At 36.0% G+C, this 72,089-nt stretch overlaps 4 protein-coding genes across 4 annotated transcripts; 2 read left to right on the forward strand and 2 right to left on the reverse strand.

Moving 5' to 3' along the window:
• Nucleotides 1-20,567: 20,567 nt before the first annotated feature.
• LOC127081441 (probable LRR receptor-like serine/threonine-protein kinase At3g47570) lies at nt 20,568-23,940 on the forward strand. The gene is made up of 2 exons (XM_051021689.1): nt 20,568-23,297; nt 23,391-23,940. The coding sequence occupies exons 1-2, from the start codon at nt 20,705-20,707 to the stop codon at nt 23,810-23,812; spliced, it is 3,015 nt and encodes a 1,004-aa protein (XP_050877646.1). The 5' UTR covers nt 20,568-20,704; the 3' UTR covers nt 23,813-23,940.
• Nucleotides 23,692-24,934, reverse strand: LOC127081442 (uncharacterized). The gene is made up of 4 exons (XM_051021690.1): nt 24,793-24,934; nt 24,266-24,458; nt 24,033-24,158; nt 23,692-23,837 (listed from the first exon to the last, which is right to left on the reverse strand). Exons 2-4 carry the CDS (start codon nt 24,443-24,445, stop codon nt 23,796-23,798), a joined length of 348 nt encoding a protein of 115 aa, XP_050877647.1. The 5' UTR covers nt 24,446-24,458; nt 24,793-24,934; the 3' UTR covers nt 23,692-23,795.
• A 14,242-nt stretch (nt 24,935-39,176) lies between these two features.
• Nucleotides 39,177-40,845, forward strand: LOC127079542 (uncharacterized). The gene is made up of 4 exons (XM_051019929.1): nt 39,177-39,422; nt 39,814-39,872; nt 40,201-40,365; nt 40,536-40,845. Exons 1-4 carry the CDS (start codon nt 39,177-39,179, stop codon nt 40,843-40,845), a joined length of 780 nt encoding a protein of 259 aa, XP_050875886.1.
• A 2,789-nt stretch (nt 40,846-43,634) lies between these two features.
• LOC127081443 (growth-regulating factor 2) lies at nt 43,635-45,899 on the reverse strand. The gene is given in 5 exon segments (XM_051021691.1): nt 43,635-44,008; nt 44,010-44,576; nt 44,697-45,075; nt 45,272-45,403; nt 45,481-45,899. Coding segments are annotated over 5 exon segments (1,314 nt in total). The 5' UTR covers nt 45,638-45,899; the 3' UTR covers nt 43,635-43,929.
• Between the last annotated feature and the right edge of the window lie 26,190 nt (nt 45,900-72,089).

Genomic DNA, 72,089 nt, shown 5'->3' on the forward strand with positions numbered 1-72,089 from the left:
CTGGAGATATAGGTGACAAAATGGATGGATACATAACCAATCGGGAAAGTGCGACCATCACATGACCAATCGGGAAAGGAGAAGAAAATTACTTCTGCCCCAATCTTTTTCAATCGAATTATTCATTACCAAAAAGAGTTTGAAAATGGACAACCTGACGATGGATCAAGCGTTTCGAGTTGATTCACAAAAGAATTTGAATCACGCTAAAGAGGTACTCGACGTTGGATCGAGTGTTTGAGACACATTGAAAATGGGTTATTTTACGTTTATCTTGAATTGACAAATACATAAGGCAACAAAATAAGCGAATATGATAAAATCTTTACATGTTATTGGGACGGTGTTAGATACCCAAAAGTGCTAATTTGAGCTATCAAATATGGGTATCTTTCACTCAATTTCCTTGCTAAAGTGTTCGAAACCACCTTTGTTTTGGATGAAATGCAATTCAATGATAAACGATCTTGGTACCTTTGATTTGTGTGTTATTGTGCAGGAAGTAGGCATGAAATAATAGAAAGTGAAGACACAAGAAATTTGACAAAGGGATCAAATAAAACAAGCATTCATCAGCTTGCTCGCTAGGTGAGGGCTGTGGCGAAGGACTCGCTAGGCGAGCGTCCAGCGAGAGCCCAGCGAAAAGCTCCAGTATTTTACAGTGGCAAACATGACCACACTCGCTAGGCGAGCTTCCAGCGAGGTGTGTGGCGAACACGTCCAGACTTGGTGAAAAGCGCAGTCAGCATTCACTCGCTAGGCGAGCCTTTAGCGAGCTCCCAGCGAGCATTCCAGTAGCAAAACCTCTCAACCTCGCTGGAGCGAAGGTTGAAGCGTGGCCTTCGCTAGGCGAAGGTTTTGTTCGCTCAGCGAACATGACAGTCTGGCAATGGTTGTTTCTCTGGGCGCAGGTGCCTCAGGTGCCTCATTTAGGGGCTCGCTAGGCGAGCCATTCTGCTCGCCTAGCGAGCATGACAACCCAGTAGCAGCTCTATAAGTAGCAAGGGCTACTTTTTGGAACCATACCTTAATTTTCCATACTTTTGTACTTTTTCTAGATATTTTTACAGCATTGTTCTAAGGATCTTTTGTGACCTAGAAACCATTTTTCTTCATCTCTTAACCATCTTTCACAAAAAGAAGGTGGATTCCCATCCAATCTCGATTATTCGACTCGGATGTTGGTCAACCTTCTTCCGAAACTTGTTGACCAAGCTACCATGAAAATGAGTAGCTAAGTCCTTCATTTTGTCAAGGTTAGATGTAGATGATCATTAGCTTTGTGTGTAAATGTAAGGATCTTCATTTGTAAACTCTTTAATGGTGAATATATGGTGAAAACTTTGTTCTTATTGAAAACTCTTTGTGTTGGTTTATGATCGAGAGATGTTTACCAACTCTTAACCTAGGTTTTCATCCAATCTTGCTTGTTAGCTAGAGATAGTAATGAATGATTTTGTTCACCATAAGGTTGAACCAAAAAGTTGTCATTTTGATAGATTGTGTTAGAGATAAACAATGGATCAAAATGGGAAAACTCACAATGTGTGTTAGAGATAAACACATTGGGAGGACTTTGTGAAATAGTTTATCATCTAAAGGAGTTTATAAGTTTGTTGATCGAACATATACATGCAAAGTGATCGTCGAACCCTAACTTTGGCAATATTTCTCAAATATTCAAACCAAAACTTTTACCGCATTTTATTACACTTTTATGCAAGATACCGTGACAAATACCAAAACCCCATTGTTACCTTAAGCTAAGAATTAATACAACTGTCGAAAGACGGTGATATCTCACAATCCCTGTGGATACGATAACAAAAACCCGACACTTAAAATTACATTCAACAGACGGGGATACACTTTTATCGAATGGGGACAACATGATAAAAAAAGTGAAGAAATAGAAACAATAACAAAAATCAATCAAGCTACAACAATCTAAAACTAAGCAAAAGGGTATATGACCTCATTCTAACAAATTAAATCATGGTTTTGTTTAAATTAATTAAAACTAAATAATGAAATTGCTTAAGTAACATAAACTAATTAAATTAATTAATTTTGATTAAAGAAAACCCAAATATCTCAAGCTAAAACTAGTCAAACAAAGAAATAAACAAAAAACTAATTGTGCCATAAAAAAACTTAAAAGAAAAGGCCCAAAGGAAGCCCTAGTTTTAGCATGCCGGGGGGTGAGAAAAACAAAGTGGATGCTGACCCAACTGCGCAGAGGTCCAAAGATGAGAGTCAAACGTTGACTCATTCCTATCTACGGATCACACATTAGAGGGAATTGGGGCAGAGGAACACGATAGGACAATGGACAGGCAGGCATGTAATACCTAGCAAATGGCAGCTTGTAATGGAGACAAGTGGCAAAGGGAATTGACATTTGTCACGCGCCGCCCACTAAATTACATTAAAACAATGAGGCTTCCACAATACCTCTCTCTCTCCTCCTCTCTTCTCTCTCCTCTCTCTCTCTCTCTCTCTCTCTCTCTCTCTCTTCTCTCTCGCTTCTCTCTCTCTCTCTCTTCTCTCTCTCTTCTCTCTCGCTCTCTCTCTCTATTATATATCTATATATATATATTATAATATATAATCTAATATATAGATATATATATATATATATATATTATATATATATATATTATATATATATATATATAATATATATATATATATATATATATATATATATATTAGTTTTAACTTTCCCACTCTTCATTTTATTCTCTTAACTTAAATTTCAAATTTTCCCCACATTATTTTTTCACATACTTTCATTTTAATTTTTTTCTCTCTCCATTTTCTTTTTCAAAATATAAGTAATATAATTTGAATCTCTTTTTAATTTAATGAAGAAGAACACAGAAAAATATTAAATTTTTAAAACACAAAATTTATCTAAAATAAAAATATAATTATTATAAATAAAAAATATTCATAACTTATATGATTATTGTTCGTTTTATAATTAAATAACTCATTTAAAATTGACATATGTATCTAAATATATTTTATATTGTATCAAATTGGATAACACTCATTAACAATACACATAACTAACTTTCAATTTCACGGATCACTATCAAGACAATATCTAACTTTATTTAAAATACACATTTTTTATTTTTAAATGTGATTTTTTTTTCTTTCTCCATCTCACGAGTCTCTTTTTTTTATATGATTCTTTAACACAATTGAGTTTACATGATCATTGTTCATTTTACAATAAGTAACACATTATAAATTGACATGTGTATCTAAAAATATTTTATATTGTATCAAATTGAATATCACTCAACAACGGTGCACACCACTAACTTTTCATTTCACGGGTCACTATTCGGACAACATCTATTTTATTTTAACCAACAGTTACCTTTAATTGAGAGATGAATTCTTTATTTTCAAATGTGAAAAAAAAATCTCCAAATCCACCACCATTCATACCTAACATGGAGCCACCACCACCGCCTATTTCTACTTCATGCATAAACAGTCCAAGAAACACTGCTCAGTTTGCCAACCACACGGGAAAGCAAGCTGAGATGAAAACGGGAACTCTCAATTTATTATATGGAAGTCCATTCACCGGAATGGACCATGAAGATCCCTTTGCTTTCCTCACAAAATTTTATGAGATATCATTGGCGGCCGGAGTGGATCAGGCTCAGGAGCTACCGTTATTCAGAAGATTATTTCCCCACGCTTTGCTCGGCAAAGCAAAAGATTGGTACTTAGATCAAACACCAGCCGTCATGACAGACTGGAACGTGTTAGAAGAGAAGTTCATCGAAAGATTCTTCTCCCATAACCGGTTCATGGAATCCAAGACGGCCATCTCAGTGTTTGCACAAGGAATCAATGAATCCTTAAATGAAGTGTGGGAAAGATTCAAATCCATGCTTCGGAAGTGTAAAGGGCATGGATTTGATGAGATGACTCAAATCCATATTTTCAAAAATGGACTTCAACCAAATTGCAAGACGTTGTTGGATGCTACCTCGGGTGGCTCTTTATTGTCTAAAAGTGTCGAAGAAGCTACAAATATCATAAATCGAATGGCTCTAAATGATCTTCAGAGTCAAAGTCGAGGCAACTCTTTGAAAAAGCCAGGAGTGCTTGAACTAGGGACGAACGATGCCATCCTTGCCCAAAACAAGCTCATCTCACAACAAGTGGAACTCTTAACGCAACAAATAAAAGAGTTAAGGGAACCTTCTAAAGCTAAACAAATAGCTTGTTGTGAGCTTTGCAAAGGTGAGCATGACACCGGATTCTGTCCACCTCCGGGGTTCGAAGATGTAAACTACATGGTAAACCAAAGGGACTACCAACCGAGACAACAACAACAACAACCTTATCAACCAAACCCTCAAAATCAACAACAACATTTCCAAGGGAACCAAGGGTTCCAACCTAGGAGTAACTATTACCATAACCAAGGTTATGGAGGTGGTTCTTCTAGCCGTCAAAACCCTCCCCAAAATCCTTATCAATCTCAACAACCGCCGGTCGTAACTTCTAAGTTGGAAGAGACATTGACGCAATTCATGCAAATGTCAATGGCAAATCAAAAAAGCAACAACGCGGCTATAAAAAATCTCGAGACTAATGTTGGGCAACTTGCTAAGCAACTCGCAGAACAACAAATCGGTCCTTCCTTTTCGGCAAACACACAAACAAATCCTAAGGAGCATTGTAAGGCGATCACAACGAGAAGTGGGAAGGAGTTGATGAGTGAGAATAACAAAAGAGTTGAGAGCGAACAAAGAGAGAAAAAGAAAGAAAATGAGGAGGAAATAGTGGAGGAAAATATTGATGGTGAAGTGGGGGAGTGGAGTGAGGAGGAAGAAGTTGAAAAGAACGAAAAGAATGGTGAAGTTGAAAAGAAAAAAAGTGTGGAGATTGAGAAAAATACGAGTGATGAAGTAATGGGGGAGGAAGTGAAAAAGCCTAGATGGAGGAGTTCTAGAGTTGCAAAGGGAAAGGAGGTAGTGAGCACTACTCCAATCCAAAACCTCCCTTATCCTCATGCCCCGTCCAAAAGGGAGAATGAACGGCATTACGCCCGGTTCATGGATATTTTTAAACAACTACAAATAAACATTCCGTTTGCCGAAGCCTTGGAGCAAATGCCCAAGTATGCCAAATTCATGAAGGACATACTTACAAAAAAACGGAGGTATACGGAACCGGAGACCATCGTCCTAGATGCGAGCTGTAGTGCCATTATTCAAAGGACACTTCCGAAAAAAGAGGTTGATCCGGGAAGAGTTACTTTGCCAGTTAAAATTGGAGATGTCTATGTCGGGAAAGGACTAATTGACTTGGGGTCAAGCATTAATCTTATACCTTTGTCAATTATAAAGAGGCTTGGCAACATTGAAATTAAGTCCATCCGAATGACGTTGCAATTGGCGGATAAGTCGACAACCCATCCTCATGGCGTAGCCCAAGATGTTTTGGTTAAAGTCGACAAATTCTTTTCCCGGTCGATTTTATTGTTATTGATATGGAAGAAGATGATGATGCTCCGCTCATCTTGGGCCGACCGTTCATGAAAACCGCGCGAATGATGATAGACGTTGATGACGGTTTAATGAAGGTGAGAGTCCAAAATGAGGAAGTAACATTCGATCTATTCGAAGCAATGAAGCATTCAAAAGATAGAAATGATAGCTTTCGCATCGATGTGATCGAAGAAGCAGTTTTGGAGGTTTCTAAGCATATTCATGAGATATCTCCTATGGAGTTAGCTCTTGACGACTCATGGGAGGTTTTCACCGTTGAAGAAGAGCAAGCTCTTGAGGAATGCTTAAAGGAACTTGATAGTTTAGACGAACTACAACCGTGGGAAGTTGAGGAAGAAGACTTGAAGAAGGAGGTTACTGACGAAAAAGCGCCTATTGAATTGAAAATACTACCTTCTACTTTGAAGTATGTAATCCTAGATGAGACCGAAGCAAAGTCGGTCATCATAAGCAACCTTTTTACAAATGATGAAGAAGCCCGCTTGATCCATGTGCTAAAAAAAAATCAAGAAGCCATGGGTTGGACTCTTTCCGATCTAAAAGGAATTAGCCCTTCCTATTGCATGCACAAGATCTTGATGGAAGAGGATTTTAAGTCGGTAGCTCAACCACAACGCCGCTTAAATCCTACCATGAAGGAGGTTGTAAGAAAAGAAGTTGTAAAGTTGTTGGATGCGAGAATGATTTACCCGATCTCGGATAGTCCATGGGTTAGTCCCGTGCATGTGGTTCCGAAGAAAGGTGGAATTACCGTGATCCGGAATGACAAGGATGAATTGATCCCTACCAAAGTTGCAACGGGGTGGCGAATGTGTATTGATTATAGGCGGTTGAATACCGCAACTCGAAAGGACCATTTTCCACTCCCGTTCATGGATCAAATGCTCGAAAGACTCTCGGGGCAACAATACTATTGTTTCTTGGATGGCTATTCCGGGTATAACCAAATTGCGGTTGACCCGGCCGATCATGAAAAGATGGCTTTCACATGTCCGTTTGGAGTGTTCGCATACCGAAAAATGCCCTTTGGGTTGTGCAATGCACCGGCGACTTTCCAACGATGTGTGCAAGCCATTTTTGCCGACCTTATTGAGAAAACAATGGAAGTCTTCATGGATGACTTCTCGGTATTTGGTGGATCCTTTAGTCTATGCTTGGCAAACTTGAAAACAGTGCTTGAACGATGTGTAAAGACCAATCTTGTGCTTAATTGGGAAAAGTGTCACTTCATGGTGACCGAGGGGATCGTGCTTGGCCATAAAGTCTCTTCAAGGGGCTTGAAGTTGATCGAGCTAAGGTTGAAGTGATTGAAAAGTTACCTCCTCCGGTGAATGTGAAGGGAATCTGAAGCTTTTTGGGGCACGCCGGGTTCTATCGGCGCTTTATCAAGGACTTCTCAAAGGTGGCTAAGCCTTTGAGCAATTTGCTAGCTAAGGACCAGGTATTTCTCTTAACCGATGAATGTTTGCAAGCTTTTGAAACTTTGAAAGAAAATTTGGTTACCGCTCCAATTATAGTCGCTCCAAATTGGAATTTAAATTTTGAACTAATGTGTGACGCAAGCGACTATGCAATTGGAGCGGTACTTGGCCAAAGAAAAGAGAAAAATTTGCATGCGATACATTACGCAAGTAAAGTTCTTAATGAGGCTCAAATTAACTATGCCACAACTGAAAAAGAATTACTTGCGATAGTGTATGCGCTTGAAAAGTTTAGATCTTATCTTATAGGGTCTAAAGTCGTAGTGTATACCGACCACGCGGCGATTAAATATTTGCTCACCAAACCGGATTCGAAGCAAAGGCTCATCCGTTGGATCCTCTTGTTGCAAGAATTTGATGTTGAAATCAAAGACAAGAAAGGATCGGAAAATTTGGTGGCGGATCATTTATCCCGCTTGGTGAATGTGGAGGTTACCGCGTCGGAGAAGGAAATCCGGGAAGAATTTCCTGATGAAAAATTGTTCAAAGTTCAGGTTAGGCCTTGGTTTGCAGACTTTGCGAACCACAAGGCTAGTGGTTTTGTGCCTCCCGACCTAACTTCGAACCAAAAAAGGAAGTTTCTTTCGGATGCCAAGTATTACGTATGGGATGACCCGTACTTGTTTAAGTTGGGTAGTGATAACCTTTTAAGGAGATGCGTTACTGGCGATGAAGCGCAGAGCATCCTTTGGCATTGTCACAACTCGCCTTACGGCGGACACTATAATGGGGTGAGAACGGCCACTAAAATCCTTCAGTCGGTATTTTATTGGCCCACTATTTTCAAAGACGCACATACCCATGCGCAAAGTTGTGATAGTTGCCAGAGAAGCGGTGGGATTGGTAAGAGAGACGAGATGCCTCTCCAAAACATCCAAGAGGTCGAAGTATTTGATTGTTGGGGCATTGATTTTGTAGGACCATTCCCACCCTCTTATGGTAACGAGTATATGCTTGTCGCAGTTGATTACGTTTCTAAGTGGGTTGAGGCGATTGCCTCACCTCGGGCGGATGCGAAAATGGTGATAAATTTTTTGAAGAAAACAATATTTTCCCGTTTCGGAACCCCCGAGTGTTGATAAGTGACGGAGGGTCACACTTTTGTAATGCACCGTTGGAAAGCATTTTAAAACATTACGGTGTATCACACAGAGTGGCAACTCCGTATCACCCACAGGCTAATGGGCAAGCCGAGGTCTCTAATCGTGAGATTAAGAGAATTCTCGAAAAAACTGTGTCAAATTCGAAAAAAGAGTGGTCACAAAAATTGGATGAAGCGTTATGGGCATACCGTACCGCCTTTAAAGCTCCAATTGGCCTAACTTCTTTTCAATTGGTGTTTGGTAAAACTTGCCATTTTCCGGTTGAATTGGAGCACAAAGTCTTGTGGGCTCTGAAATTTTTAAATTTTGAAAATGATTTGGCCGGTGAGAAAAGGAAGGTGCAACTGCTTGAGTTGGAGGAGATGCGCAATGCCGCATACCACTCAAGCTGGTTGTACAAAGAGAAGGTAAAAAAATACCATGACAAAAAGCTCCGAAAGAAAGAATTTGTGCCCGGACAATTGGTCCTCTTGTTCAATTCCAGGTTGAAGTTATTCCCCGGAAAGTTGAAATCAAAATGGTCCGGGCCATTTCGGGTCAAAGAAGTTAAGGAGTACGGAGCTATTGTGATTGAGGACCTGGAAAAGAAGGACAGTTGGACCGTTAATGGCCAACGTTTGAAGGTTTATCTTGGCGGTCATGTGGATCGCGAGAGCTGTGCTATTCCGCTGGATGCTCCTCTGTGAGCATCACACCGTCGAGCTTAGCCGACGTTAAACAAGCGCTTGTTGGGAGGCACCCCAACATTGTAAGTATTTACAGTTTTTTCTGTTTTGTTGTAGTGGGATTCCAATTGGTAAAACCTTGTTGAAATGTACCTGGAATGTTGTCTTTGAAAAGGCAAATGTTGTCATGCTCGCTTGATTCTCGCTAGGCGAAGCAGTAGCGGGCAGATTCGCTAGCTGCTCGCTAGGCGAAGCAGCAGCGAGCGCTGCGTGACAGCACTAATTAAATCTCAGCAGGCCATGCATTTTGGGCCCAAACAAAATTTCTTTTTAGCAGCTCTGCTCTCACGAACACTCAATCACTCTATCACTTTTTCATCTCACTCAAACTGTAAACCCTAGCATTGCATCCCTAACCCCCTGTGCATTTCAAATTCTACAGATTTCAAATCAGGTTTGCCTCTTCTTCATTACTTTCTGTTTCTTTCTGTTTCCAAAATTGCTTGAAATTTCATTTACATGAGACATTTAGGATGAAGTTGTGGTGTGGGAAACTTTAGGTTTTGCATGTGGGAAACTTTAGGTTTTGAATGTGGGAATTTTAGGTTTTGCATGTGGATTTGTAATTACATATAGCATAGAACGATTCTTTTCCTATTAGACCATTTTGTTCTGAAATTGACACCATGAGAGACTTGGGTTTTTGGAAAATTTCACTGAAAATACTGCAGAACCCAAAAACCCGTAAGGTTCGCTAGCAACTCGCTAGGCGAACCAGAAGCGAGATTTCGCTGCCACTTCGCTAGGCGAAGCAGCAGCGAGCATGGCAGTAGTTTGAATTATGTGTTGCTTTCTAATCTGTTTGTGTGTTGTGTTGCTTCCTCTTTATGTTTTGCAGATGGAATCAAGATCCGGAGCTTCGAAGAAGAGAAAGGATGGGAGCACTTCCCGTCCTGTACCAATCCAATTTGACACCGACAAATTTGTCGGGCCGAAGCAAGCGGCAAGATACGTTGCTTTGGAGAAGCGGAAAATTCTACCGGAGAAGAGATTCATCATCAACCCTGAAGGCACGAACCGAACATTCGCCGGGTTGATTGACACGAAAAAGTGGGATCGGTTAATTAACCCCCTGGAGCATTATGATATTGCAACGGTGCGTGAGTTCTATGCGAACGCACTTCCAGATGATGACGAGCCATTTACATGGACATCTAGAGTGGCCGGTTGTCCTGTTGCTTTTGATCGGGATGCTATTAACCGCGTCCTTGGTGAACCGCTCCAACTGGGAGCCGAGGAGAGAGACACCTACCACACGGAATTAAGGCTTCACCGGGATATGGATGCCATTTCTGCTGCCCTGCTTTTAAGAGGGAAATCAATTGAGCTGAACCCATCTGGGGTTCCCATGAGATACCACAGGGAGGACATGACTCCCTTGGCTCAACTGATCCTGCTGTTGGTGCTTACAAACATCAAACCTAAGTCCCACACTTCTACCGTGCCGATCCCAGTGGCACACTTGGTACACTGTATCCTCACTAACGTCCAGATCGATGTGGCGAGGATTATTGCTTTGGAATTAAAGTCCGTGATTGAAAGCGGGCTGAAGGCGGGGGCACGAGTGAATTGTCCCCTTGCTTTCCCTTGCCTAATCATGAGTTTGTGCATTCAAGCGAGGGTGAGACTACCTTCTAGGGGTCAAGTAAGGATCCCGCCACCCATCGATGAGCGTTACATGGCCAAGTATTGCAGGGCGAAGAATGTTAGAGGTAGTGCAGCTGCTGAGGGTACCCGGGCTTCTGATGGTCCTGGTACTTCTACTCTCGGACCCGATCCTTACCAGCAAGCTGTCTGCAATTACAACTGGGACTGGATGGCGGCAACTCAGCGTGCCATGCTCGATATGCACGATTCTATGCAGCGGTTACAGCTGCAGGGAAGTGACCCCACCGGTAATCACTCATTGATAACGCGTGAGCAGTTTCTGCTTAACGCTAACTGGCCTGTGGACAGGCCTGTGTTTGGTGAGGGGGCGGGTGCTGGTGCGTCTTCTGGTGCTGCTGATGCTGATGGTGATGATGATGATGAGGCTACCGGTTCTGAAGCCGGTAGTGAGGAGGGTTATGAGTCCGTGGAGGGCTAAGTTATTTTATTTTTTATTTTATGTTTTATTTCTACTGTATTTCCAGAATTCTGTATTTTGATTTTGGCTTTGTACTTTTGGGGTGTTTCGTCCCCCATGAACAAATTTAAATTTTGAAGTTAATATTATTATTTATGTTTTAAATTTTGTGTGTTTTAATAAATTTTTGGTTGGTTGAGTGGCAAACCTTCTAGATTGGTTGCTCCTCAAAGAAGTATCCAATGAAGGTGCATCCGAGCTTGGATGGCAATGATAAGAATAAACAAGTGAATGAGGCTAAGGTACATGGTTACCTCCGGCTAGAATTTTAGAATGCACTAAGAACTTTACTCTTTTTTGTAATTGAGTATTGTCTTTTTGCAACATAATTGAATGAATGTTTCATCTAGGACTTAAAACCACAAATTGTGAGGAAACCTCCATTGTACACTTAAATGCTGGATTCTAATAACTTTTGTTGATTCATTTGATTCATGCTTTGTCTTTTATTATTGTGAATATGTGGAAGCAATTAGAAATGATCAAGGCACTTGTTTTCTATCGAGCACAACCAGTTCCAAATACAACTTACCTGTGAGCAAAGAGAGTATTCATTAACCCCTTTGAGCTTAAACAGTTGAATCTCAGCTTGAAATAAAGCGAGATTTCAAAAATCTTTTTTTACAACCTGGAAAATCTTGATTATTGTTCTTTTGCCGTAAAAAGTTAAGAGCATTCACTTAGGATGAGTAAGAAATAAGTTGGGGAGAACGAAAATGAGAATCAGTAAGTGCCACAACTCTTGAAAAACCGAGCAAGCATTGAAAATAAAAATTAGAAAAGAAAAACATCTGTTTTGTAAATATGATGTGAAAGAAAAGAAAAAAAAATAGAATATAGAGAAAATAAAAATAAATGCTTGCTTGGAAGAAAAATAGTGAAAAACAAAAATTGAGTTGTGAAATAAGAGTTGTGAAGGTTTCAAATGAGAAACAAATGGAACGAAGTTGAGATGCGTGAATAATGTACAGTGAATGTCTCTTTTGCATCGGCAATTTCGTTTTCAATGGCCTTAGAAATGACCCTTGTTTGTTAACCTAACCAAGCTTCAACCGAAAAGTCCTTAGTGATCTTCGTGCTTCCATATTACCATTTATAATTGTTAGACATTGTATGAATCGAATTGATTTCTTCATTATTTGTTAGAGAGTGAGATTATTCCCGCGGTTGCAAACGCGTAAATTCTTCAATCCTTATTCGAAGAGGAGAGATAGGGTGATTCATTCAAGATAATATTGTTGTAGATAGATACATATTTCGCATTACTACTAAGTCTTAGCTCTTGGGTATTATTTTATTCGAACCGTTGGAAATTTGTATCTGCTGATTCGCTTGTGTTTGAGCCGTTTTATCCAACTTCGGAGAAACCTTTTTCTTAAAGCAAATCCTCTTGTCCTTCAAGGGGCATACTTTACTTGAGGACAAGCAAGAATCTAGTTGGGGAGAGTTGTTAGATACCCAAAAGTGCTAATTTGAGCTATCAAATATGGGTATCTTTCACTCCATTTCCTTGCTAAAGTGTTCGAAACCACCTTTGTTTTGGATGAAATGCAATTCAATGATAAACGATCTTGGTACCTTTGATTTGTGTGTTATTGTGCAGGAAGTAGGCATGAAATAATAGAAAGTGAAGACACAAGAAATTTGACAAAGGGATCAAATAAAACAAGCATTCATCAGCTTGCTCGCTAGGCGAGGGTTGTGGCGAAGGACTCGCTAGGCGAGCGTCCAGCGAGAGCCCAGCGAAAAGCTCCAGTATTTTACAGTGGCAAACATGACCACACTCGCTAGGCGAGCTTCCAGCGAGGTGTGTGGCGAACACGTCCAGACTTGGTGAAAAGCGCAGCCAGCACTCACTCGCTAGGCGAGCCTTTAGCGAGCTCCCAGCGAGCATTCCAGTAGCAAAACCTCTCAACCTCGCTGGAGCGAAGGTTGAAGCGTGGCCTTCGCTAGGCGAAGGTTTTGTTCGCTCAGCGAACATGACAGTCTGGCAATGGTTGTTTCTCTGGGCGCAGGTGCCTCAGGTGCCTCATTTAGGGGCTCGCTAGGCGAGCCATTCTGCTCGCCTAGCGAGCATGACAGCCCAGTAGCAGCTCTATAAGTAGCAAGGGCTACTTTTTGGAACCATACCTTAATTTTCCATACTTTTGTACTTTTTCTAGATATTTTTACAGCATTGTTCTAAGGATCTTTTGTGACCTAGAAACCATTTTTCTTCATCTCTTAACCATCTTTCACAAAAAGAAGGTGGATTCCCATCAAATCTCGATTATTCGACTCGGATGTTGATCAACCTTCTTCCGAAACTTGTTGACCAAGCTACCATGAAAATGAGTAGCTAAGTCCTTCATTTTGTCAAGGTTAGATGTAGATGATCATTAGCTTTGTGTGTAAATGTAAGGATCTTCATTTGTAAACTCTTTAATGGTGAATATATGGTGAAAACTTTGTTCTTATTGAAAACTCTTTGTGTTGGTTTATGATCGAGAGATGTTTACCAACTCTTAACCTAGGTTTTCATCCAATCTTGCTTGTTAGCTAGAGATAGTAATGAATGATTTTGTTCACCATAAGGTTGAACCAAAAAGTTGTCATTTTGATAGATTGTGTTAGAGATAAACAATGGATCAAAATGGGAAAACTCACAATGTGTGTTAGAGATAAACACATTGGGAGGACTTTGTGAAATAGTTTATCATCTAAAGGAGTTTATAAGTTTGTTGATCGAACATATACATGCAAAGTGATCGTCGAACCCTAACTTTGGCAATATTTCTCAAATATTCAAACCAAAACTTTTACCGCATTTTATTACACTTTTATGCAAGATACCGTGACAAATACCAAAACCCCATTGTTACCTTAAGCTAAGAATTAATACAACTGTCGAAAGACGGTGATATCTCACAATCCCTGTGGATACGATAACAAAAACCCGACACTTAAAATTACATTCAACAGACGGGGATACACTTTATCGAATGGGGACAACATGATAAAAAAAGTGAAGAAATAGAAACAATAACAAAAATCAATCAAGCTACAACAATCTAAAACTAAGCAAAAGGGTATATGACCTCATTCTAACAAATTAAATCATGGTTTTGTTTAAATTAATTAAAACTAAATAATGAAATTGCTTAAGTAACATAAACTAATTAAATTAATTAATTTTGATTAAAGAAAACCCAAATATCTCAAGCTAAAACTAGTCAAACAAAGAAATAAAAAAAAAACTAATTGTGCCATAAAAAAACTTAAAAGAAAAGGCCAAAGGAAGCCCTAGTTTTAGCATGCCGGGGGGTGAGAAAAAACAAAGTGGATGCTGACCCAACTGCGCAGAGGTCCAAAGATGAGAGTCAAACGTTGACTCATTCCTATCTACGGATCACACATTAGAGGGAATTGGGGCAGAGGAACACGATAGGACAATGGACAGGCAGGCATGTAATACCTAGCAAATGGCAGCTTGTAATGGAGACAAGTGGCAAAGGGAATTGACACTTGTCACGCGCCGCCCACTAAATTACATTAAAACAATGAGGCTTCCACAATACCTCTCTCTCTCTCTCTCCTCCTCTCTCTCTCTCTCTCTCTCTCTCTCTCTCTCTCTCTCTCTCTCTCTCTCTCTCGCTCTCTCTCTCTCTCTCTCTCTCTCTCTCTTCTCTCTCTCTCCTCTCTCTCTCTCTCTCTCTCTCTCGCTCCTCTCTCTCTCTCTCTCCTCTCTCTCTCTCTTCTCTCTCTCTCTCTCTCTCTCTCTCGCTCTCTCTCTCTCTCTCTCTCTTCTCTCTCTCTCTCTCTCTCTATATATATATATATCTATATATATATATATATATAATATATATATAGATATTTATATATATATATATATTAGTTTAACTTTCCCACTCTTCATTTTATTCTCTTAACTTAAATTTCAATTTTCCCCACCTATTTTTTCACATACTTTCATTTTAATTTTTTCTCTCTCCATTTTCTTTTTCAAAATATAAGTAATATAATTTGAATCTCTTTTTAATTTAATGAAGAAGAACACAGAAAAAATATTAAATTTTTAAAACACAAAATTTATCTAAAATAAAAATATAATTATTATAATAAAAAAATATCATAACTTATATGATTATTGTTCGTTTTATAATTAAATAACTCATTTAAAATTGACATATGTATCTAAATATATTTTATATGTATCAAATTGGATAACACTCATTAACAATACACATAACTAACTTTCAATTTCACGGATCACTATCAAGACAATATCTAACTTTATTTAAATACACATTTTTATTTTTAAATGTGATTTTTTTTCTTTCTCCATCTCACGAGTCTCTTTTTTTTATATGATTCTTTAACACAATTGAGTTTACATGATCATTGTTCATTTTACAATAAGTAACACATTATAAATTGACATGTGTATCTAAAAATATTTTATATTGTATCAAATTGAATATCACTCAACAACGGTGCACACCACTAACTTTTCATTTCACGGGTCACTATTCGGACAACATCTATTTTATTTTAACCAACAGTTACCTTTAATTGAGAGATGAATTCTTTATTTTCAAATGTGAAAAAAAAATCTCCAAATTCTTTTTTTCATTTTAAATTTACACGTGTATCTAAATATATTGTATACCGTATTAAATAAATGAATTTATGCGTCCGCACGGGTATCTTGCTAGTTTTTGTATAGAAAAAAATATTATTTTCATTATCTATAAAAAAAGAAAATTAAATGTGGTGGAAAACTCATTTTTCCTTTTCTCTAATTTTGCCACCTTATCAAAATGAGGGTTGTTCAAAATTTATTTTTTGCAATCGAACAAGTTAATCAATTTGGTTAGAATGTTTATACTTTATCTCACTTTATACACCGTGTTAACTGATTTTTCCTCTAATTGGTTAAAATCTAACTATTTTATTCCAACTTTTTTTCTTTTTTTTTTCCTTTTTCAATGTCTTTTCACATCATATCTTTACAACAAATTCCCCAAAAAAACCAATTTAACTTTTGTGCTAAATAACTTTTTCTCATTTCTCTTTTTTTTGTATCTTCCTTCTTTTATGCTTGATGTTTTCTAGTTTTGAAACACTTAAAGTGATGAATCTTTCTCCCACTTTTTCTTCCTGCTTTAACTCAATCATTTTCATCATCCTCTGATTCATCTTTTCCATGTTTTCTGACTGTGTGTTCTGAGTTTGTTGTTATGGTTTGATTTAAAATTTATATTTTTTTTATGCTTTGATATGTCTTAATGTATTATTGTTTGCGTTTGCATACATTTTTCTCTTCATCATCTTTTTGTTCATTATTTATTAAGTTTTTTATTTTGATATTAAGAATGTGAACTTAGTGGTACAACATATAAAGTTTTGTATGTTTTCAAGGTTATAGATTTAGAGTTGCTTTATATGTTTTTGGTTTTGTTATATTTGTTTTGATGTTTTTAACCATATTTGTGTTATTTTGAAGGTATGAATGAAATTGTTTTCAAAACATTCGATGATAAAAGTTGAAATATTGCTCAATGTGTTGCAGATTTGATATTTGAATATATTTTGCTATTTCGTTTTTAACGTTTTGTTTGCGTCCATATTTGTGTATGTATTTATCGAGTATTGATATTGTTTGACTCACTTTCGCAGGAATTATAAAATGACAATGTCGTTTGAGAAGATCGCCGATATTTGTGACCGAAAAGAGTTCTAGAAAGTCATCACTAAAGTTCATCACAAATGGATCGTTATAACAAACAACAAGGAGCACTTGGAACTCATATTTGTTGATACAGATGTAAGTCTTGGTTTTTATTTTGATATTTGCTTTGTAATAGTTGTAATTTTTTTTGAATCGGGTTAGGCTGAACTTATTTATGTAATGCATTTGTAGGGGACTGATATTCATGTTGTAATACCTGAGTCCGGCGTTGAAGTCAAGTTTTGATTCAGTTTTAGACAAAACATATAATGTTACAAACTTTCTCCCTCAATCAAATTATCTGATGTTCAAACTTTCAAACATAAGTTTAAAATCAAATTTACTGGTGGAACGTGTGTGTGTGTATGTGTGAGTGTGTGTGTGTGCGTGTGTGTGCGTGTGTGTGTATATATATATATATATATATATATATATATACACACACACACACACACACATATTAAGGGAAATATCCCTTATATGTGTCGAATACATACAATATCACAAATTTGCACATCAACAAAGACCTCAATGACATTGTTGAATTTTGAAAAAGGTACTCTTTGATAAAATTAAATGTTTTACGGTACATATTTTAAATTTTTATGATTTGCATAACTAACCATGTAAAACCTTCATTTTTTTAATATAGGCTACCAAAGGACTCTCATGTTGGAACTTCAAGTTAATTTATGAGTACACATTCTAATATGTGGTTACAAAACTCTTATGGCTCTCAACTTACTATTTATGATAAGTTCATTTCACAAGCTACACCTCTTTGTCTGAGTGATATTATAAAGCTTTTGGATGTAAGTATCTTTATGGTTCTTTTTAATGATTCATATATCATTCCGCCTTAAAATATCAATATCATTTTAACCTGCTACGTTTTACCATTGACTTAGTGTGACATCGTTGCTACTATTGATAAACTTAAAGCATCTGGAAACGGTTGGTATTACCAGGCATGCTACATGTTGTTGGGTTTGGGCTCCTTTTCTAAGTGGAGAAAGATACAAATATGATTAGCCCATTTGTCTCACTTATTCAAGTGAAAATGATCAATTTAGGATTGAGAGAGATAAAGAGAAAATAAGGATTCAAAAGAGAGAAAAGATGAGAGAAACTTATTCCCATTTTTCTGAAACAAGTCTCACTAAATCGACGATCCTCAATTTTTTAACCGTCGGATCAAGCTCAATTTTGGAAGGAAGTTTTGTAACACATGTATCTAACTTTTGACCATTCAGAATTTCAAAATAAGGTCTGAGGTGAGAGATATATACTTCGCACTGAAGCTGTAGATTTGGGAACGTTTTCAGCATTTTGATTCTTATTTGTAAGCTAGTTGCTTTGTGATTTGCGGTTGTTAGAACTAGTTTATGAATCACTTTAAGACTCTCTTGTACCATTAATTTATTACATTTGAACTTTTTTTTTTGTCTGGACGACTCATGATTTTTACTCTCATATTGAGGGGGTTTTCACATCAAAATATTGGTGTTCTTTTGTTCCTTTATTTGTTCGATTTGTCATCTTATATTTGTTGTTGATCCTCAAGGACTTTTGAGACTATTTTCTAATGCTATCTTTACCAGGGTCTTGGGAGACGTTTCGAGTTTCTATCACAAGTTTTACTTCTAGAGACGTTGTTTCTTTGAAAACGACTAAGGATGGTATTCTTAATGAGGTGATGAGAAGGAAAGTGTGTGGTTCTTCATCTCAACCCAAGGTACTTGTCACTGAAAATAGGGGTAGAAGTCATAAAAAGGAACCAAAGGATGGTAGAGAGAATATCATAAGCAAGTCCAAGTTGTGATATAAGAAATTGAAGTGTCATTGTTGTCACAAAACAGGACATGTACAGAGGTATTGCTATTAGTGAAAAAGAGATGACAAAAGAAAGAAGGGTAAGTCTAAACAAAGAGACCATGAATATCATGATGATTATCAGTGTTACTACTGCTATTATGGATGATCTTGTTATTTTCCGTTATCATCGGCCTGTTAGTCTTGTATCAGACGAGAGCATCACAAGTCTAATGTTTGGCTAAACTTTGAATTTGGAATTGCTCTGAATCATGTTTGGACTGTATTGACTTGTTTATTCTCTTAGATATTTCTTGGTTTACATTTGCTTGATTTTCATTTGTTTGGAAAGAGAATTGATCTCATGGTAGTTATCTTGGTTGATTTTATTTCAAGTAACTTTGAGAATTGCTTGCTCAAAAATTTCTTTGACTTGATGCTTTAATGGTTTTGGGTTGTTCTTAAATAGGTGACACATGTGGTAAATGCAACAAGAACAACCCATTAGGGGCTGCCAAGAGTGGACAATCAATGGTAGCAAAGTGGAGCAAACAAACTCGAAGATCAAATGGTTTGTTAAATATGTTTTTTTTATTATGTTTGGCATGTTTAGTTTTGCTCCAAAGTGAATGATGAATGGTGAAGAATGGAGGGAGACTTGGCGCAAGGGAGGGTCCCTTGGTTTGTAATCCAAATAGGCTTAGAAATCAAACAATTTGCAACATTCTTGAATAATTTGTAGCATATTTTGTAATGCTTCAAAGTTCCACTTGAGATGCGGAAAGAATTTGCAAAGACGTTTGTAACTTTCAAGCCAAACTTAAATTGAATAGAGACTTGTAGTTTTTTAAATCCACTTGCATCCATTTGGATCTTTTGTAAACTAAGAATTCTGTATCATTTTGAATCTAATGGTTGAAGTTTGTATCAATGTTTTTCTTTTGTAGTCTTAAAACTTGATGCAATACCATAACTTTGTAAATTCAAATGTTCCTTCAATTTGGTGTTCACTTTCAAGTAATTTTATTGTAGAATTCATGTGAACAACTTGACTTGTGGGCAATTTGCATGTGTGCTTCACTTAAAAGTCAATCCTACTTTGCATTCGCTTTGAATTTTGGAGGCATGTTGTCTTTCAAGTTTGTTATATGAGCTTAATGAAAGTAAAATGACAACTTGAACTAGAGTGACATATTGGTTTTGATCAACTAATGGGCTAAAGTACTAAGTGTTATGAAGTTATAGTTCAAAAGTTCTCAATGGCCCTATAATTCAAACCACTTTAAAAAGCCCTAAAAAACACCTCATGATCTTTTATCAAAGAAAAACCTCCATCTTTTAACTTATGTAAATTGGATGAAATAGTCACATGGACCAAATGGAACTCAAGACCTATTAAAACATTGCAACAAAAATAGTGGAGGACCAACGAGTGAAACTCACATCAAAGGAACTTGCATTATGCTAAACCTTAATTGGAACATGCACAAGTCAATCTCAAGTGAACCCTTGTCCTCCAAAAGCAACAAGATATTAGGTCAAATAAATGAAATGAGAGCCATAATGTGATGATGATGTAGCAAAAACCTCTACAATAGGATAAAAGTCTGGATAAATTTTAGGGTGTGACATATTCCATTCAGGAATCAGACATGAGTCGAGAAATGATGGTAATGGTGGATCAAGGCTTCTGATGTGGTAGAGTGAGAAACCTGCAAGATTAACACTCCAACGACCAAGTCAATATGTGAGGAAGAATATTGAAGTAAAATTAAATTGGAAACTTAATCTCGCTATTTTTTAGAAATGAATTGTGGGGAGCTATTTTGGACCAAATAATCAATCCGAAAAAACATTGTATCTCAAACCATACACTTGTTGTAAACTTCATGTTCTAGGCAAATGAACTAACATGTGTACTATTGTGATTTGTGTTTTTTGTCTAAGGTTAGAGATGTCACATCTTAGTCTAAAAAATATACAAGTAAACGACTATGAGTTGTGTGTTATCTATATCATCACACTTTCTAGTTGAAACGGTCAAAAACCAAAAAGCCTCATCTTGTGAATGATTTGCCGGGTCCAAATTATGACCCGTTCTTTTCCAAGTACTACAAAAACTAAAGTCAGCATTAATCATAATGCACGAAAGATTAAAGTGTGAAGCTGCATTATTACTTTACCTCCACAGTCAGAATGATCCATATACAACATATTTTGTTTCTATGTTTCCTGCTTCATAATTTTCATGTCATCATTTGCAACAACAAAAACACAGACAGAGATATCCTTCTATCTTTCAAATTTCAATTAACTGACCCAAACAATGTTCTGTCAAATTGGACAGCAGATTCAAATCATTGTAACTGGTATGGTGTCAACTGTTCTAAAGTTGGTGAAAGAGTTCAATCTCTCACCTTATCAGGACTTGGTCTCTCTGGTAAACTACCTTCTAATCTCTCCAACCTCACTTACCTTCATTCACTTGACCTGTCTAAGAACAATTTTCATGGCCAAATTCCTACCCAATTTGGTCAGTTCACACTCCTCAATGTCATTCAATTAGCTTTCAACAATCTCTCAGGTTCACTTCCACCACAATTGGGTCGACTGCATAATCTAGTAAGTTTAGACTTTTCTGTCAACAATCTCACAGGTGAAATCCCTTCAACTTTTGGCAATCTCTTTTCTCTTAAGAATCTTTCTCTGGCAAGGAACAAGCTTGTTGGTGAGATTCCAATTGAATTGGGCAATCTCCATAATCTTTCAAGACTTCAACTTTCAGAAAATAATATCACTGGCAGGTTTCCTACTTCGATTTTCTTCAACCTCTCTTCCTTAGTTTTCTTATCCCTCACAAAGAACAATCTATCAGGCGAGTTGCCACAAAATTTTGGCCACGCCTTTCCAAATTTAACCACACTTGCTCTCGCAACCAATAGGTTTGAAGGGGTGATTCCAAATTCTATATCCAATTCATCCAATCTTCAAATTATTGATCTTGCTAACAATAGATTTCATGGGCCAATACCTCTTTTCAACAACCTAAAGAACCTCACTCATTTGACACTTGGTAATAACTATCTCACTTCCACAACATCATTGAATTTAAAGTTCTTTGATTCACTTAGAAACTCCTCTCAGTTGCAAATTCTTATGGTCAACGATAACAACTTGACCGGTGAACTTCCAAATTCTGTTGCCTATCTCTCAGGCAATCTACAACAGTTCTGTGTTTCTAATAATCAGCTAAATGGAAGCATTCCTAAAGGAATGAACAAGTTTCAAAATCTCATATCCTTCTCTTTTGAACAGAATTATTTCACCGGCGAGTTACCAATAGAATTAGGATCACTCAAGAAATTGGAGCAGCTATTGATATACCAAAACAGATTGTCAGGTGAAATTCCAGATATATTTGGCAATTTTACAAATCTGTATATTCTTGCATTAGGAAACAACCAATTCTCAGGTAGAATTCACGCAAGCATTGGACAATGCAAAAGATTGAGTCTTCTTGACTTGGAAATGAATAAGCTTGTTGGTGTCATACCAGTGGAGATTTTTCAACTCTCTGGATTGACAACTTTGTACTTACACGGAAACTCTTTGAATGGTTCGCTTCCTCTTGAATTCAAGATGGAGCAGCTAGAGACCATGATTGTTTCAGACAACAAGCTGTCGGGGAACATTCCTAAAATCGAAGTAAACGGCTTGAAGAAACTTAAGATGGCAAGAAATAAATTTAGTGGCTCAATTCCAAATAGTCTAGGAGATTTAGCATCCCTTGTGGTCTTGGATTTATCATCAAACAATCTCACTGGTCCAATTCCTGAGAGTTTAGAAAAGCTTGAGTATATGGTTAGGTTAAATTTGTCTTTCAACAAATTGGAAGGAGAGGTTCCTATGAAAGGTATTTTTATGAACCTAAGCCAGGTTGATCTCCAAGGTAACAACAGATTATGTGGCGTTAACAATCAAGTTATGCACAAGTTGGGAGTCACTTTGTGTGTTGCAGGTAAAAAAAACAAGAAAAACATTTTACTCCCTATCATACTAGGGATTATAGGTGCGATTGTTTTGTTCGCTTCAATGCTCTATCTGTTGTGGCTGCTAATTTCCTTAAAGAAGAAACATGAGGAGGAGAAAAGAAGTTTGTCACCAACTCCTCTGAAGGGTTTGCCTCAAAATATATCCTATGGTGATATTAGGCTTGCTACAAACAATTTTTCTTCTACAAACTTGGTTGGAAAAGGAGGCTTTGGTTCTGTTTACAAGGGTGTGTTCAACAGTAGCACTTACGAAAGTCAAACCACCATACTTGCTGTTAAAGTTCTTGACCTGCAACAAAGAAAAGCCTCTCAGAGTTTTAGTGCAGAATGCGAAGCTTTGAAAAACATTAGGCATCGGAATCTTGTCAAGGTGATCACTTCTTGCTCTAGCACTGACTACAAGGGGGGTGATTTTAAGGCACTGGTTATGCAATTCATGCCTAATGGTAATTTAGAGACGAATTTATACCCAGAAGATCTCGAGTCAGGATCTTTACTAACCTTGTTGCAAAGGTTGAATATTGCTATTCATGTGGCATCTGCCATGGACTACTTGCACCATGATTGTGATCCACCAATAGTCCACTGTGATCTTAAACCTGCCAATGTCCTGCTAGATGAAGATATGGTTGCACATGTAGCAGATTTTGGATTGGCAAGGTTTCTCTCTCAAAATCCATCAGAGAAACATAGCACCACGCTGGAATTGAAGGGGTCAATTGGCTATATCGCCCCAGGTACTTAATAATGAATTTTCCCCCTTTGATTTGTACTTTCTTTTACCTTCTGTTTTTGCATAACTTATCTAATATTGGGATGACATGTTTCAGAATATGGTCTAGGAGGCAAGGCTTCAACTAGTGGTGATGTGTACAGTTTTGGGATCCTACTGCTAGAGATGTTCATAGCGAAAAAACCAACAGATGAAATGTTCAAAGAAGGATTAAACATGAACAATTTTGTATCAGAGATGGGTGAGAAGCAATTACTGAATATTGTTGATCAAAGGCTTATTAACCATTATGAATATTCAACACAAAATTTCAGCAGTGATAGTCATAGTGGTGGATCAGGCGACATCAGCTATAGTGATGGTAGTAACACATACTGGACTCACAAAGCTGAGGAGTGCATAGCTTCTGCAATGAAAATCGGCTTGTCATGTGTAGCACATCATCCCAAAGATAGGTGGACCATGAGAGAAGCCTTATCAAAATTACAAGGAATTAAGCAGTTTATACTAGGCTTGTAATGTTGGTGTCATGCTTGTGGATAATCTGTAAATATCTGTCATAAGTCTCATGTTCTTCCATAAAAGTACTTTATATATGAATAGGAATCTAAAAATAGTTATGAATTGTGAGTTCTAAATTTCTAATGCATATTTTGGTTCATCCAGATGCATCCGTTTTTTATATTTAACCATCTAAGCCACAATCATTCAGATTTAGACCTTTAATCTATGTATGTACCTGGCGCAGGAAAGGAACATTTGGAGTACGAAGGACAAGCTTTGATACAGAACTGTTCGCAGAAATTATGCAAACAGACCGACGATGAGGTGCATTAGATAGTCGGTATATAGAGTTCACCACATCCTACAAAATAATTAAATCCAAAACCATATATGTAACTAATTCCTCGTTCTATAGTAACACACAATCAAATATATCTGAAATCAATCTGAATTGCTTATTTCATGCACCTGGCTAGCATTCAATTTTATTTTCTTGGAAGGAGTTTCGAAAATGGTTTCAGGTCCCTCTAATTTTCTCTTTATTAGTTTTGAGAAAGAAGAATCACTACTAGTACCACCCTCACTCATTGCTACATCATCACCACCACCGCCACCCTTGTTTGGAGGATGAGTAGTGGAACTGATCATCTTTGCTGATAATCTGTAATATTTAAGGTAGTTAATAAACAATACAGCTCGACCAAGTATCAGTGTTCTTGACCTGTCTATAACTTTACAACTACTTAAAAATACTTAGTTAATCAATGTAGGTCCTCCAATACCCTCCAAAATCCTCCTTCAATACAAATTTTGAGTTTCCCAAATTAAGGGGATATTGTGTTATGAATAAAAACAAACCCTCCCCACCTAAATCCCTCTATTTTTTTTACTCAATATTTTTTTTCCAAAATCTTCCTCTCGAAACTCTTTTACAAAACCTTGGAGAATGTTCTCCATAGGACTGCAGTTTTTAATAAGTATAATTATTAGCATACCAGAACCATAGGTGAGAGTGAAAGAGAAACCATTAGGAGAATGCTTTCTAGCTTCGTCATCTTATTGCTCCCAACTGCACAATATTAACAAGTACTATAAAATATCGGGACGGTTTGGCTGCAGAAAGTAAAAGAGAGATTATCTTATAATTTGTTCTCTGTTCCAACATGTGGGAGTGAGTCTGTTAATTCTCTGCAGTATTCTGTTGGTCTTGCAAGTTCAAATTTTGATCTGAAGTCAATATCTATAATAAGCCTCATAGGATCATCAATGTTGTTCTCATCTTCAATCATAACTTCAATATACTCGTATTCACCAGCAGGACATCCTAAAGAGGTGGACCAAGAAGTTTGATAGAGAGAAGCATTAAAACCATCTTTCACGTTCTTTTAACAAACCATCTACTAAGAATTGTTGTTTTCTCAGAACCGTGTCTTCCTCTCATATGCTTCAACACAAACTTCATAACCTTAGCTTCTTATAAAGCTGTATCACTCCTTAAAATGTCCTGCAAAATAAAAACAAAAATAAAGCCCAACTTAGCCCTATCAAGCTGGATTTAGATTTGCAGGCATTCCTTGCTCGAGAACCGTATCAATAGTTGGTACTGCATATGCTGTTTCCTCAACAGAAATAGTTGGTAAAACTCTTTTTTCTAATCTAATATCGTAGAAAACATCAAACTGTTTGACTTTGCGTAAAAGTATGTCTAAAGTTCGATGCACACTACACACATATAAAGCGCAATGGATTGTAAGCTTGTGATTCATTTCCGAATTCTTAACAAATGTGTATCTCATAGATTAGATTATACATTAGCCAGTTCTGAAATAGAATAGAGTTGTGATTAACTGAGGAGTGTGAGAGAATCACTTATCTTTCATTGGTGGCGTCGGCGCAGTGGTTCAACTCTTGTTTTGATTTGGATGAAAATTAAACCTTCTTCACGATCAAAACCGTTCGGCAAAGTGTAACATCAATGTATATCCCAGTACTTTAACTCTAGAAGCATCATAACACTTTTTCACAATGCAAAACATTACTGGGGCTAGTGAACAATGCGACGACCGTAGCCAACAGCTCCCCAGTGTCCCATATTTCCACGAAAGCAGCATTCTTCCACTTAGCAATATTATCAAACAGTTGGCAGTTGCAAATATATAACTTACAGATATGTCTTAATTATCGAAGAGAATATGAAGCTACCGATAATGAAGCAAAACGCACCAAACTCTTTAATATGTTTTTTTTTTCAATTAATAAATACTAAAAAAAAATTAAAACTACCTTCTTCTTTGGTCACCTCTTTCGTTATCTATTTTTTACTTTTAACTTTTTCACTTTTTTTTTCTCTTAATTTAAATTTTAAATTTCTTTTAACATTATTTTTTTATTACTTTCTCACTTTTATTTTAATAATTTCTTTTTCCATTTTCTTTTTTTCTATTTTAATTTTTAAAATATAAATAATAGAATTTAAATCTCTTTTTAATTTAATAAAGAATAGAAAAATATTGAATTTTTAAAATATAAAATTTATCAAAAATAAATATATAATTATTATAAATAAAAAAATATTAATAACTTATATAATTATCGTTTGTTTTATAATTAAGTAATTTATTTGAAATTTATATATATATATATTATATATATATATATATATATATATATATATATATATATATATATATATATATATATATATTATATATATATCTATATATATATATATATATATATATATATATATATATTCTATATATATATTATATATTCGTATTAAATTAGATAACACTCAATCACAATTCACATAACTAATTTTCAATTTCAAGAATCACTATCAAGACAATATCTAACCTTATTTTAAATATAAATTTTTTATTTTTAAATATTAATTGTTTCTCTTTCTCCATCTCACGAGTCTGTTTTTGATATGATACTTTAATACAATTAAGTTTACATCATGAATATTCATTTTACAATAAGTAACACATTATAGATTAACAAGTGTATCTAAAAATATTTTTATTGTATCAAATTGAATATCACTCAATAAAGATGCACACCATTAATTTTTTATTTCACGGATCACTATCAAGACAATATCCATTTTATTTTAATCAACAATTACATTTAATTAAGAGATGAATTCTTTATTTTCAAATGTGAACTTTTTTTTTCAAATTCTTTTTTCATTTTAAATTTACACATGTATCTAAATATATTGTATATCGTATTAAACAATTTTATCTGTGCGTCTCCACGTGTATCTTGCTAGTTTTCATATAAAAGAAAATGAAATGTGGTGGAAAACTCATTTTTCCTTTTTTTTCTAATTTTGTCACCTTATCAAAATGAGGGTTGTTCAAAATTTATTTTTTGCAATCGAACAAGTTAATCAATTTCCTTGGAAATGTTTATACTTTATCTCATTTTATACACTCTTTTAACTGATTTTTCCTCTAATTGATTAAAATCTAACTATTTCATTTCAAATTTTTCTTCTTTTTTCTTTTTCCAATGTCTTTTCACATCATATATTTACAACAAATTCCCCAAAAGAACTAATTTGTCTTTTGTGCTAAATAAGTTTTTCTCCTTTCTCTCTTTTCTTTGTATTTTCCTTCTTCCATGCTTGTTATTTTTTAGTTTTGAAACACTTAAGGTGATGAATCTCTCTCCCGCTTCTTGTTCCTGCTTCGACTTAATCATTTCATCATCGTCTGATTCATCTTCCGCATGTTTTCTGACTGTGTGTTCTGAGTTTGTTGTTATAGTTTGATCTAAAGTTTATATTTTTTTTATGTTTTGATATGTCTTAATGTATTACTATTTATGTTTACATACATCCTTCTCTTCATCGTCTTTTTGTTCATGATTCATTATACTTTTTATCTTGATATTAAGAAGGTGAACTTAGTGGTACAACATATAGAGTTTTGTTTGTTTTTGAGGTTATAGATTTAGAGTTGTTTTATATGCTTTTGTTATTGTTGTATTTGTTTTGATGTTTCTGACCATATTTGTGTTATTTTGAAGGTATGAATGAATTTGTTTTCAAAACGTTTGGTGATAAAAGTTGTAATATTGCTCAATATGTTGCAGATTTGATATTTGAATATATTTTATTGTTTCGTTCTTAATGTTTTGTTTGCGTCCATATTTGTGTATGTATTTATCGAGTACTGATATTGTTTGACTCACTTTCACATGAATTGTAAAACAGAAATTCTGTTTGAGAAGATCGCCGACATTTGTGACTGGAAAGAGCCCTGGAAAGTCACCGTTAAAGTTCATCACAAATGGACTGTTATAACAAACAACAAGGAGAACTTGGAACTCATATTTGTTGATGCAGATGTAAGTCTTGGTTATCATTTTGCAATTGGCTTGTAATAGTTGCAATCTTTTTTGAATTGGGTCATATTAAACTGGTTTATGTTATGTATTTGTAGGGGACTAATACTCATGTTGTAATACCCCTAACGTTGAAGTCAAGTTTTGATTCAGTTTTAGCCATAAACAAAACTATAATGTTATAAACTTTCTCTCTCAACCAAATGGTTTGATGTTCAAAACTTTTGAACATAGGTTTCTCATCAAACTTATTGGTGGAACGTATGTGTCTGATATTAACAAACATGAAATTCTTGGGGAAAAAAATCAAATTTCAAGCTTTTTGCTGACATTATCTTTGGAAAATGGAAGAAAGACTTACTAATATGTTATGTTATACGATAGACCTAGATCTAGAGGGTGAATTGATCACAAGTTTAAAACTTGAACCAAAATTGGTTTTAAAAAAGTTTATAGCGCGGAAGCAAGTTTCAAATATTTCTCGGATCAAAAATCGTTTAACCGAACCTACTATCAAAAATCCCAATATGCGTAGAGGTGTCAATGCAATGATAATAATTCACAAGTCAATCAACAACAACTAATCACAACTAGTTGAATACAATATAATAGAAAAAGTCTATCTCCAATGAACAAAACACACAAAAAATTAAGTCAAGCAATTTGTCAAACACTTAGTGTGCGATCAACTATGTTTGAAGCTTTATGTAGTGTTTGTTGTTCTTAGAAATACATTCACAACCAAACGGTTTGTGATCTATACACTAACACAAATTTCAAAATGCATTCAAAATTATTATCCAAACAATGTTGACCAAATGATCAATGTAATCGATAATTTACAAACCACAAAGAGAGAGAGAGAGAGCATAATGATTAGTTTAGGCAGTTCCCTGATTGACCTTGTTATGGGTACGTCTGCCCTCAATTTGAATTTGAATTGAGATATTATATTATATCTTACTTTGAAAAATATGTATATACAAGACACACAATCACAATAACACACAAAGATGAGAAGATAAACCACAAATAGGTGAAAAATTCGGATATTTAGTGAGATTTTGTGAAATGGGGTTTTTGAAGGAGAATGAAGGAAATTGATGACAATAGAAAATGTTTTAATGGAACTAAGGATGATAATGATATGGGATGAGTGGAAAAAAACATGATTCAATGTGATTGAATAAGTTTCAAAAATTTAGATGAAGTTTGGGAACTTGAGAGTTTAGGTGCATGTATGAGAGATGAAAAGTATTTGACCAAAGAGAAAATAAATTACTCAATCTACACTTATGAGTCGACCTCAACACGAATGCGTCAACCTATTAAGGTTACATGTCGACACATACTGAAGCGAATACCCAAGAAATCAAAAAATAGTTTTATGTGTCGACCTATCCATTGAATGTGTCGACACATATTGAACGAACTTTGACAAATTCAAAAACTTAATATTATGTGTCGACCTATACGAATTTCGTGCTGACACATGATGTACAAAACTTTGAAAATTGACACTTGTGAACTTTGAATGACTTTTAGATGACTCAATTTGATTCATGCATAAATGATCGAATGAAAGACACATGCATATGATAATTTTTCATTGTTTGATAGCTAAAATCATGCAAATGTAAGCATGAATTGGTAAAGGATATAGATCAAATGTGAAGACAATAGAATAAGATCACTATAAACATGTAAAGTGAAAACACACAATGGTTGCACATGAAATTTTTGGAAGTGAACACTTATCACATATATCATACACATAACACATCATATACCTTTAAGAAATAAACAGGTAAAAGAAATACTTACTAACAAAATAAGAAAAGGATTGAAACGATATTACCTCACCGTACGAATGATGGAGGATGCACTTGCATTCCACAAGGAACTCTCGAACGAAAGTTGGAATGAATGTAAAACATGCCATAGAAACAATCGAAATAAAAACGTTCTTACCACTTTTATCTTTATACAAGTACTTGAAGGTGCGATTGATAGTATATCCAAGAGTCTTATTGAGTTGATGATCATCCTAACAATTGGACTTTCAATATTGTTCAATTATGACAATCATCTTGCTCCTCCTCGTGTTTTCTCATCTTAGGTTGATCAATCCCCAATTTTATGAACTTGAGTATGTCTTGTCAAAGATAACTTACATCATTAAGAATAATACATTTTCCGACACTTCTAGGATAGAAAACATTATTAATAATCAACACACTTTTACCACTTAAAAGAACACTAAAAGTTAACCTTCTTGGTAACACAACTCATCTTACTTGCGACATAGTCAAAGCAATAAGGAGATGTCACCCATGTTATGCCTTGATCTTCCATAATAGAGATCGCATACTCTTTTCAATAAGTCAAGATATTTATCCTGCAAGATCAACGAATAGTGCTAGGTACCCAATTTTCATTGGGTCTTTGACGATTAGTGAGACTTTGGTTGCATCTATGCAACTATTGATGAGTTCCTTTAGGGACAAATAGTCTCCTAAAGTTGCATTTTGCAATAGTATGACCCTTCATGCAACAATAATGACAATAAACATTATGAGAAGATGTTATTTTGCTATTTGAACTCTTTTAAACATAACTATACCTTCTATAAGTATTATGAGAAGGCATATCATATTTTTAAATGTCAATAGCAAAAGTGACTTTGGGTTGCAAAGCCTTGCCCAACTTTGCTTTAAGAGTTCTTGCCTTTTTTTTCCAAATATGGCGAGTCTCACAACCAAACTACGAAGGTTATTTATCCTTATTCTTATCCTTTAAAATATCTACCATAGATTACCTTAGTACTTCCATATTCTTTTCGTTTTCTAAAATTTTAGCTTCCACATGAGAAAAAATTATTTTGTTTGAAGCTAGATTTTTGAAAGCAAAATGGCTTGTCTTTGTAGATTCTCAAAAGATTCTTGTAATTGAGAGTAAGATAAGTCATTAGTAGATTTAGGCTTAGAGTGACTTACAATCTTTTTCTTTCCTTTGTTGGCCATATAACACATCTTTGCCGATTCGACGCTTGAGTTTAAGCTTTCATCACTTGACGAATCACTTTCGTTTTCCCAAGTAACATATGCTCTTATAGACTTGATAAATCCCTTGTGATGACCTTTCTCCTTTTATTTATTAATTTTAGGACACTCCGGCCTATAATGACTTGTTTGCCCACAATTGTAGCATGAACTTCTAATCCTACCTTTCTTATTCTCATCTTCTTTTGAGGAGTATGAAAACCTTCTATATTTTCCATGGTTCTTTTCGGAGTACTTATTTCCTTGTTCCCGCACATATCTATTGTACTTCTTTATGAACAACCCTATATCTTCTTCTTCGGAGTCCTTGTCATATCTAGTTTCACAATCAATATGCTCATTGTTCGAGGAATTTGATCTTGAACTCTTTAGCGTAATAGACTTCTTCTTCTCTTCCACCTTGTCTTTACCTTTCTCCTTTTTCATCTTCTTTTCATAATCTTTTTCATGTTTTTCCAATCAAGTGATTTCTTGCTCATGTTCTTCCAATTTTCCAAACAAAGTAGTGAGATTAAGTCAGTTAAGATCATTTGCCTCTTTAATAGTGGTGACCTTGGGTTGTCATTCCCGGTTAAGACATCTCAAAACCTTATTAGTAGTAATGTCATTGGGAATAGGCTTACCTAGAGCATTCAACCGGTTAATAAGATGTGTGAATCTCTTTTGCATGTCGGCAATGGTTTCACCATGCTTCATATGAAATAGTTCAAACTCTTGATTTAATGTGTTGATTCTAGCTTGTTTGACCTCATTAGTTCCCTCATGGGAAACTTCTAATGCGTCCCACATAGCTTTCGCGGTTTCACAATGGGAAACACGATAATGCTCATCAACACCTAAAGCGGATATGAGAATATTTTATGCTTTCCAATCATGTGACCACAACTTTCTATCATTATCATTCCGTTGAACTTCCAGTTTTGGTATGGTAACGCCTTCACCATTGGTCAATGTAATTTCGTTAGGACCATTGATGATGGCGTCCCATATACCCTTATCAACGGAGTTGATATGGATATGCATACAAGCTTTATAATAGACATAATTCTCACCGGTAAAAATAGGTGCTCTATTATACGCCCCTTTAGGTTCGATAGCCATTATCTAATAAGCAAATCTTAAGCACAGAATAAACCAGAGCTCGTGATACCACTTGTTAGAAGATAGGCCTAGATCTATAGGGGGTGAATAGATCACAAGTTTAAAACTTGAACCAAAATTGGTTTTGAACAATTTTATAGTGCGGAAGCAAGTTTCAAAGATTTCTTGGATCAAAAATCCTCTAACAGAACCTACTATCAAAAAGCTCGTATATGCACAGAGGTGTCAAAGCAATGATAATAATCTATAATTCAATCAATAACAACTAATCACATTTAGTTGAATACAATACAATAGGAAAAGTCTATCTCCAATGAACAAAACAAACAAAAAATTAAGTCAAGCAATTTGTCGAATACTTAGTGTGCGATCAACTATGTTTGGAGCTTTATGTAGTGTTTGGTGTTCTTAGAAATCCAATCACAACCAAATGGTTTCTGATCTACACAATAACAAAAATTTCAAAACGCATTCAAAATTATGATCCAAACAATGTTGATCAAATGATCAATGTAATCGGAAATTTGCAAACCACAAAATAAAAGAGATAGAGAGAGAGTGTGTGTGCATAATGATTTGTTTAGGCAGTTCCCCAATCGACCTTGATATGGGTATGTTTGCCCTCAATTCGAATTTTAATTGAGATATTATAGTATATCTTACTTTTGTAAAATATGTGTATACAAGAGATGAAGAAATTGAACTCTACAAACCCTAAGTTTGATGTTTACTCTACCACCTCTACAACCCTTGCAAGGCACTCCTTGTCACAAGGCTTTCACCCGGTTGAATTAATCCCAAGCGCACATTTGTTGAAACCCAAGATTTGCCAACACGATTCACCGTCTCACGCTACTCCTTTGTAAGGCACTCCCTTGTCCCAAGGCTTTCACTCGATCGTATCCGAATTGCACAATCTTGTCCAAAACCTTCAAAGCCTAAAAGATATTGAAGGAAAACCCCAACTCAGTTTTCTTATTTGAATCCATCAAAGTTCTCAACCCAATATTTTCGGTACAACAAACCTAATTGGACGTTATCAACCCTAATCTAGATGGCACCCAATCAAAAAATGATTATGTGTAGTTTGATTGTATGTATGCATAAATGGAGTTGAAGATGATGAAAATGCTTTGAAATTCTGGATTCATGTAGATTTTACTCACTCTAGAAATCTTACTAGAGAATGATGCATGTATGTAGTATTTATATGCATGAGTGAATGAAGGCAAAAAGGAATGCAAAAGGAATTGAAAAAATAAAAAAAAAATCAAGACTTAAGGTCTATAGGTCGACCTATCTGAGCCATGTGTTGACCTATACAGGTCATGTGTCGACCTGTTTAAAGCATGGGTCGACCTATAAAGGTCATGTGCTCCCTATAGGTCGACTTGACAAGGCAACACATGAGACAAAGCTTACAGGCTTTAATAATGCAGAGCTGGTGTCAACCTATCCACTCTATATGTTGACCTATATTGAAGAAATTTTTCTACAGGTCGACCTAAAGTCGTATATGTCGGCCTATGCAGTGTTTTTCACACAAAAACTCAATTTTTGATGCATAAAAATCTCTTCTTGATGCATGAATCCTTTCTAAATCATTTACAATCATGTTGACATGCTTCTTAATGCTAAAATTCATGATACTTCAAGTTAACTTATGAGTACACATTCTAATATGTGGTCACAAAACTCTCCTGACTCTCAACTTACTATTTATGATAAGTTCATTTCATAAGCTACACCTCTTTGTCGGAGTGATATTATAAAGCTTTTGGATGTAAGTATCTTTATATTTTTTTTAATTATTCATATATAATTCCTCCTTAAAATATAAATATTATTTTAACCTACTACATTTTACAGTTGACTTGGTGTGTCATTGTTGCTACTACTGATAAACTAAGAGCATCTAGAAACGGTTGGTATTACCAGGCATGCTACATGTTGTTGGGTTTGGGATCCCTTTCTATGTTGAAAAATACCCAAATATGATTAGCCCATTTATCTCACTTATTTAAGTGGAGAGATCAATTTAGGGTTGAGAGAGATAGAGAAAAAGTAAGGATTCAAAAGAGAGAAAAAAGGAGAGAAACCTATTCTCGTTTTTCTGAAATCAGTCTCACTAAATCGATGATCCCCGATTTGTTAACCGTTTGATCAAGCTTAAATTTGGAGGGAAGTTTTGTAACACATGTATCTAACGTTTTTCCATTCATAATTTAAAAATAAGGTATGAGGTGAGAGATATATGCCTCTCACTGAAGCTGTAGATTTGGGAAAGTTCTCATCTTTTTTATTCTTATTTGTAAGCTAGTTTAATTTGTGATTTGCAGTTGTTAGCCCTAGTTTGTGAATCACTTTAAGACTCTCTTGTACCCTTAATTGATTACAGTGGAACTATTTCTTTAGTCTGGATGACTCGTGATTTTTACTCTCATATTGAGGGGTTTTCCACGTTAAAATATTGGTGTTCTTTTGTGTCTTTATTTCTTCGGTTTGTTGTCCTATATTTATTGTTGACCCTTAAGGACTTTTGGGACTATTTTCTAATGATATATTTACTAGAGTCTTGGGAGACGTTTCAGGTTTCTATCATAAGTTCTACTTCTAGAGATGTTGTTTCTTTAGAAATGGATAAGGGTGGTATTCTTAATGAGGTGATGAGAAGGAAGACATATGGTTCTTCATCTCAATTTGAGGTACTTGTCACTGAAAATAGGGGGAAAAGTCATAAAAAGGAACCAAAGGGTGGTACGAAGAATAGAAGAAGCAAGTCCAAGCTGCAATACAAGAATCTGGAGTGTCATTGTTGTCACAAAATAGGACACATACAGAGGTATTACTATCAGTGAAAAAGAGATAACAAAAGAAAGAAGGGTAAGTCTAAACGAAGAGACCATGAAGATCATGATGATGATCATGTTACTACTGATACTAGTGATGATCTTGTTATTTTCCATGATCATAAGTTTGTTAATCTTGTATCAGACGAGAGCATCTGGATAGTTGACAGTGGTGTTACATTGCATGTTACACCAAGGAAGGATTTATTCACATCTTATACTTCTGGTGATTTTGGAGTGTTGAAGATGGGTAATTATGGTGTATCTAAGGTAATTGGTGTTGGTTATGTTTTCTTGCAAATAAACATAGGAGTTCAATTGTTGCTTAGAGGTGTCAAACATGCTCCAGATGTCCGCTTTAATTTGATCTTTGTGTATATGCTTAATGATTGTGGTTATGACAGTCACTTTGGTTCTGGAAAGTGGAAACTAGACAAAAGTAACTTGGTTGTGGCTAGAGGCGAAAATATTTCTAAATTATATTGGACAAAAGCTTTGGTTTCTAGGGACAGTGTGAATGCTATCAACATAGAAGCATCTTTGTGGCACCGAAGACTTAGTCATATTAGTGAAAAAGGGTTGAATGTTTTGGTCAAAAAAGATGTGCTTCATGGATTAAAGAATGGGGATTTAGAGAAGTATTCTCATTGCATGGCTGGTAAACAGACTAAAGTATCTTTCAAGAGACATCCTCCCTCAAGGAAGTCAAAGTTTATTCAATTGGTACATTCTGATGTTTGTGGTCCATTAAAGGTAAAATCCTTTAGTGGTGCACTTTATTTTATTACCTTCATTGATTAGTGCTCCAGAAAACTCTGGGTTTATGCCTTAAAGACAAAATACCAAATGTTGGAAAATTTCAAAGAATTCCATGATTTGGTTGAGAGGCAGACAGGCGAGAAGCTAAAATATGTTCGTTCAGACACTGGTAGAGAGTGACCATTTGATTCCTACTGTAAGGAGCATGGAATTCCACATGAAAAGACTCCTCCTAAAACTCCTCAATTAAATTGTTTAGCTAAGAGTATGAATCAAACACTAATTGAGAGAGTAAGGTGTATGCTCTCTGAAGTTAAGTTGCCTAATCATTATTAAGGCGAGGCACTTTACATGGCAGTGTATGTTCTTAATAACACTCTTAATGTTGCTTTGAACAGTGAAGTTCTAGACAAAATTTGGTTTGGAAAGAATTTCAAGTATGATCATTTGAGAGTCTTTGGTTGTAAGTCTTTTGTGAATATTCCAAAGGATGAAAAATCCAAGTTGGATGCAAAGTCAAAACAATGTATCTTCATCGGCTATGGGCAAGATGAGTTTGGTTACAGGTTGTATGATCTTGTAGGGAATAAGCTTATTCGAATTCGTGATGAGGTGTTTATGGAATACCATACTATTGAAGACATTGATAAGGTAGAGAAGGATACACCCAAGAGAGATATCAGTTTGTCTAATGTTGATCCAGTTCAGTTACCTAGTCATAATCTAGATGTTATTGGTGGTGACGACCATAATGGTGATCCAAATGATTGTGTTGATGATCAAAAACTCAGAGATGAGGTAATATTTCAACTAATTATGGTGAAGGGGAGAGTTATATGTCACTGGATGAGAATCTTGGCGATGCTCCAGAATAATCTCAAGTTCAACTTAGGAGGTCTAACAGGAAGAGACAACCTTCTACAAGATATAATTCAGATGAGTATGTGACCTTGACTGATGAGGGTGAACCCGAGTGTTTCCAATAGGCCATGGAAAGTGATGAAAATTAAAAGTGGTTGGATGCAACGCATCATGTGATGAAATCATTGCATGATAATCACACTTATGATTTAGTGAAGTTGCTTAAAGGCAAAAGGGTTTTCGGAAAGCATATGGATTTATAGAGTTAAACATGAGATAAAATATAAGTCTCCAAGATATAAAGCCATATCAGTGGTGAAAGGTTTCCGTCAAAGAAATGGTGTTGATTTTAATGATATTTTCTCACCTGTTGTAAATATGTCATCAATTAGAACGTATTGAGTTTGGTTGCTACTCTTGATTCAGAGGTTGGGAAAATGGATATGAAAATGGCTTTCCTTCATGATGATTTGGAGGAAGAGATCTACATGAAATAACCCTATGGTTTTCAAGTTAAAGGTAAAGAAGATCATGTGTGTATATTGAGAAAGAGTTTATATGGGTCGAAGCAAGCTCTAAGGTAGTGGTACAAGAAGTTTGAGTCTGTTATGTGTGATCAAGGATACCAGAAAACTATTTCAGATCATTGCGTCTTTGTTAGAGAATTTTTTGACGATGACTTCATTATCCTGTTGTTATATGTTGGTGATATGCTTATTGTAGGGAAAATTATTTCTAACATTAACAGGTTAAAGAAGAAATTTGGAGAGTCATTTGCCATGAAAGATATGGGAGCAGCTAAACAGATTCTTGGCATTAGAATCATTTGTGACAGAAAAGAGAAGAAACTTTAGATGTCACAAGAACATTATATTGAAAGAGTGATGCAAATATTCAAAATGGAAAGTTCTAAGGTGGTAAGCTCTCCTCTTGCTACTCATTTCAAGTTGAGTTCTAATCAAAGTCCTTCAAGTGAAAATGAAGCGTTTTATATGAAATGAGTTCCTTATGCGTCTATTATGGGTAGTTTGATGTATGCAATGGTGTGTACAAGACCAGATATAGCACATGATGTTGGTATATTCAGTAGGTTTTTGTCAAATCCAATTAGAGAGCATTAGAACGTTATAAAATGGATTTAAGGTATCTTCACGGTACTACTTCTGCGAGGCTTTGTTTTTGAGGACATAAGCCTACTTTAGTGGGGTACTCTGACTATGATATGGTTGGAGATATTGATTCTAGAAAGTTCACTTCGAGCTACATGATTAAATTTTCATGGGGGATGTGGCTTAGTAGTCTATATTGGAAAAGTGTGTAGCATTGTCTACTACAGAGGCTGAATTCATTGCAATTACTAAAGCATGTAAAGAGTTACTATGGTTGAAGAAATTTTTACATTAGCCTGGTTTTGTTCAAGACAAATATGTGTTATTTATTGATAGTCAAAGCGCTATTCATCTTAGTAAGAATCTGAATTTTCATAATAGGTCCAAACACATGGATGTGAGATATCATTGGATACATGATGTTTTGGATGCTAAGTTATTGGAATTAGCTAAAGTTCATACATATGATAATGGTTCTGATATGATGACTAAAACATTACTAAGAGGGAACTTTGAATCTTGTTGTGATATCATCAGTTTGGAGATTTCCTCCACATTGTTTTAAGGGGGGATTTGTTGGGTTTGGGCTCTCTTCCTATGTGGAGAAGGACCCAAATATGATTAGCCCATTTGTATCACTTATTTAAGTGGAGAGGACCAATGTTGAAGTGGAACCAAACAATGTTGGAGTGAAGGATGCCAATGTTGGAATGGGATCAAACAATGTTGGTGAGGTGCATAACGAGTACAGTTCTGGTGACAGTGAGGATGACATCTACCAGTATGATAGTGATATTGAAGTAGCTTTTGAGGATGACTCTGATGGGTATGATGAGATGGAGGAAGATAAACTTGCTAATCTGATTGGATATGAAAGTGATGGAAAGGGAAAAGGGGAAGACAAGTAGAAAGAAGACAAAGAAGAACTTAAAGGGAGTGATAATGACAGGAATATTTGCAAAGTGGTTGTGAGAGTGATGATAGTAGTGGAGCTAAAAAGAAGAAGTACCCAATTTTCAAGTTACATAAGGATAATGTCCGATTACAAATGGGAGGTAAAAATGTATTTTACTTCAGAAAGTGATATGAAGGAAACAATAACCTCATATGTTGTTCAAAATGGTAGAGATCTGAAGTTTAAAAAATGACAAAAAATGGTGAGGGTGAGATGTAAAGATGGTTGTGAGTGGGAGGTCTATTGTGCCAAGTTGCCAAATGAGGAACTTGGCAAGTAAGGAAGGTAAATGACAAACATAATTGTAGTAGAGAGTATAATGTGAAGATGATGAGTACACAATGGTTGAGCAAGAGGAGGATGAAGGTAAAAGATATCAAGGACAAGGCATTGAGGAAGTGGAATGTAGGGGTAAACAAGACTAAAGCAATCAGAGCAAGACTTGCTACTAGGGACAAGGTTGATGGTTCTTTCTTAGGGGATTACATTAGAATCTATGACTATTGTCATGAACTGTTAAGAGCTAATCCAGGGTCAGTAGTTAAGCTAAATGTTGAACCTGTTCAAGAATGTGTTAAGGATCAAAGACCATTTTTTATACGGTTGTACATATGCTATGTAGCATGTAAGGAGAGCTTCAAATTATGTAGACATGTCATAGGTCTGGATGGATACTTTTTGAAAGGGATTTGTGGAGGACAAATTCTGGCATCCGTAGGCAGGGATTCTAATGATTAGATGCTTCCTATATCATTTGCAATTGCGCAGAGTGAAAATAGGGATAACTGGATATGGTTTTTGAAGCTCATGATTAATGACCTAGGAGATATAAATGAGTGCCTCACATACACATTCATTTAAGACAAAAAAAAAAGGTATATAAACTTGATTATTTCCTCTTATTATTACTTTTTTTCCTGTTATGTAAACTTGATAATTTTCTGTTATGTATGATGTTTTGCAGGGTCTCTTACCTGCAATGGATGATCTTTTGCCTAATGCTGAACAAAGATTTTGTGTGAGGTATTTGTATAACAATTTCAGGAAGAGGTATCCTAGAAATATGTTGAAGGAAATTATATGGAAAGTTGTAAAATCAACATACTTACAAGCTTGGGAAAGAGAGATGGGAGGAATGAGATTGATCAGTGAAGATGCATATCTCCATATGATGAAGACCCCGCCAAGATAGTGGAGTAAATAACTTTTCTTGCTAAAAAACACTAAAAGGTTAACTTCCCCGTTATCCGTCAGGGAGAATCCTAAATGATTGGTTTATGACAACTAACAAGTGTGATTATGTTCTCAACTACATGTCAGGGTCTTTTAATAGTGTTATCATTGACTGAAGGGCTAAACCATTAATCACTATGCTGGAAGAGATCAAAATCTTTATTGTAGAGAGACTCACAAACAATAGAATAAGGTTTCAAAATGTCTCTGATAATGAGATTTTTCCTAACATTAGAAGGAAGATTGATAGAACAAGCACATTCACCAACTTATGGCTTGTCAGGTATGAAACATTGGTTATTACTGGTACTTATAACAATGATTATTAGGGTTAGTACTAAAATATTAAACATGTTGTAGGATGTCTGATGAACACATGTTTGAAGTAAGGCATGTAGAAAATCCAACATAAACATTCACTGTAAATTTGAAATATTATATATGCTCTTGTAGAAGATGGGATCTCATAGGACTTTCATGTATTCATGCATTGTCAACTATGAAGAGTAGGAACTTTAAGATTGATGATTATATCCCTGAGTATTACATGAAATCTAGGTACATGGAAGTCTACAAGCATATGAGTTACCATGTGAATGGATCAAATCTTTGGGTTAAGACACCATTTCCGGATGTGCAGCCACCTAAGTATAGAAAGATGTCTGGTAGACCAAAGAAGAGGGGGAACATTGAACAAGGGGAGATTGATGGGACTGGCATAAAAATGAGAAGAACGAGTTTCATAGTCAAGTGCAGTATGTGAAAAAAAGCAAGACACAACAAATTAACTTGTAAGGTTACACCCACAACTCAAGTTTCATAGCAGGAAACTCAGGGAAATGTTACTCAGCAATCTCAAGGTAATACAACTCAGCAATCTCAAGGCAATGCAACTCAGCAATCTTAGGGCAATGCAACTCAAGGAAGTAGAATGCTACTTAGAAATCTTAGGAAACTCAAGGATACTTGAATGTTACTCAGTTATCTCAAGGAAAGGAAACTCAATCAACTCAAGGTAAAATGCCAACAACTCAACCAGCTAAGTCATCTCAGGGCAAGACAACTCAACCAACTCAAGGGAAAAGGCCAACTACTCAAGACAGTGCAACTTAAGTAACTCAAGGAAATGGAAAGACATATAAGTTAGGTGTAAGAATACCATTTGTAACCCCAGGACCAACAATAATATTAACTACAACCAAGAATGTAGTTAGCCTAACAACCAGGAGGTCTACTCCAACCAAGAGAATCACACGAAAGAAGAACATTTAGTGTTATTTAGCCTTTGTCTAGTTAATGGTTTTAGCATGTATTTTGGTATTATGTCTTTTGAACATGTCAATGCCATTTTGGAATCATTTTGGAATTCTGTAGTTTGTTATGCAAATCATTTTGGAATTCATGTTATGTGAACTGATATTGTAAACTGGTTAAGTAAACAACATGTGTTACATTGTGTTTATGGATTGGTTTATGAACTGATATTTTAAACTGGTTAAGCAAAACTAATATGTTTATGGACTGGTACAAACAATAATCTCCTGAACAAACCAACTCATATTAAACTGATACAATGTGTTACATACCAACTCATCCATAACAATACAGTGATACAAACTGATATTGCTAACTGATACAAACTGATACATATCAACTCATCCATAAAAACTGATACATAGAAACTGGTACATACTCTTAAAACATCCTACAAAAAAATACACATAAGATTACAAGAAACATAATATTCCATATTTTTCCACTTCAAGATCTTGTTCACTTGAGTTTGAAGTTACATCACAACTTTCCATAATTCTTCATTTGTCACCCTAATTTTTTTCAAACTCCTTTTTGGCATCATCAATTTCCTTTGCTATGCTTTCCAACTTATTCATCATAAATTTCCCCTTCTCATCTCCCAAATCCCCATGGAACCAATTGAAAAAATCACACCCTCTTTGCAAGTATCACTGAAAATTTCATATATGTATTAAAACGAGTTGATCACATTTGGACCTAAATCAAACTGAAATTTGGACAACTCCAAAAATTCTTTCCAAAATTCTTATCAGTTGTTGTCCTATGAATCACAACTTTGTCTCCACAATGACATTTTGGTACACATCGCGAGCTTATGTATACACTGGATTCACAACTTCCAGAGTTCTTCTGCTTTAGAAACGAAGAACATTGATCGGACTTCATGCTTCAAAGAAAACGAAAAAAAAAAACGATGAAAAAGAAGATGAAAACGATGAACCAATATTTCCCTAATGTTATTTTAGTTACAGAAAACGGATACACAATGAAAAATTAAGAAGCAATGTCGTAATAAGGAAGATGATATACCATTGTCAACTCAACAACCACATAACTTAAATAACGGACGTTTGAGGAAAACAAACGAAAGTGACTCATATGCATCTATTAAAAAGTTAAAGGACCAATGTGACACGAAAAAAAATTTAAGGGACCAATTTAAACCCAAGTGTATATTTAAGGGATAAAAAGGGCATTTAACTAAAAAACTATTATTTTATGAAAAAATACTTTTATTTTAAAAATTATTTTATAACACAAATATAAGTCGTGTCGTTAATTCTATTAATTAAAAAATATTTAAAAAAATTTACGAGACCAAAATATAGGTTGTTAACCATTTATTTTACTTATAATTTAGTAATCACTTTAATTACTTCATTAATCAATAAAATATATATTATTGACTATTTATACATACAAATTCATAGGTCTTCCATCCAATTTTTTTAGTATATATATATATTCTATATATATATATATATATATATATATTATATATATATATATATATATAATTATATATAATTTTACATAAAATAATAAATGTGTGTGTGGATATTTTTTTTAAATTTTAATTGTGATTATCTTATTAAATAAACTTTCTATTATCAGTATAAGCTTACGCCTTTTAGAAAAACATTTTAATAGGTCTAATTTAATCTCATCCTTAGTACTAGCGTTATATTTTATGTCTCGTTTCCATATTTTTAAATCGAGAAAACTCAAAACTGAATTTAATCCCATCCTTAGTGCTGATCTTAATTTATCTTTGAGTTTTCTTTTTTATTTCCATCCTCCCCAAATTTAATAGAAAAAAAAAGTATTATGAGATATGATACTATGTTAATGTGTGTTATCTAGGAGACAAGATAATTTTTCACAGGGTCTCCTAATTTATGAAAGTGATTGATGGTGTAGTATACAAAATTGATATTTCATAGACATAACTCAAACCCCACAACCTCACCTCACCCCAACCACACACACATGTTTGATGCCTATCATTTTTGTCGTTGCAACAAGAGTTAAAATTGTACTCAAACGTTTCATCTTTCATACTCATAGTACATGGTTATTTATTTTGTAATATACAAAATTAGCTAGACTCCAACAAAGTACTACCCATGTTAATTATTTGCAGTAGTCTCTATCCACAAATTAGTGTAGTTCAAAAGGTTCTTCAATTTTCACCCATATTACATTTATTACACATTTTAAATTGTTGCTACAAAATAAGATAACATATTGGTGGGATACAGAATATATAAAGATATTGTTGGGGGATAGAGAACAGAACATGGTTGACATAGTCAAAGTTAGATCTATGATCTTATCCAACAACAATTGAGTATGGACCACACAAGATGGAGGGGGTACAACAAATCAAAGAGTAGATTTGTTCACATAATACAGTAACACAGGTTGTTTCATCACTGTTTTTGTACTAATTTGTTATAATTGAGTTTGGGAAAATATGCAAGATTACATATATATTACATAACATAACAATATAACAATACTTAAGGTGCTAATTAATTAATTTACATGAGAGTTTATTGAACTTGTTGAGTAAGGCCATTTCAGAATTGGGTCTTGATGATGCAAGTTGGACTGCTATTACCACTGCTATCAGAAAATGAAGTGAGTGTTTTATTATGGAAAACACCAGATGGAGATGACATTGTTCCTGTTCTTGAAGTTCCAATGGATTCGACACGGTTTGTTGTGACAGATGAAGATGGATTTGAGCTTGTTGAATCGCTGATGGAAGTTACATTGCTTGGCCTTAGAACTTCAGCTAGTGGACCTCCCATTGATAGATCAAGCGATGAAAGGGGTGATTTAGCTACTGATTTAGCTACTGATGCAGAAGCATTGTTGTTGTTGGCATTGTTTTCTACTGTGTTTGCATTAGACCAAGTATCAATGAAACTAAACCCTCTTGGTTTCTCAATTTGGAGAGGATTATATACGAGACAAAATGGTCTTTCTTGTTGAGAAAGTTCGGAACTATTATATTGTGGAAATGGACTCAGATAGTGAGACTCAGTGTTAATATTGAGATAAGAATTTTCATTGGTCATTCCAAGTATGTTGTTGTGAATCAGAGAGTTCCATCCTGAGTTAGAAGCACCAAGAGATATTGGATCTCCATTCGGCGTCCAATCGAAGCCCCTTTCATGCAACTCACCAAATCAATAACAGAAAAGAAACAGGTACATAACAAAACTACAGCATTTCTATGTAAAGAGTAATTTCATAGAAGCAAAAAACATAGATATATAAACATTTTACCTTGGTTGCGTATTTGAAGGGACATAACATGGAGCTAATTTGACAGCAAAGCTGCTGTTATCCAAGGAAAATGGTGGTTGGAGATAAGGATGAAAAGCACTGGAAGCAAGAAATTGTGATGAAGTTCCAGCGTATTTTGTTGTAGTTGGAATAGGGGTCCTCTTGATTTGATGATGGGTAATATCATTGGTGTGAAGTTCCACAGGCTTTCTTGAACGGTGACTACCTCTATGCATATGTCGCTCGCAATACTTGTTATTAGGAGCAACATATCTAGAACATCTCCATTTTTTACCGTCTGTTCTTCTGCACCTACCTACCTCTGGATCAGTACTACTGTTCCTACTTGATGATAACCTCGTATTGAAACCACCATCAACTACAAGAATGCAAATTTCAAGAAACAGTCATGAAAAAGTTCACACATTGATTGAACGACAAAAGGTAGCAGGAAAAGTGGTAAAGATACAAACTTTTGACTAGAAATGAAGTTAAAAAAGCATTAAAAGTGAATGAATCATGTTTTCTTCTAGGTAAGCCATAATCAACTGAGGGAAAAAGGGTCATACACATACTCATAGATGAGAGCAGATAAGAAGGAACAGGAAGAGAAGCCAGCAAGTACTTGTAAATCATAACTTGTATCTCAAGCTCTCTCCATTGAGAGCTTGTGAAAGCATTCCCTAATGAAGCCGCCATAACATCAGCTGTGAATACACATACAAACATGTTCAGAAACTTATGTTTTTGCTCTGTATATTGAATAATGAAAACACAAACTAACCTTGGGATTTGAGGATTGTTGTAGCACCACCAAAAGACAGGTTGTATATTGTGGGACCATAACTATCATTAGGATGCTGATACTGCATCATCATCTTCTTATTAGACAATCCTTCAAAACTACTAGTGTTGTTGTTGTTCCTTCTTTTGGTCTGCATAATGAAACTCCACACTATTGCTGAAAATAGAAAACAAAGTTTTTATATTGTGTAATGAAAGGGTAATCATAAATTCATAATAATATAGGAATGAGCTTTGAGTGTCTTTTTGTGATATTTGTTGGAATGGAAATAAAGATGTGAGAGTTATGATTGTGTTATGGGTTGCCGTCATTCTCGGCCTTTGATTTGTTTCCATGCTTCCAACATTCGCACCATCACTAAAAGACAAACTAGTAAAAGATGACTCACTTTTTTTTTTCTTCTCTATTCTATACTTTCATCTCTCATCATTATTATGGTATCTATAGCTTCATGCATCTAAGGTTAAAGTTATAACCTTTGTACACCAATGCTGTTCAATTTTCTAACTCTTAATAATTTATTTTATCATTACATTATATACAAAATTTAATGAACATCAAATTATAATTTTACCCTTATTTACTAAATTGACATTTAATGTTTTTATTTTTTGTGAAAATAATATAATAAGATTTTTGAAATTTCAGCTGAAATTCATAGAAAGAAGAAATAATTTAGATGATCTATTTAGTTAAAAGTTACATTATTTAAACTCTCAAAAAATACGAAAAAATAAATCAAGTGAGAGTAAAAAAAAAAGAAAAAAACACATCTGAGAGTGATATAAAGAGAGTCACAGAAAAAGAAAGAAAATATTAAAAATAATTGTAAAGTTAGAGTTATCTCATAGAATCTAATAGGTATATAGAATTTTATTATGAATAATTTGTTATCTTTGCAGTCTGTATAAAAGTCTGCAGTTATTATATTTGAGTTAATCTTAAATATTGAAAGCATTTTATTTACTTTTTTTATGGCATCTGAACCTGGTCCCGATTCAGAACAAAAATTGGAGAAGAAAGATGTCTCTAAACGTGAAATAAAGAATATACATCCCTATCATCTAAGCAACTCTGATAATCTTTTGGAACTTCACTTGTGACAACACTGTTGAATGGAGAAAACTACCGTACATGGGTAGGATCAGTCAAGACAACTTTGTGTACGAAGATAAAACTAGGTTTCATTGATGGAACCATCAAGAAACTATCAACTCAATTTAAAAAAATACCATGATTGGAAGAATGAGCATTAAATGGTGACGACGTGGTTGATCAATGCAACATAACCAAAATTGCACAACATTATCTCACATGCTTCAACAACTTGAGATGTGTGGATCAATCTTGAAGAACTCTTTGCTCAAACCAACACACCACTAATTCATCAATTAAGAAGAAATTTATGTTTGATGTAGAAACAATCATACACAACCGTAACAAACTACACCAAATGCAAGAGTCTTGTTGATGAGTTGAAAGAGTTACAACCCTTACCTCTGTGTAATTGTGGAGCTTCCAAAGAATTAACTTGAAAGGAAGATGAACAATGAATTCACATATTTCTTGGGGCTTTGATAATGAGCAATATGCTCAAATTAAAGGAACCATTTTGAATACATAATTAATGTCTTATCTTCGACGAGTGTTCAATCAAATTCAACAAAAAAAATCATGATCCACATTAGAAAAAGAAAGGGAAATAAAGTTGAATCAGACTCAACATTTCAGTCAAGAACGAATAAGAGGAAATGGAAGGGGTATTATTCTAAACTAAAATTTGATCATTGTGGTAAGAATGGTCAGATTAAAGCTAAATGTTTGAAAAATAATAGGATATGCACTCAATTGAGAAACGAGAAGAACTCAATGGCGTGAAGCTTACAGACAATAACGACAACATGTTACATATATAGCTCAAGGATAAAAAACAAAGAAAGAAAGCCTTGAGGGACCAACCATAGGTCATGCCTGTTAAATTTAATTCAACATTCAAAATTAGTTTCATTTACATTTGCATTGAATTTATGTTTAGTTTGAATTTGAGTTTCATTTGAGTCTTTGTATAAAAACTCAATTCAAGTGAATTTGTAACAAATTTTCAAATTTTGCAATTAGAGAAAGTTAGTTAGAAAATTCATTCATTCTCTTTCTCTCTCTCTCTCTCTCTCTCATATTCATCTTCTTCATATTCTTGTGCATTGTTAATGGAGGTTCATTGTTGAACTCCAATAATTGGTATCCATAGCTCCAATTTGATTCACAGGGAAACACGAGTGTAGTGAGGTGTGTGATGATTTCGGTTCTAAAATTTGCTTTGAATTAAAGTTCAAAATCAGAGAGAATCACATATCTTGATTCCCAGGGTTTTTGAAACACGAGTGTTGGTGAGACCTGAGTGATTTGATCAAGAACGAAGATTAACAATATGAATGGTAGCTTGAACACAAAGCCTCTAGTATTCGACGGAAAGAACTGGAATTGGTGGTCAATTCATATGCGTGTGTTGTTTGGAGCTCAAGATGTTCTTGATCTCGTCAATGACAGTTACACGCCGGTTGTAGAAAATGAAATAGAATCGAAGAGAAATATGCAACGTGAAACAAAGAATAAGGATCAAAAGGCGTTGTTTTATATCCATCAGTGTGTGGATACAAAGGTGTTTGAGAAAATTGTTAACTTGACAACGACAAAGGCAACATGGGATAAACTAGTATGGTGATATGGTGGTGATGCATTAGTGAATAAGGTCAAGCTTTAGTCCCTATGTAAGAAATATGAAAAACTCAGCATGAAGAACAATGAGAAGATACCTAATTACATCTCCAGAGTGATTGTGGTCACTAATGAGATGAAGACTTGTGGAGAAATGCTCTTTGAATAAGGAATACTTGAAAAGGTATTGAGATCACTTAATCCTCGGTTTGATTATATACTTGTAGCCATAGAACACTCTAAAGATATCAACACCATGTGAATTGAAGAGCTTCAGAGTAGTTTAGAGGCACAAGGGTTGCGTCTGACTTAGGCATGGCAACGGGGCGGGTCGGGGACGGTTTTTACCTTCCCTAAACAATCCTTGTTTCCCGCCCCAAACCCAAACGGGGATGGAGAATCAAAACCCAAACACGTCCCAAACGGGTTCGGATTGGGTTCGGGTATCCCCGCCCCGCCACCATCATTTAGTGAAATCAATTTTTTTAATAGAAATATATATTTTTTCCAAAATAAAATTACATTACAAATAATAAAATAAAGCCATCAAAAACAATTTCATACATACATTTCAAATATTTTAAATAATAAATTCAAATTAAAATATCAAAACATTGACCACATATTTAATATTCTAAATTATCAAAAGTAAATAATATTGTACATAATGAAATAAACGAGGCGGGTTCGGGGGCGGGGGCGGGGTGGGTACTAGTGTCCTCATTACCCAATCCATCCTCATATTTTATAATCAGGGAAAATCCAAACCCAGTCAAAGTGGGGTTTCCCCGTCAACTTCGGGTCGGGTTCGGGTGGATACCCGCAGGTACGGGTTATGTTGCCATGCCTAGTCTGACTAAAAGAAACTTTGAACCAGAGTTAGAACAGGCTCTGAAATCTCAGACTCTGAAAGTTTCTTCTGGAAAGAAGAACCATAAGCAAGAATGGTTAGAGAGTAAGAAGAAGTAAGGTGGTGGTCTTCATAAGTCATAACTATCTAATTCTGATAAGAAACATTATAATGTTCATAAGGGAAAGAAGAAGGTTTACAAGAGAAAGGTTAAGTACTATAGTTGCAATAAGTTTGGCCAATTTGTTGTTGATTGCTGGTCAAATAAAGTGAGCAAGGGTGAAAAAGACAACATAGTCATAACAGATTCTGATGATGAGCTTGTGCTATTGATAGCATATGAGAATGTAGGTGGATCAATGGTAGACTAGTGGTATATGGACACTGGAAGCTCAAATCACCTAACTGGAAACAAACAATGGCTGGTTGATTTTGACCCTGGTAAAAGGACCAAGATCAAACGTGTTGATGATGGGTATCTAAATTCTAAAGGAATGGAAAATTTCAGAGTTAAGTTGAACAATGGAAAAATTATACTTATCAAGTATGTATGGTATGTTCCTGACATGAATAACAATCTGATGAGTGTAGATCAACTGATTGAAAAAGGATTTTCTGTAATCATGAAGGACAATTTCTTGAAGTTGTATGACTGTAATCAGAATTCAATTATGCAATATGAACTGGGAAGAAACAAACATTCAAGGTGAATGTTGGAACAGCAGACACTTAATGTATTAGTGCAAGAAGTGATGAAGGGGAAAGTGAGTAGTGGCATAAGATATTGGGGCATATGAACTACAATAACTTAGGGCAAATGAGTTCAAAGAATCTGGTATATGGAATTCCTAAGATTGTGGCACCATAGAAATCATGTGATACATGCATGAAAGGCAAGCAACCAAGATTTCCATTCTCATCATAAATGCCTCTAAGAGCAACACATGTTTTAGGTGTGCTACATTCTGATGTATGTGGTCCATTTGAGGTACCTTCACTTTGAGGGAACAAGTATTTCATGTCCTCCATGGATGATTTCACAAGAATGACATGGGTAACACTAATTAAGTTCAAACATGAGGTGATTGGTGAGTTTCAGAAGTTCAAAGTGAAGGCTGAAAATCAAAGTGGACAAAGGTTAAAGATCCTCAGACCTGATGGTAGAGGTGAGTTCTAACTCAATAGAGTTTAAGAAGTTTTGTGAGGAACATGGTATTAAGCATGAGTTGACTGATCCATACATTCCACAACATAATGGTACTGTTGAAAGGAGAAATAGAACTTTGCTTGACATGACAAGGAGCATACTAAAAGAGAAGAATCTTCCTAAGCAATTGTGGGGTGAAGCAATTACTACTTTAATATATGTGCTCAATAGGGGTCCAATAAAGAAGTTGAAGGAAGAAGATCCTATTAAGAAATAGACTGGAAGAAAGCAAAGTTCCATCCATTTCAAGGTGTTTGGTTATGTATGTTACAAACATATACCAGATGCTACTAGAAGGAAATTGGATGACAGAAGAAAAGTCATGTTGCTTATAGGTTACCACAATACAAGTACTTATATGCTTTATTTCCCAGTCACCAACAAAGTTGAAGTTAGTAGAGATGTTATAGTGGAGGAATCAGAAACATGGGATTGGAGAAAGTCTCAATCCAACTCTAGTGCAATGTCAACACTAGAGTATGATTCTTCCTCTGAAGGAGACTCTGCCTTTAAAGGAGATTATGCCTCTGAAGGGGAGTCTAAATCTGAAGATGACTATGACTCTGAAAGTGATTCTGGCTTTGAAGATGACTTTGACTCTGAAGGTGAGTTTGAATCTGATGGTGGATCTGATTCTGAAGGTGGTCCAGCCTTTGAATGTGGTCCAACCTTTGAATATGATCCAGCCTCTAAAGGTGGTCCAGCCTTTGAAGGTGGTCCAACCTTTGAATATGGTCCAACCTCTGAAAGTGGAACTTCTAAAGGTGGGGATTTTGAAGGTGTTCCTACTTTTGAAAGTGAACTTGCACAGTCCCAGAGACCATAGAGAGTTAGATAGATACCAAGGAGACTTGCAAACTTTGAATTGTTGCAAGATACTTAGTATGACTATGAAGGGAAAGTCATACAAAATTCCGTGATGGTGGACTCTGAACTTGTTAGCATCAATGAGGATCTTAAGAAGAATGTGTGGGTGAACTCCATGAAGGAACAACTTGAGTCCATTTAAAGAAACATGACATGGGAATTGATTGTGCTACCTTAGAACAAGAAAGCCATCAATGTGAGATGGGATTTCAAGATAAATATTAAGCTAGATGGTTTAGTTGCTAAGCATAAAGCAAGGTTAGTAGCTTGAGGATTCCTACAAATATCTTGTTTAGACTACTTTGAAGTGTTTGCACCTGAAGCCAGACATGAATCCATACGGTTGGCTATTGATATAACTGCAAATAAGAATTGTCCTCTTATAGATTTAGATGTAAAGTTAGATTTTATGAATGGTCCATTGCAAGAAGAATTTTATGTGTTACAACCTCCGGGATTTATAAAAGAGAACAAAGAAGGGATGGTGTACAAGATGCATAAGGCCTTTTACGGGCCAAAACAAGCTCCAAGGGCTTGAAATCTGAAGACTGATTCATTTTTTAAGGATCTGGGATTCAAAAAATGTGAAATGGAATATGGTGTGTATATGCAACATACTTCTGAAGGAAATGTGATTCTGGTGTGTCTTTATGTGGATGACATACTTTTGAGAGGTAGTTGTACTTCTGAGAAAAACAAGTTCAAGAAGGTGTTGATGAGTGCATTTGATATGACTGACCTTGGAAATATGGTATATTTTCTAGAGATGGAGATTTTTCATTCTGAGAAAGGAATTATTGTGCACCAACTAAAGTATGAACTTGAGTTGCTGAAGAGATTTAAGATGATGAATTTGAAGGTGTGAAAAACATAAGAAAGGGGGGTTTGAATTGGGTTTTAAAAAATAAAAGCTTTTTACCAACTCAAGAACATCACACAAATACTAAGAATAAAGAGATAAAAACACAAGTATTTTTATCCTAGTTCGCTTGAAACTCAAAGCTACTCCAGTCCACCCGCCAAGGTGATTTTTCCTTATACATAAGGACTTAATCCATTATAATCAACTAATTACAATAATCATAAAGAATAACATTCTTCCTTTTCTCAAGGATCCGACTATACCCTAGTCTCCTTAAGTAATCACAAACAACAAGTTTGAATCAAAGGTTTTGTGTTTACAAGATGCTTCTACACAAGCAGATTTGTACATAAATGAAAAACAAACACTTAAAGAAAAGTATGAACAAAGTCTAGATCTTTTTCACGTAGAAAACAATCTTATGAAATTGTTGCAGTAGTTTTCTTCAAGTCCCAAAGTCTTATTTATATAGCATGAAAAAGAGACTGTTGGGTGGGGAAATGGGGATACCAATAGAGTAGTTGTCCACTGTTGGATTGGTGAAAGGACTAATACATAGTACAGTCATTTGCCCATAGTTTCAGTGACAGATGTAATGTATATTATTGTCCATAGCCCACGATATCAGGTAGTGGAAGGAATATTTGATTTGTATCATATACTATTTGATCACATATCCATTTTGATCTTATCTTCAAATTCATTGGCTTCTGATGAATAGTTTATGAAGCATGAAATGAAGAAACATACAGCTGGATTCAGAATCTTCAGACTCTTCAGTCATAACCTTGATAACCTCAACATTTGGCTTGAGATCTTTAGAATCTTCAGCTAAGTAACAAAACTTCATAAGCTAGCTATTCTTCAGAAGCTTGATGATTAGAATCACATCCAGAAGCAGAAGCGGAGAGAACGTTGCAGCAGCAACATAACGTCTCTTCAGAAATTTCTCAAGAGTGAATCAGCATAGAAGCAGAAAGAGCATTGCAGCAGCAACTTGACATCTTTCAGAACTTCTCATGACTAACGTAGAAGCGAAATTTGGAACACAATATTCAGAAACTGATGATGTTGCACGTCATAAACTCAGAATCAGAACTGGTTGTTAAAGCTACACAATAACAAACCATTAGGGTAACAAAATTGTTCTCACACAAATATAACATTGTTATCATCAAAACTCAAGGTATAGTTGCAGAACCAAATCTTGTTCTAACAGAATTATAAGTCAGCAATCATACCTGCTGAGACAAATCATAAGTTGTATTTTGATGATGATGGCGATGATGTAGATGCTACAACCTTCAAACATTTATTTGGATTTCTGAGATATATGTGTAACTCCAAGACTACCATATGTTATGCAGTTGGAATGGTGAGTAGATTTATGAGTAAACCAAAGTGGTCACATTACCAAGTTGCAGTCATGATTTTGAGATATGTAAAAGGGACTCTGAGGCATGTAATTTTGTTTCCATCTGGAGTATCAGATGATGCTGAGCTGATATGTTATTCAGACTCTGACTGGTATGGTGACAAGGAAAGAGAAAACAATTGTCATAATTACTCTTTTAGAATCCACTATCACACGGTACCTTTCCATAAAGGTGACTGACTCAAGGAAGAAGGAATTTCGAGACTTTACGTCTGAACACTTTATTCCGTTGGACCTCGTGATCGGGGGGATTATGTATATTTTGAAATTACCAAGACCGAGTTATTGAGGTAGGGTATAAGGAGATAATCATGTCGAGATGCATATATAGACATCGGCAGGTCGGACCCGGTCCCGTGAGAGAGTTGGTAGATGACATGAGCAGTTCGGATCCGGTCTCATTAGGGTGCTAGCAGATGACATGAACAGTCAGGCATGACGATTACAAGGTGGATCCATGATTGCATGAGAGTTACCGAAAATGATGGTGGAGACGTTACATGATAATAAGATAGGACGGCAGACGTTATCAAATATCATTTAAAATATGGGATTTGAAGGTACAGCTCTTAAATGGCGCATGAAGGCATGATAGGTATAAAAAGATTTCACATCGAAAAAGAAGGATAGAGACAAAAAATACCCCCTACAGACCTGACGATTGTGATCACATCTGACTCGCCTCAGGGAGATTAACCAAATAGTGTATATCAGGAACAAACTTTACAAAAGTGTTTTTAAAAATACACTCTATTTAAGAGTTTTAAAAATTAAAAAAAAATGAAATAGATTTTTTAGATTTTAGTTTTTGATTTAATTTTTTATTTAAATTTTGAAAATTAAAAAGAATAAAAAACAATTGAGGTTAAAGGTAGTGCACTGTCAGTGTGAAGAAATATTACATTGACATCCAATCAAAACATTTTATATTACCAAATTATAACAGTGTTTTAAAAATAAAAGTGTGATGTGGCGGGATACACGAGTCTCATTGATTGGCAGTGTAAAAATATTTTACATTGTCAGTGCATATTCCTTTTTCTCAAAACAATTAAAATAGTACACTTTTCATTAATGGCAAATTTATAATATTGTGCAACTTTAAAATAAATTTTAAAAATAAGATTACCAGGATATATTTTATTTTTCAAAACTTTATTTCAAAATTAATTTATAAATTCAAAAATTAAAAATTAAAACTCATTCAAACGAGCGGTATTTCATAACCAAAGAAATTAGTCATATTGTAGAAAAAGTTCTAACTAACCTTTAGACTATATTTGGGAGTTTGTATGAGATTGGAAGGAAGTGCTTTAAAAAATATTTTTTTTAGTTGTGAAATTTTTAACATTTTAAAAAAAAATTGTTTAGAATGATAAAATAATGTTTATCATTAATATATTTTTAAAATACTAATAACAACAAAAATTATATTTGAACAATTTGTTTAATCCCTCCAAAAACCTTATTCAATATAAATTTTGAGTTTCCCAAATTAGAGGATTTTTAATGTTATGAATAAAAACAAACTCTTCAAAATTCTCCCAACTAAAATCCTTATATTCTTTTTACTCAATCATTTTTATTTTTCAAAATCCTCGCCTTCCTTTCTCTCCAATCTCTCGGAGAAAGCCTTAATTTATGCTTATAGTTTTAGTTTTCTTTTAATGTAATTCCAAATGTTTTGCTAAGCAATTGTTTCACTATTGGCAAGCTACTTTGTAAGGTTTATTCCTTATATCAAGAACAATTATGGTTATGGTGTTATAATATTTCTCTTTTGAGAGATTTGGCTTGAATGAAAAATATGAAAGTTTGATTATGTCTTGTTCATTTCTTATTATAGTGTGACAGCATGTAGTGAGTTCAATCAAATTATTGTCTCTCTCATAATAATACATTTACATTGCATTTCTCGCTGCTCAAAATGATGCGCACAATGAGTATTATTTAGTGTCTAATTGTTGTTTGCTCAACAATCTCTAGCCTTCCTATAAGAGGGTTACTTGCAGGACCGGCTACAAAGTCCTGGACTTAGTGTTTGGATGTATGATTATTTGGTAAACAATGTTCTTGAAAGGCTTAAAAAGTGTAGACGCAACTCTAGATGAGTCAGAAACGTAGTAAAAAATAAAGTAAAAGTAAACGTATAGACGATAAAGCAAGAAAGACAAAGGGTAAACTTTATAAGATTAAATGACTTGTAAATATAAAGTGGACGCAAAATACATTTTTGTGAGGAGAGTGACTTTTTTCTCGTAAACGCTTTGATACTTCAAGCTTTACCCCTACTGCAAATGTTCTAATTGCCACCTCTAGAATCTCACCTAACATTGGCTTAAATACTAGTTAAAATTAACCGTCTGGAGGTTACAAAACCATCTCATGATGTCACACGTCAGTCCACTTCCCCCATCTTGGCGAATAACTACCCACGATCTCCTTGAGTGTCCACGTTTTCCTTCACCGCCCAAAACCTTCGACTTCGACCAAGGCTTACAGGTGTCAATTTTCAGACTCGTCCACCATCCTGTCGAGGAGGTTCCGACAGATCCCCTAGTCGAAGTAGGCCTTCTCCCTTAGCCGGAATTAGTCAGCTAACAAATTTCCCCCTAAAAAGGTTGGCTTCGACATAAGCACGTCGATCGAGAGGCTGGCCTTTTGACGTTTCATATTTTGGCTAGCTGTCTTATGGTTACTCATGACTTCATATGTGATAATGACTTTTTTCGGCCGTGCGATTTCCAAGACACTCCATCATCATTAGCAGTTATCCATAGTTCGTGGGATCTCAACCGAACCCCACTAACTCTTGTTAGACGATAGTACCGATCTAGAAGGGGGATTAAATAGATCCGTTTTGAAATTAAGCGCTTTTTAAAAATATTTTCAACGGTTGCGAAAGCACCCTAGATTGAAATCGTCTAAACGATCTCGTTAATGGAAAGATCAGATATACGTGAACCGAATGGAATTACTTAAGATAGAGAAAATCAACCCCTATCTAACACAATCAATTAACTACTATGATCCTTGATATCGCTACCTCTAATGATGGTCAACACAATAAGAGATCAAGGAAAATATTACTAAGTTTGTGCGAAATTAATTTTGTCGAACACTTGATGTGCACTTCACACCAAGTATCAATTTCACTTAAGTTGAATGTGCAGAATTTTACTCAAATAATTTATCGAACAGTTGATATGCACACCAATCAAGCGATATTGATTTTACGATCAATTTCACACACAAAGTAATTAATGCAGAATTTTAAAGAGTTAAGGGATAGAGAGAACAAGACCGAATTTGTTGAGGCAGTTCCCTTATCGTCCTCTCTTAGGGTACGTCTGCCCTCAATTCTAAATCTAGAATTGAGATGTTTCTATTAACACGTTGCAAAGTCAATACATGAGAACAAATGATCACTGGCGATCAACTTCTAAAGTTGTTGCAGATCTTATTCTATTTTCTCCCCTTGATTCGAGTCGAACCAAGTTCTTCAAGCACTTCGAACAAACCTCAGTTTACCGCTACCTTATTGAACGAACGCCTCGTTCTCCAAAACTTCAGCTCGGCTGATTTCGAAAGCAAGTTTCTTGAACCCTAAGCTTTCTTCACAATCCTCCGTTTATCGCTACTTGTTTGACCGAACCTCTTGTTCTTCAAACTTTTCACTCGGTTGAATCTGCGAAGCAAAGGTTAGTGCAAAACCCCCCAATTCTTGGAGGATAAAACCTCAAGGGTTTTATTCAAGAAAAACCCACACAAAGTCTCAACCCAAACTAAGAAAATCCAATCTTATTTGGAAGTTATCACAGTTGCAATACACAATGCTCAACAAAGATTATTATGTGTGATTATTGAGAAATGCAATGAAGAATGAAGATGATGAGCACTTTGGTGTATATCTTTCACTTTTCTTGTTAAATGCTCAAGAAGAGACAATTGAATATTTATATGATGTATGGATAAAATAACTAACATAACAGAAAAATTTCACAAAGTTACACAACAGAAAATTATGATAAACAAGTGACGAGTCGACTCAAACAGGGGATGAGTCGACTCAAACAGAGTTTATCACCTGGTTGAGTCGACCTGTTCAGACCCGTGGCAATATGATTGGGAAATGAGTCGACCTAAAGAGTTCATGAGTCGACTCATTCAGATTTTCCAGAAATGAGTTGACATGTTCGGACCCGAAGGTTTTGCTTCGAGTCATGAGTCGACTCACAGAGGTTTAACTTCCAAAAATGAGTTTTTCAACATATTATGACCAATTTAACCTATCTCTTATGAATCTAGAATGTTTACTATGATTAGGTGCATGATTCACATATAAGATATGCTCCTATATGGTTGAACACACGAAACCTATATTTTGAACATGTTAAAGGATGAATGCTTTCTATGCTATGATGATATTATTCAAGGACACGATGTGGACGAATAGAGAGGTTTGACATCATTAAAATAACGACTGGGTATATTTTCCCTCACATACTCCCCCTTTTTGATGATGGCAAACTGTGGCACAACGCGTATTTTGATGGATATCCCCCCCCCCCTGATTTTATGCATTCATTTGAACATCCTGCTGTATTATTCATCTACTAATGTTTATTCCTGCTATTCTATCCATCTGCTAGTTCCTTTCCCATTTGCTTTCTCCCCCTTTGACAACATCAAAAAGAGGAAAGGAAACGGTTAAACATGTAGTAAAAATATTCAAAATCACTTAGTCAGCGACTTTGCAACACATGGTCATTAACAACAATGCACATATCATGTAGTTAATAACAGAAGTACATGCATAATTAACACACGGTGAAAGAACCAATACAGAAATAACATTATAATAGGTGTTCAACGAATACAATAAGACACATAAGTAACTGGAATAACATGCACACATAGTGAAATTTTGAAATGCGTTGAGTTTGAGCAGTCATCTAAGGTCGTCGTCCACGGAACGATTCATGTATGCCTCTATAACGGGAAGGTGGACGTGCAAGTCTTTCTTCTTCATAGAGACTGGTTAATTCAATGACGTTCATGTTCAGCGTGTTTACGGAGCCAGCGAGAATGCGATTTGATCCTTCGATCCTTTGTAGGATGGTAGAGGAAAAGGAGTTGAAATTTTCACTATGAGTTTGGATTTGACTCCTTAATTCCGCATATCATTCATCTTGGATGGAAGCGAAGGATGCAAGATTGTCACCTTGACTTTGAATTTGTTCCTGCAAGGCTGTGAACCTCTCCTCTTGAAGTGTAGCGAAGTTTTGCTGTTGGATTTGCATGGTTTTTAACATTTCCATTACTTTAGAGTTTTCAGATGGAGAAGAGGGTGTGGGCATATAGGATGAATGATTGCTGGTCCATCCTGTGTGTTTCCATTCACCCCATCCTTGATTAGCGGACAGATGTTGTCTAGGAGTAGGACCAAGCCAATCACCATGGTCAGTGACTTGATGGTCATGCTCCATTGGATGAGAGTGGACTTCGTTATTTACTTCCTCTTCTTCACCTTCTTCATCTTCATCATTATTATTATCATCATCATCTTCTTCATCATCATCATCATCATCCTCAATATCTTCCACATACCAAGCATTGGTGCCTGGGACCGATTGACGGGTTTTGTATACTCGCGCAGAGCGATCCCAAGTGTAACCCATTAAACTCAAGGTCTTCTGACAGAATTCTTGATGTACCGTTATGGATTTGTAAGGAATTCCTTGAACAAAAACATTTGCTCTATGAAGTACGCTTTGAATGAATGAGGGATAACACAGAGCAGTTCCTCTTCCTGACTCTTTCAGTGCAAAGATCCTACTTGCAATGTAGTACGGCCAATTGACTTTTATTTTGTGTTTCAGTACATACACCAGGTGTACTTCAGCTTTGTCAACACGGGAGTAACCGCCTTATTTAGGACGCAGAACATGCGTCACAATCTAGTGCAAAATTCTGTCAAGAGGCTTCAACTGCCCGGTAGTCACATTAGTAGGAAAAAGAGTGCTCTGAACAACTTCCGGAGCAAACGGTTTCCTCAGCATTTTATTTAATGCAGTCCTAAAATCATAGTCGGGTGCGTATACACTGTCGATGATCTTGAGATCAGTTGGAGATGATAGTGGAGAGATCTCAAAGAGGGATTTCCATACATCATCGTTCACTTCAACAGTATGAGTACCGATGTTGGAGAAAAATCTAAAGCCCTCAAATTTTTCAGCCACGCCGCTATAGAACAATTTAACTAAATCCTCATTGTACTCGGTGATGCAGTTTAAGAATAAGTCAATGCCTTGAAAACTAATACGTTCAACAACATCTGGAATGTGCATGCGTCCAACCACTAAAGGTGAGTAAACGTATTGCTTTATGACAGTTCTAATTTTAAACTTCTTATCATAGATTTTAGCCAGATCATCAAAGAGTAGAGATAAAGCGGTTACCGGAGCATGTGATCGAGATGGAGCATTCCCGGTGTGAGAGGAGGGTACTTTAGCAGATCTCTTGTCGGAAGCTCTTGATGCCATTGGGGTATTGTTGGTGAGAGATTATTAGGTTTTTGTGTGAAGGAGAGTGGTGGAGAGATGTAGAAGACAGAGTGGCCAATATAATCAATTATGCGGGAAAAGAGTTTTCTTGAGAACTGAGTCGACCAGATTTCAAGAGTATATACGTTGACCCAAGCAACGAAGAGTCGACTCACGCGTGTGATGAGTCGACACATTGAAGTTTGAAAACCCAAAAAGTAGATCTGGGTAGCGATGAGTCGACGTATAGGTCGGCCTACTGGGACACAAAGATTTATGAGTTCACGCACTGGTCGACCTGCTGGGACCCGAGGAGAACTCTTAGATTTATGAGTCGACTCACAGGTCGACCTGTTGGGATCCGAGGAAACACAGAAGTTGATGAGTCGACACATTCAGTCGACTTGTTGGAACCTACGTTACTAGTTTGATGATATGAGGCTCAAACCCATTTTCTTAACGCATAATGCATGATAAATAACATACCTAAGCAAGTTTAATCATAATTCAAGCATAGACATGGATCATACTTAGTTCAAATCAATCAATCATGAATATCAAAGTTTAGCAAGTATGTATGCATACAGATTTGATTAATATGGGTCAAATGAATAGGAACGATATTACCTCCAATGATGATAGACGACAAGTGCCTTCATGTAGCCCTCACATATGAATCATGGAATGGATAGGCATATATATATATATATATATATATATATATATATATATTATATATATATATATATATATATATATAGCGCGATCCGAGATATCAAGAACACCAAGTTCTCTACGGATGTGTAAGAAAGGCTATGCAGCAAGTGGTTTTGTGAAAATTGTTAGACGGTGTGGCTAGTGATCGAGAGGGGGGGTGAATAGATCACCTCTTTAAAAGTTAACGGATTTAACGTTTAATCAGAGTTTTCAAAAACAGCGGAAAAAGCAGTCCCGAATCGACTTCCGTCTATTCTGAACTGCTACTAGAAAGCCGGACACGCAAGTGCAGTTGCTGGATTTTAATGAGAATGACAGAAATAATACACACAGAATATTAACAGATTGAATGCGCTTATCCTCAAATACTATTTCCAATGAACACAATCAAGTTAACCGTTTTGTCAAACAGTTGGTGTGTGAGTGTTTGATGATAAACAGCAATGGTGTATGACTAAAGATTTTGTTATCACTGCTGTCCAGAAATATAATCAATCACCACACACTAACAGAATTTGCAAAACAGTATTTGAAACGTAAAGAAGATTAAGGTAAAAGTAAGATACGCAGAGATTTGTTAAGGAAGTTCCCCACGTCGTCCTCGCGTGTGGGTACGTCTCCCTCTCAATTTCAAATGAAATTGAGAACTTTGATTATCAATTATTGCCGAATCCGTTGATACAAGGTTTTGATACAAAGACAGAATTTCTAATCTCCAAGAACCTCTTCTTGTATAAACCTTCACTTGATCTGAGCTTGATCAAGATTTTCCTGCACAAAGTTGCAAACAATTCACCGGTTCCACGACCTGCTTGCGAAATCCCCCGATCTCCAAACGCAACGCTGCGGCTGAATCTGTTCTGCAAATGTGACTCCCAAACCCTCAAGAACACACCAGTTCTTGAAGGACAAACCAGTAGGTTTTTCCTAGAAACCCCCTTCAATCTTCTACCCAGCTAGATCCTCGATCGTTCCACTGCAACCCACAGCTAGATCCTTGATCACACCACTGAACGTTATCTCAATGCTTCTTTAATCCAAAGAACAAGAATTGTTATGTGTAAATGTTCTTGAAAGAAGAGTGATTGAGAAGATGAAGAAGATGAAGTCTCTTTCAGGTTTCTATGTGCTCACTGACAATTGCTCCAACACTACTTTGATCTTGTGTTCAATTGTCTTTTTGCTCAATGAATTCGTGTTTTTGTTTTGCTGTTGAAACCTGTATATATGTGCTGCAAAACAGATTCTGTTATGACTTGAAACAACCTTGTGTATTGATACACAGGAGTGTGCATCGATGCATACTGTAAGTTGCATGAAATTTGGTCAAATTAATTAATCATGTATCGATGCAGGAGTCGTGTGTATCGATGCATGTGGTATTTACACTAATCTGTATCGATGCTTAATGCTCATGTATTGATGCACAGGCTATCTCAAGTGGTCATGTATCGATGCAAAAGTCGTGTGTATCGATGCACAGAGTTTTTGCCCTTCCATGTATCGATGCATGGCTCGTGTGTATCGATACATACTGAACATAATTTGTTTTGACATTAATCAAGGCTGCATGTATCGATGCACAGATTCATGTATTGATACATACTGTAGCAAAATGCATTTTAATAGTTATTTTAAGGAATTTTCAATGTACATATATATGTGTGGTTATGCAACAATAGAGTGGGATGAATCACAAAGTAAAAACACAATTATATCATGTAATGCAATGCACAACTAATTTGGATGATGTTCACACAATTTGCTATCATTAAAAGTTAATTCAAGTTAAAGAATTCTTTCACAAACTCCCCCTTTTTGATGATGGCAAATTCTTGGCAAGATGTGTGATACTCCCCCTGAGTTTGTGCATATCTGCATTTTCTCCCCCTTTGTCAACATCAAAAAGAGGAAGAACTATAGTTATCAAGTAGAAAGTGAAGCAGGGCATGGCAAAAAGGATAATATGCTATCAATCACACAGAAAGAAGCTGCAAGTTAAAGAATCATTCACAAAGAATCATTCAAAAGGTAAGGGCAATAACAAATAGAGATAAACAGAAACTTAAAAGCATTTAAAGTGTGCAAACGAGTTTAGGAGTTACATAAGCGAGAACAAGTAATGTGCAACCAAATGAAATGAAATGCATTGAAATGAAAGGTATGGTGGGTTAATTTGGATTGTGGCCACCACAGGATTCCTCATCATGTCTGTCGGGGTCTCGGTAGCTTGGCGGAGGTGGAGGAGGAGGCATCGTGTCTGGATTATGTCCCATGAAGGAGTATTGCCTAAACCGATTCTGAACCTCAACGCTTCGAAAGCTGTCCATAATCCCAGGATTTTCACGGCAGTCATCCATAAAGCTGGACATTTCGTTGTAGAACACTTGATGCCATTTGACCAAGTCTTGGTGCCAAGCATGTTGATTGTGATACATCCGTGTGTGCTCATCATGCCAATCCCGATGCTCATTGTGCCATTCAGTTTGTTGAACATGCCAGTACCGTGCTTCTTCATGGCGTTCTTTGTTGACGATTTCCATCTGTTGAAGCATGTGAGTGATGTCCGCATTTGGTGTTGAGGCTGAAGTACCACCGGCGAATGGAGGGGCTGTAGGTACAGGTACGTAGTTGGTGGGAGACCACCTTCGTGGCACCCACTCACCCCAACCAGTATTGGCCTCAGCTTGAGGCACATCTGTTTCAGGCGCATCCTGCATTTCCTCATCAGGTTGTTCTTCAGCAACATGGATGCGTTCAGAAGGCACGTCAAAGTTGTAAATTCTGGTTTTGGATTTTCTTTCAAAAAAGTAGAAGCACTTGCGGTCTTTGTCCCATCGATATCCCATATGCGAAAGAGTGGCAGAGTCAAACTCTTGAGCAGCAGACGGGGATAGAAGAGGAACAATAGGGATTGTAACTTTCCAAAACTTTAGAATTTTCATGACTTGAGAGGCATACCCTAGCGCTACAGTTTTGCTGTCTCGCACATAAAATAGACGTTTTACAAAGTAGTTCGCCCAATTTAAGTGAATCTTATTTTGCAGAATGTGGAGAAGATGTAGGCTAGGCCTATCCAGCCGAGAGTGGCCACTGTTGGTTGGACGCAGAATGTGAGTAATGATCCAGTGAAGAATACGCGGAGTTTGTTTGATCATACCTGACGTGATGTGTTCGTCCTCACTCAACGGTCTATCAATCTTTAGGATAGAAGTTGTAAATTCCTTCAGGTCAAATTCAGGATCAAAATGCAGGTCATGCCAGGACTTGAAAGCCATCGACGGAAGCGGCATTTGAAACACCGTTTCCCAATTACTGGCTTCAAAGGTATATGTTCTAACTCCGATAGAACACCGGAACATATATCCTGTACCAGTGTGTAAACCAGCATAAAAGGCCCGGATGAAATCCTCATGATAGTCATCTTTTGTAGATAGAAAGGACCCAAGTCTTTGTGCATGTAACAGTTCAACTACTTCATTTAGGTGCAGATGAACAGCATCTGTTTTATCAAAGATATGGGGTTTTATTACCAACCTGGCCTTGAAGGATTCCTCAAATTCAGCAGCAATGGCAGGATGAAGAATGTCTAAGGCACTTGAAGGAACCTCTGGTGGTTGCTGAGACGTGCCGACTGCTTCCTTTCCCTTTCCTTTACCTTTGGCTCTGGCTGGAATGGTGCGTGGAGGCATGGTGATATGAGATTTAGGGTTTTACCAAGTTTGTGAGAGAGAGAAGATGAGAGGATTAGGGTTAGCCACTGGTTTAGGGGTTTTTGAGGACAGATGAGATGAAGTAATGAGATAGGAGATGATATGATTGGTTGATGTGTCGATGCATGAGAGAGAAAAAAAATGCATTTAATTCAGATGACAGCAGTAAGTATCGATGCAGAGAGTTATGTGTCGATGCCAAGTATTTGAAAATTGTCATTGTATCGATACATACGATGGATGCGTCGATGCCAAGGGTTTGCAATTGCCTTGTGTATCGATACATGCGATAGATGCATCGATGCATACTGAAGCAGTTTTTCAAAAAATTGAATTTCAGAGTATGTGTATCGATGCAGGCTTCGTAGGTGTCGATACATACTGATGCTGAACTGGTTTTTAATGGATTTTAATGCAGTATGATTATGCAGTTGCACTATGTCATGATAATTTTGCTCAAAAATCAGAGTGTTAATGAGCATACATTATAGACAGGAAGTATATTCAAGCAAACTTTATATCAACTAGAGTAAGCACATTTGATCTAACAAACACAATCACTAATCAATAAGAAGATTGTAGAAAGGATTGATATTACCTCTGTTGGAGAGATCTTGTGAAGGATAATTGACATCTAAAACAGTGCTTGGCACACACGGTGAGGCATGATATAATTAAGATGTAACATGCTTATGACATCAATTGAGATAGATCTAAGATTCCTAATTCACGACGTATGTTGAAGAAAGATTCCGTTGCCAATGGTTTAGTGAAAATATCAGCAAGCTGATTTTTGGAATCAACGTGCTCAAAGACAACGTCTTCTTTTTCAACATGATCGCGAAGGAAATGATGTCTAATCTCTATGTGTTTAGTGCGTGAGTGTAAAACAGGGTTTTTAGTAAGGTTTATGGCACTAGTGTTGTCACATTTAATAGGAATACGTTTTAGTTGAATGTTGAAGTCTTGTAGTTGCTGCTTAAGCCATAAAATCTGAGCGCAACAACTACCGGCTGCAACGTATTCAGCCTCAGCAGTTGACAAAGCCACAGAAACTTGCTTTTTGCTGTGCCAACTGACTAAGGAGTTTGAAAAAAGGTGACACGTACCACTTGTACTTTTCCTATCTGATTTGCAGCCAGCGAAATCAGAATCGGAGTACCCTACTAGGCTACAATCACTTCCTTTAGAATACCAAAGCCCATATTTAGATGTTCCATGAAGGTATCTAAATATGCGCTTCACCGCTTTTAGGTGCGATTCTTTAGGATTTGATTGATAGCGTGCACACATGCAAACACTAAACATGATGTCCGGTCTAGAAGCAGAAAGATACAAGAGAGATCCGATCATACCTCTGAATCTTTTGACATCTACACACTTACCGTGCTCATCCTTTTCTAGATTTCCGTTGGTAGGCATTGGAGTGTCGATTGATTTTGAGTCATTCATTCTAAAGCGCTTGAGTAGTTCTCTGCAGTATTTTGTTTGACATACTGCAGTACCTTCCTCAAGTTGCTTTATTTGCAGTCCTAGGAAGTAGTTTAGCTCCCCCATTAGACTCATCTCAAATTCACCCTGCATAACCTTAGAAAATTCTTCGACCAAGTGTATGTTAGTTGAACCAAATATGATGTCGTCGACATAAACTTGAACTAAAAGAATGTGCTTTCCTTTGTGCTTAATAAAGAGAGTATTGTCCACTTTACCTCTTGAATATCCATGATCAATTAGGAATTTGCTAAGCCTTTCATACCAAACCCGAGGGGCTTGTTTAAGACCATACAAAGCTCTTTTTAACTTGAAAACATGATCTGGATTTTCAGCATTTTCAAAACCGGGAGGTTGTGAAACATATACTTCTTCATTTATGACACCATTAAGAAAGGCACTCTTTACGTCCATTTGGTAAAGCCTAAAATCCTTAGAACACGCATAGGCGAGCAAAAGACGTATAGCTTCGAGGCGAGCAACTGGAGCATAAGTTTCCTCATAGTCTATGCCCTCCTCTTGGTTATATCCTTGTGCTACTAAGCGTGCCTTGTTCCTAGTAATCACTCCGTTTTCATCAAGTTTGTTTCTAAAAACCCACTTAGTGCCTATGATATGATGATCTCGCGGACGAGGGACAAGTTCCCAAACGTCATTTCTTTTAAATTGATTAAGCTCTTCTTGCATGGCCATTAGCCAAAACTCATCAATCAAGGCATCTTTGGTATTTTTAGGCTCTACTTGTGAAACAAACGCGAAGTGAGAACAAAAGTTACTTATCTTAGACCGGGTCATTACTCCCTTTGAAATGTCTCCCAAAATGTTGTCAATGGGATGGTCTTTTGAGGATCTCCAAGCTGTTGGAAGATCATTCACTTCAGCTGTCTTTTCTTCCTCAATTTCTTCATGACTTGTATCTTCCTCCTTCTCATGGGCAGCTGTTTTGGACTGATCAATTTCCTCAACAGCTTCCTTGAGTATGTCTTCTGTAGATACACCTGCGTCATCAAAAGAAATACCTTTTCCGACATTTTTCGGATAAGACTCATCAAACGAAACATGAACCGACTCTTCAACAGTAAGTAAACGCTTATTATACACTCTATATGCTTTGCTTGACATTGAGTAACCAAGAAAAATACCTTCATCCGCTTTTGCATCAAACTTCCCAATGTTTTCCTTACCGTTATTCAAAACAAAACATTTACAACCGAATACGTGAAGATGTGACAAGTTTGGTTTTCTTCCTTTCAAAAGTTCATAAGGAGTTTTGTTCAAAATAGGGCGAATTAAGATTCTGTTTAGGACATAACAGGCTGTGCTAACAGCATCAGCCCAAAAGTATTTTGGTAATCCACCCTCATTAAGCATTGTTCTTGCCAACTCCTCTAGAACACGATTTTTACGCTCCACAACGCCATTTTGTTGTGGAGTGCGAGGAGCTGAAAAGTTATGCTCAATGCCATACTTGTCACAAAACTTCTCAAAGTGATAATTTTGAAACTCACCACCATGATCGCTACGAATTGTAACTATTTTGGAATTCATTTTGTTTTGGGACAGATTTGCAAAATTTTTAAAAGCAGAAAAAGTTTCATCTTTGCTATGAAGGAATATAGTCCAAGTGAATCTAGAGTAGTCATCAACTATTACAAAGCCATAGTAGTTTCCACCTAGGCTCTTTGTTCTGGAGGGTCCAAAGAGGTCCATATGGAGAAGCTCAAGGGGTCGTGAAGTTGAAATTACCTTTTTAGATTTAAAAGACACCCTTGTTTGCTTTCCCATTTGGCACGCGTCACATAGGTGGTCTTTTGAAAATTTTATTTTTGGTAGACCAACTACTAGATCCTTGGATACAACCTTGTTTAGCAAATCGAAATTAACATGAGCTAAACGTCTATGCCAAAGCCAAGAATCATCATTCAAGGTGACTAGACATTTAGTATTTGTTAACGGTACATCAAACAAGTCAAGCATATAGATGTTGTTTACTCTTACACCCTTAAACACAATGTTTTGTTCAGCATGTTCAATTATGCAGCAAGTTTTTGAAAACGAAACTTTATAGCCCATGTCGCATAGTTGACTTATGCTCAACAAGTTGTGTTTAAGTCCCTCAACTAAATGGACATTTGAAATAGTAGTGGTGGAGGGATTACCTACACTACCTTTGCCGAGTATGGCTCCTTTGTTGTTGTCTCCATAAGTAACATATCCCTTCTTCTTTGCCTTGAAGTCTATAAAAAGCGATATGTCACCGGTCATGTGCCTTGAGCAGCCGCTGTCAAGAAACCACCTTCTATCCGCGGAGGCAAGGCACTCATCCTACAACATCAAAAGAGAGAAGTTGGTCCCCAATTTTCATTGGGTCCAAGAGGGTAAGTGTTAACATGGTTGCCTTTTGGCTTCCATTGATAAATACCTTTAGGGACTAGAAATCTTCTAAATTTGCATTTCTCAATGGTATGGCCAGCATGGCAACAATAATGACATAAACGATGATGATATGTTTGTTGTTTCTTGTTCATTGAATCCTTTAAAATAAAAGAGTATTTTGCATATGGAGGATTCAATGACTTCTTAAACAACTTGGAGTCAACGGCATAAGTAATTTTAGGTTGTAGCGCTTTCTCTAGTTTGACCTTAAGAGTGTTTACCTCTTTTTGCCAAACATAACAAGCGTCACAATACCTAACTTTACTACATCCGTCAATGTCAATAGTTTTTGAATTTTCTGCAATACTAGTTTTCAATGCTTCTAAATCAATTTCAGCTTTGTTTACTTTACCTTCCAAAAAAGAGAAGATATGTTTGTCGGAAGCTAATCGTTTAAAAGCATCTACAGCTTCGTTATGCAGTTTTTCAAAAGCTATTTTTAATTCCGAAAAAGACATAGAGGAGAAGTTATTGAAGTAGGCTTGTTTTACCTTTTTGTCATTGTCTTTCTTCTTGTGGTAGGACTGATTTTTTGTGTGAGCCATAAGGCACAGATTTGCAGCTTCATCATCATCACTTGAGCTTTGTGTGCTTGATGAATCGCTATCACTTTCCCATGCAATATACGCTCTCCTTTGCTTGCTGTACCCTTTTGGTGAGTCTTTTCTTTGGTCCTTATACTTCATAGGGCAGTCCGTTTTAAAGTGTCCGGATTTACCACAATTAAAGCATGATCCTCTTCCTCTACTTTTCTTGTTTTCTTCTTGTTTCGAATTTGTGGATTGTCTTCGAAACTTCATGAGATTTTTGTCGGAATGCTTGACTTCATTCTTTCGAATGAATCTATTGTATCTCCTTACAAACAGTCCCATTTCCTCATCATCCGTGTCTTTGTCACTACTTGAATCATTGTCGCTTTGCTCTTTTCGTGAGGACTTAGAGCTAGAAGCCACAAGAGCTATTGGCTTCTTCTCTCCCTCTTTGTCTCTTTTCTTTTCCTTCTCTTTCTTACTTTTATTCTCATATTTTTCAAGACTTTCCAAAGCTTGCTGATGTTCTTCCAGCTTTCCAAACAGTGTTGTAATCGTAAGTCTTGTAAGATCGTTGGCTTCCTTGATTGCTGTAACTTTAGGTTGCCACTCCCTGCTAAGACACCTGAGAATTTTATTAGTAGCAATTTCATTGGAAATAGGTTTTCCAAGAGCATTCAATCGGTTAGTTAGATGGGTGAATCTCTTTTGCATGTCGGAGATTGATTCTCCTTGTTTCATGCGAAAGAGCTCAAATTCTTGATTGAGTGTATTAATGCGGGACTGTTTTACTTCAGTAGTGCCCTCATGAGCAATTTCTAAAGCGTCCCACATTTCTTTAGCTGTCGTGCAATGTGATACTCAATAATATTCATCAACACCAAGTGCTGAAATTAACATGTTTCGAGCTCTCCAATCACACGACCACTTTTTCTCATCTTTCTCATTCCAATCATCTTCTGGTTTAGGTACTATGGCGCCAGCCGCATTGGTCATTGTAATTTGAAACGGACCGTTTTCAATGGCAGCCCATACTAACCTATCCACAGAATTTATATGAACTCGCATGCAGTCTTTCCAGTAGCCATAATTTTCACCGTTGAAAATAGGCGCTCTATTATACGCCCCCTTTGGTTCAGAATCCATACTGTTACAGGCAGCCACAGAGCACCAGCGAACCAGGCTCTGATACCACTTGTTAGACGGTGTGGCTAGTGATCGAGAGGGGGGGTGAATAGATCACCTCTTTAAAAGTTAACGGATTTAACGTTTAATCAGAGTTTTCAAAAACAGCGGAAAAAGCAGTCCCGAATCGACTTCCGTCTATTCTGAACTGCTACTAGAAAGCCGGACACGCAAGTGCAGTTGCTGGATTTTAATGAGAATGACAGAAATAATACACACAGAATATTAACAGATTGAATGCGCTTATCCTCAAATACTATTTCCAATGAACACAATCAAGTTAACCGTTTTGTCAAACAGTTGGTGTGTGAGTGTTTGATGATAAACAGCAATGGTGTATGACTAAAGATTTTGTTATCACTGCTGTCCAGAAATATAATCAATCACCACACACTAACAGAATTTGCAAAACAGTATTTGAAACGTAAAGAAGATTAAGGTAAAAGTAAGATACGCAGAGATTTGTTAAGGAAGTTCCCCACGTCGTCCTCGCGTGTGGGTACGTCTCCCTCTCAATTTCAAATGAAATTGAGAACTTTGATTATCAATTATTGCCGAATCCGTTGATACAAGGTTTTGATACAAAGACAGAATTTCTAATCTCCAAGAACCTCTTCTTGTATAAACCTTCACTTGATCTGAGCTTGATCAAGATTTTCCTGCACAAAGTTGCAAACAATTCACCGGTTCCACGACCTGCTTGCGAAATCCCCCGATCTCCAAACGCAACGCTGCGGCTGAATCTGTTCTGCAAATGTGACTCCCAAACCCTCAAGAACACACCAGTTCTTGAAGGACAAACCAGTAGGTTTTTCCTAGAAACCCCCTTCAATCTTCTACCCAGCTAGATCCTCGATCGTTCCACTGCAACCCACAGCTAGATCCTTGATCACACCACTGAACGTTATCTCAATGCTTCTTTAATCCAAAGAACAAGAATTGTTATGTGTAAATGTTCTTGAAAGAAGAGTGATTGAGAAGATGAAGAAGATGAAGTCTCTTTCAGGTTTCTATGTGCTCACTGACAATTGCTCCAACACTACTTTGATCTTGTGTTCAATTGTCTTTTTGCTCAATGAATTCGTGTTTTTGTTTTGCTGTTGAAACCTGTATATATGTGCTGCAAAACAGATTCTGTTATGACTTGAAACAACCTTGTGTATTGATACACAGGAGTGTGCATCGATGCATACTGTAAGTTGCATGAAATTTGGTCAAATTAATTAATCATGTATCGATGCAGGAGTCGTGTGTATCGATGCATGTGGTATTTACACTAATCTGTATCGATGCTTAATGCTCATGTATTGATGCACAGGCTATCTCAAGTGGTCATGTATCGATGCAAAAGTCGTGTGTATCGATGCACAGAGTTTTTGCCCTTCCATGTATCGATGCATGGCTCGTGTGTATCGATACATACTGAACATAATTTGTTTTGACATTAATCAAGGCTGCATGTATCGATGCACAGATTCATGTATTGATACATACTGTAGCAAAATGCATTTTAATAGTTATTTTAAGGAATTTTTCAATGTACATATATATGTGTGGTTATGCAACAATAGAGTGGGATGAATCACAAAGTAAAAACACAATTATATCATGTAATGCAATGCACAACTAATTTGGATGATGTTCACACAATTTGCTATCATTAAAAGTTAATTCAAGTTAAAGAATTCTTTCACAAAAATATCGGCAAGTTGATTTTTGCTATCAAGATGCTCGAAGACAACATCACCTTTCTCAACATGATCCCTAAGGAAGTGATGCCGAATTTCAATATGTTCAGTGCGCGGATGTAGTATAGGGTTTTTGGTTAGATTTATGGCGCTTGTGTTGTCACAAAAGATGGGAGTACGTTCAAGTTGAACATCGAAGTCGAGTAATTGTTGTTTGAGCCACAAAATTTGAGCGTAACAATTACCCGCAATAACATATTCTGCCTCGGCGGTTGACAAAGCAACTGAAACTTGCTTTTTTCTGTGCCAACTTACCAAGGAATTTGAATAAAAATGACAAGTGCCAC

This window comes from Lathyrus oleraceus, chromosome 5 (assembly GCF_024323335.1).
Source record: "Lathyrus oleraceus cultivar Zhongwan6 chromosome 5, CAAS_Psat_ZW6_1.0, whole genome shotgun sequence".
NCBI lineage: Eukaryota > Viridiplantae > Streptophyta > Magnoliopsida > Fabales > Fabaceae > Lathyrus > Lathyrus oleraceus.

Excerpts from the sequence above, each read along its gene's own strand:
- LOC127081441 (XM_051021689.1), top strand. The coding sequence starts at position 20,705 with ATGATCCATATACAACATATTTTGTTTCTATGTTTCCTGCTTCATAAT. Across the intron at positions 23,298-23,390 it reads AATTGGCTATATCGCCCCAG|AATATGGTCTAGGAGGCAAG; the intron begins GTACTTAATAAT and ends GACATGTTTCAG.
- LOC127079542 (XM_051019929.1), top strand. The coding sequence starts at position 39,177 with ATGATGAGTACACAATGGTTGAGCAAGAGGAGGATGAAGGTAAAAGAT. Across the intron at positions 39,423-39,813 it reads TTGAACCTGTTCAAGAATGT|GGTCTCTTACCTGCAATGGA; the intron begins GTTAAGGATCAA and ends GATGTTTTGCAG. Across the intron at positions 39,873-40,200 it reads GAACAAAGATTTTGTGTGAG|GGCTAAACCATTAATCACTA; the intron begins GTATTTGTATAA and ends CATTGACTGAAG.
- LOC127081442 (XM_051021690.1), bottom strand. The coding sequence starts at position 24,445 with ATGATCAGTTCCACTACTCATCCTCCAAACAAGGGTGGCGGTGGTGGT. Across the intron at positions 24,159-24,265 it reads TAAAATTGAATGCTAGCCAG|GATGTGGTGAACTCTATATA; the intron begins GTGCATGAAATA and ends ATTATTTTGTAG. Across the intron at positions 23,838-24,032 it reads ATGTTCCTTTCCTGCGCCAG|ATTATCCACAAGCATGACAC; the intron begins GTACATACATAG and ends AGATATTTACAG.